Source organism: Mytilus galloprovincialis, chromosome 7, assembly GCF_965363235.1.
Source record: "Mytilus galloprovincialis chromosome 7, xbMytGall1.hap1.1, whole genome shotgun sequence".
NCBI lineage: Eukaryota > Metazoa > Mollusca > Bivalvia > Mytilida > Mytilidae > Mytilus > Mytilus galloprovincialis.
This window is the reverse complement of record NC_134844.1, coordinates 65,188,396-65,260,484: the sequence shown is the minus strand read 5'-3', so window position 1 is coordinate 65,260,484 and position 72,089 is coordinate 65,188,396. Positions and strand designations below refer to the sequence as shown.

Genomic DNA, 72,089 nt, shown 5'->3' with positions numbered 1-72,089 from the left:
TTCTTTCTATGAAACTACTGAGACACATTTAACCATACTTGACCATAATAATTAATATGTTTTTTCTTTAAAAAATGTATCAGATGACCCCACCTTCCAACCCTCATGGCCCACATGGATAAAAATGGAACATAGGGGTAAAATGCAGATTTTTGTATATATCTCTGAAACTAAACCATTTGGAGCAAATCAGACAGGGGGCAGTTGATGGTTTTCTCAGAGCATGGGTCCTGTGTAATTTCGAGGAGAAGATTTTTTAAAAGTTAACGGACATTTAATATGGACGACAGACAACAAGTGCTGCCCATTGGACCAAGATCGTTTTTAACCCTTAAAGTACACCACTTACCATTTTGTGTACAACATCCCAGGAAATTAATAATGTTTTCATGGCATCCTATTAATTTCATCACTTCCATTTCTTGCATTAAATCTGTCAATTCTCTATCGGTTGCATCCTCTAAAATATTTAAATAATATTGACAATTATTAATGGATAAAACCATTGGTCACATTCAAAGAATACTGTGGATTCATTCATTTTCATGGATTGCTTAAAACTTGCATAATCGTGGATATTTGATATTGTAATTTTTCCAATCTCTGTATTCAAAGCCTATTCAAAATATGTTATTCAATGAACATTTGAATTCAATGTTCACCTGTACCCACGAAAATTGGTATCAAACTAATGTTAATGAATCAAAAGTAATTTGTCCCAACCCAGGACTATATGTCCCCATTCAAAAACATTGATCAGGAACCCTCCCCTTGCAGTGGCATAGCTTGCATGTATGCTCAGATGCTCAAGCATCCACATCATTTTGACAAAACAAAAATAAAAAAAACAGCAGTTTAACTCGGAAGTATCAAAATGTAACAAGGCTGAGGATATGAGGATAACATCCAGTCATTTTCGAAGCAGTATGCCTGGTCTTTCATTTAGGATAATTTAGTTTGATACATGAATCGCAGAATAGTGTTTCAAGTTAACTTTTCTTCGTATAAATAGTCTATGTCATCAGCTAAGGCAAGCGGAGAGGACTGATACGCAGACCCGTGGACATGTTTCATCTGAAATTGAACCTAGTGGAGGGATGGCTTCTCATTTGACTATAGTAACTAACAACTAAAACACCATATCCTGATATCGTTTCTTGCGACATTGTAAACGACGTGATAAAACAAATCAATTTGTAATAGATCGTGATAAGTCCTAGGCTTATGAATTCCCGTTTCTATTTAGGTTCAAATACTAATTTTATTTTTATTCAGTAAAGAACAAAGATCCAATATTCCCCGCCATGCACATTACATGTCATATTTTATCTATCAAAGGCCAAGGAACAAGGGAATAACTAAAAAAAACTTTTATTTCTTTTTCTTTTTTATTTTTAATATCTAAAAAGAAATAAAAGCTTCACAGCAAATGAAATGGGATTTCCATTACAATTTATATTTCAAAGGGACATTACTAGTTAAAAATATTTGATTACGAATTATTTTCAAAATTGTCAAAGACATTGCTTATGATATGAGTTTCACTTAATCTGACATGAATTGTACACATGAGAGTGCTAACAATACCGGACGATCGGACGCCAGGTATTTTTATGTCTCCTGCATGCGTTTAGCTCAGTAATCAAAAATCCAAGGTTGTAGACTCAAATTCCTGGAAAGAGCAGGGCTTTCCATTGAAGCCGGTAGCCGGCGGAAATCAGCCGTTTGCGGTGGCTTCAAGTGCCGGCTACTTCACTGACAAAAATATAAATTCAAAAAGAAAATAATAAAGAAAATGCAGTCGAGAGACATATTTTCGCAAAGTCGCGGTCACGATAAACAAGGATGAAAAGTCAGTATTTACCTTGGGCTAAATATAGTTCACATGAATTCAGGTCACTGATTGGTTGTCTATTTAAAGTCAGAATGCATCGTTTCTTTTCAAAGATAACAAGAGAGACGTTCCGGTGGTCATTGAATGATAACAATAGAGACGTTCCGAGGGTCATTAACTCGTTGGCTTTTTTTTTACTTTTAAAACGTGAAGACAATCAGATAGGATGACAATCTTATGTTATGGAATAATATCAGTCAAATTAAAGAAAGTGTTGTAGATCATATTGTTCAGAATCTGGAAAAACAGTATCTTTTGAAGTTCATTTTTCAAAGCCAACGTGGTGTTCAGAGAATCAAGGTCAAAAACGAAAGTAGAATATAATTGTCGACTCGACCTCAAATAAATAACATTTCCAAATGATTTATGTATCCGACTTATTGAACAGTTTACAAAAAAAGAGAAAATCAGAGGATATATCAATTTTCTGTCAATGCTTGAAAAATAATTGTATAATTTTAGTTACGCGTACCAGTCTTTAGAGAGAAAAGGGGGGTCATTTGTTTACAAATGCACGTAGTTCTGCAAAATAAATCGATCAAATTTTTAACAAACCGGATTATTATATAAATAAATCTCTTTTAAAAGTAAATGAATTTTAAGCATAAATAAATGAAAATAAAAAACTATAACATAAAAAAAAAAAAAAAATTCTTTGAGATTTTTTCTTTTTCTTTAATTTCATACATAAAAAATGGTCATTTGAAAGATGAAATTAGGTGCCAGGAGATTGCGAGAAAGCAGGATTTTGCTCTATTTATGGCAGAGCTTCTGGGGGCCTTGAGCGGCCCCCTGACCCCCTGCCGTAAGGCACCAAGCTTACAGCTTGGTGGACGTCCGGCTTCGCCGAACGCATGTTACAGCCGCCTATAATTTTAATTCAGCCTTCTACTTCAATTTCAATGGAAAGCCCTGGAAAGAGAAGTCACTTCAGTTCCTATACTCAGAAGTTCCTAAATTATACAGAAGTGCCGCTGTAATGGAGTCCGTTTAAACGGTTTTTGATATGTCAAATAGAAGATTGGGGGGGAAACTTTACATCAAATATTTATGAATTGAATGATGGTAGTTTCAAGAAAACAATAAAATTTGGTTAAAAATATAAATATATGAATTGGTGGGTATTTTGAATTTAAACAAAAATCTAACTAGTGTTGGATTCTGGGGGAGTACATGTGCTTAAATAAAAAATATTTTCTGCACAAAAAGGTCCAAAACATTTTTCGGCTCGCTCGACTCGGCAAAACATCCACATCATTTCAACCCTGGCTACGCCACTGCCTTGGATCCCCAATAGAACAAGCAGAGCTTGAATTGCTCACAAGTTTGTTTTTTTGCTTAAATCTTTCATCAATGACTGTTTTTGCTTTTCAATTTATATTTAATAATAAGAGGCTTACAAATGCCAATACAATGTTCATTGTATCTGTCATATTTTCATTAAAAGCAAATAAATGCATTTTACCCATTTGTTCCATTTTAACCATAGTGTCTTTGTTTCTTGAAGTACAAGGAAATAAAATACAAATTTATACTAAATTCATTTGCGAAGATTTATAAAGTTAAAAAAAAAATAAAACAACTTGTGTAATTTTCCTTAAAGGTCAATAACTCCGTAACGGGTCAATTGACAATTTTTGTCATAAAAAACATTTTTGAACATGTTACTTTGCTGAACATTTTTTGCTGTTTACAGTTTATCTTTATCTTTAATTAATTTCATACAAAAACTAAAAAAAATCCTTAAGATAACCAATTTAGTGGCAGGAACCCAACAATGGCAGCCATGTTTGTCGATGGATCAAAACTTCGGATACAATTTATAAGCAAGATACCAGATAATTAAGGAAATTTTTTTTTGTTAAAGTTTGAAATCTTTGGCCCAGTAGCTTCAGAGAAGGTTTTTTGAAATAGTTAACAACAGATGATGATGGACGCCAAGTCATTAGTTATAACATAAGCTCAAATGGTTATAGCTAACAAGAATGTGTCCCCAGTACATGAATAGCCCATCCACACTATCATTTTCTATGTTCAGTGGACCTTGAAAATGGGGGAAAATTTCTAGTTTGGCATAAAAATTACAAAGATTATAAAATAGAAAACATGAGCCCTAAGTTTCAAGTTGATTGGACTTCAACTTCATCAAAAACTACCTCTACCAAAAACTTTAACCAATCCTTTAACCTGAAGCGGGACAGACAGACGGAAGGACAAACGGACAGAAGAACGAACCAATGGATGGACAGATGAACAAATAGACAGACAAAAGAACGAATGAATGGACGCACAGAACAGAAAACATAATGCACCAAAATGGGGCATAATAAATGGGACATTAAAATGGGTTTTAATCGATCCTACAAACTATCCATGTTTATGTAATAAGGAGTACTGTCTTTTGGTATGTATAACGAACACATTTACATTTATACCCTGTGTGTTATACATGACTACAAATATTTTCTTAGTTTTTTTTCAGGTCCAAAATTGGATCAAAAAATTTCCAATTGAAGTGAAAAGTAAGGATTTTTTTTGCTCAAACCTTGATTGTTTTTTATGTGTTATAATATTAATATTCTTGATTTGTCATGTTTTATTCAAATAAAATACATTTTATATCTTTATTGTTACGTTTTTCGTGTAAATTTGTCAATATGTTTTGCAATCCGGAAATTTGCCAATTGTCTTAATATTGAAGACACAATAAAGCTTTTGTTATTGGTTAAATCAGCCTAGAGTTGTGTTCCTTGTTGTCATAACTTATTGTTTTGTATGTGTTCATCATAAAGAGTTGAAGAAAAGTGTATGAAAATTGAATAAACAACACTCATTTTGAAAAGATAAACCATATAATATATCAGGTGATCACAAGTCATGTTGGTCAGTCATGTGACATAATATTGTAAAGTGATGATTTATTCTATGAGAAGTTTATTTTTATAAATACGTTTTTACTTTGTAACTTTTCAACTTTTAAACAACTGTTTAAAACCTTTCAAGAAATTATGATTGAAAACATGATTATCACATAATTGTAACCTGAACAAATTTAATTAGGAACAAGGTCAACCTGTCACTGATTTGTTTTGACATTCATTAGACCTGGGGTTGAAGTCATAAAACTTTGCTCAGTGCTCGGAGCACAAAAATCTTGCTCAAAACATAAAATCCAGCATTTTGATTGGTTTTTATTTGTTTAAGTACAAAAAACTGACTCAAATATTTATTACTTCAAGGCCTGTTGATTGAGGTGGGATAATCCAGATTAACAGCTAGAATCATCAAACAAAAAATAAAAGTATTGAGATTTTAACAATTCATTACAGCACTAATGACATTAATTGATTTGTAATTATTTTATTGTTTGAATCAGAACATTAATTGGATATTTATAATCTTGTCCTTTATACTCAAACAATTCATCCTTTTAACTGTGATTTTCAAAAAATTATCAAAGTTCAAAGCCCATAATTATAGCAAAAATGAGCCAAGCGGAACAAAACTGAAACTTAACAATTCCTAGTTGTGGAATTAGGGAATGACAGAATGATGGAATGACGGAATGACAGAATTACGGAATGACCGAATTACTGACATGGGTAAAACTATATGGCACCGACATCTTTGTTGCGGGCCATATTCGTTGCAGGGCCATAACAATGCAAATTTTTCAATAAAGATAAAAAAGATGGAAAAAATTCAATTCTTATTTCCCAAAATTTTATGCTTGTCTAATAAAAAAAGAAAACCTAAGCATAAATCCAGTTTTCATTAATACTATTTGATTTTTGATCTAAAATATATAAGTAAATTTTACCCTTCAACATCTTGACTGCTATGGCAGTTGTTGGAGCTTTATTTAAACCAACAGTTTCTGCTTTAAAAACTTTACCAAATGCTCCTTCCCCAAGAGGTTCACCAAGTGATAACCTATAACAATAAATAAATTATTTCATCTCATATTCATTTAGATATTGAGATACTGATTGATGTAACCATATATATATATAACTAAATAAAATTCTAATAGTTGTACACATTTTCTTAGATATAAGAAGATATGGTATGAGTGCCAATGAGACAACTCTCCATCCAAATGACAATTTATAAAAGTAAACCATTATATGTCAATGTACGGCCTTAACACAGAGCCTTGGCTCACACTGAACAACAAGCTATAAAGGGCCCCAAAATTACTAGAGTAAAACCATTCAAACGGGAAAACCAACGTTCTAATCTATATAAAACCAGAGGCTCTAAAGAGCCTGTGTCGCTCACTTTTGTCTATGTGAATATTCAAGGACATGACAAAATTGTGTTTTGGTGATAACTAAGATTTATGAAAAATGGTTAAATATTGACTATAAAGGGCAATAACTCCTAAAGGGGTCAACTGACCATTTCGGTTATGTTGACTTATTTGTAAAACTTACTTTGCTGAACATTATTGCTGTTTAGTTTATCTCTATCTATTATAATCATGATAATATTCAAGATAATAACCAAAAACAGCAAAATTCAGGGGTAGCAACCCAACAAAAGGTTGTCCGATTCATCTAAAATTTTTAGGGCAGATAGATCTTGACCTGATAAACAATTTCACTCTATGTCAGATTTGTTCTAAATGCTTTGGTTTTTGAGTTATAAGCCAAAAGCTGCATTTTACCCCTATGTTCTATATTTAGCCCTGGCGGCCATCTTGGTTGGTTGGCCGGGTCACTGGACACAATTTTTAAACTAGATACCCTAATAATGTTTTGGCCATATTTGGTTAAATTTGGCCCAGTAGTTTCAGAGGAGAAGATTTTTATAAAAGTTAACGACGATGGTTGACGGACGCCAAGTGATGAGAAAAGCTCACTTGGACCTTCGGGCCAGGTGAGCTAAAAACAAGAAACGAGAAACACATATAAATTATATAAACAAACTACAACTACTGTACATCAGATTCCTGACTTAGGACAGGTGCAAACATTTGCAGTGATGGATTAAATGTTTTAATGGGTTAAACCATTTATTACTAATGATTTACAATTTTCAGTGTTTTTGAACAATTTTGTACCGAGACACATGTTTTTTTTTTATCTAGGTAATGTGAGAATGTTATATTTGCTCTTTTAAAAAATTACCAGAAAATCAAGTTTCTCACATTGTATTGCATGATCAGGCCTCTACAATAACATTTTTTTCAACTTGTCCAGGAGGACTTTGCATTATAAGTTGATTCAAGGAACAAAAGAAATTTAAAACAATAGAACAGAAGTTAGTTTTATATCTTTTGAAATATTTTTCAAAAATTATGAGTCAAGAAAAACTGAAACTAGTCATGTCACAGAACTTAGGATCTACTTTTTAACAATGCCAAGTCAAATCAGACTTGCATATGAGGCACCGTCTGATAGGCATGTCAATGTAAATTCATTGGATTTGTATCTTGTTTTTTTTTTAAAGTCGAATTTTTTGTCAGCTTTTTCCAGTTTTATCCATTTCATACAGTAAGTACAGAGTGAGTCATGGATGATATTACGACACTCATTCCAATTTATAATTGACTGGGGAAGATAATTAGGTCCTTTACTGAGGAATGATTTTAACTCTCCGTCTTGAAATATGTTAAGATCTCCTGTTATAACATGGGAAATTGGTCCATAAATGTATTTGGAATTACTGCAATTACATGAAGTAGGTGTATTTTCACTGATATTAAAATCTTTACACAATTGGCTATAATTTAACACAAATTTCCAGGTAGATTTCTTGTAAATATAACAAATAAGAGGGAGCTCAGTATTATCAAAATATCCAGGAATTTGTTCTTTAACAGAATGGTTGTTAAAAATACCAGCAATATTTACAAAATCAAAACCTTTATTGACATACTTTATTTTAATAAAATGTTTTTTATGATCTTCAGGACGATCAATTTTAGGAAACAGTTTAGAATAACAATATGCCATTATAATTTGAACAATTTCGTACTTAGGACTGCTATATGAAATTGTGTTGCAATCCTCTAAAATTTTATTTAACTTATTAATCGGTAATGAACAGAGCTTTGTTAACAGATAATGTCTGCCGTTGTTTTTTTAAATAGAAATTAGGTCCGAAATATTGGTGTGATTGGTCCGAAATTTTCTTTGATTGTGATTTTTTCTACGACCATGAGAATGTTTTTTTTCGAACAGTTTTAGAAACAATATCCAAAATGTTAACAGTATCGGTTCTTGATATTTTTTAATCTAATTTAATTCAATTATTTTCCGTGATTGTACAAACTTTGAATGAGATTCACCAGGCTGCTTATTTACTTCTTCCAAAGGTTGAACTGCTAAATATTTGATAGGATGACTGTGCTTCTTAAGGTGTTGATAAATGATACTTTTGAATTTATTGGGTTATTTTCTTGAGTGCGTTTAGATAAATATCGACCAGTTTAACCTACGTACTGAATACCGCATCCTGGTTTGTTTCATGTGAGTAAATAAATAAGACTGTTTGTTTTTCAAGTTATATCAGTTTCAAATTTTAAAGAAAATGAGCGACCATTAAGTGTGGACCTTACCGTATTGTTGGTGGAAAGACAGGGACATGTTACTCATTTTTTGGCATGACACTTATCGATAGAAGGGTAACCACGATTTTTATTTTTAAAAATGTTAGCGATGGTAGTACTTTTAGATAGGCGATTTTGAAGATTGAGACGTGTAATTACCCTTTGAACGAGTTAAGTATTTAATATTTTTCCATTTCTAAGCTTCCTATTTGTTTTTTGTTTGTGAATTATATTAGAAAGGAGCAAAGACTGGTGTCCAGAATATGAACCAGCATACAATGAATTAAGTTATGAAAAAATGATAAATCTGTTCAGCTAAAGATGTCAAACGCTATCTGTATTAATTACCCAAAAAAGATAGGGTATATCAGGGTAGCGACTGACGTCTGACTAAATATTCTCGCTCGGACACACACTCCATAATCTAGTATATTATAAGAGCATATAAACCTGTTAAATTAAATTAATATTGATATAGCTTTTACTTGTCTGACCTTTTTATCCTCTAGTACAAGACAATCAGACAAGTGTTATTGTTGAGCCCTAATGATTCCAGTATATATATGAGAAAATGTTAAACCTTGGAAAAAAAGAGTTTTTGGAAAAACTTCTTGTTATATTTCATACTACAGTGGTTACAATATCTATTGAATTCATCTGAAAATTGATACAACCAATCAAATATCAGGTCATTATACAGCTTTTAACCAAAGAAACAATCTGGATGTCAGAAACAGTGAGCAATGCTATTTGTGGGTCGACAGATATAAGTTTAAATGTTGTCATGAGTCAATATATATGTCTTTACAGTATAATAACTTTCATGGAATGGTCAATGTTATGCTTTAACTTACTGTTCCCGTCTAAATTCCCAGTGTTTGTCCAGAGGGAGATCATACTCTGACATCATGGTCAAATCAGATGACAAGCGTCTTCTTGGACCAGGTTCAATTCTGATTGTGGGTAAAACAAATGGTTGTGTACCATCATAAGATTTGTATGGATGGTAATTCTCATTCTGGAATTGATGCAAAACATTCTGATATGAAATTAAAATGTATACCTGTTTCAAATTTGTGTGCAGATCCATGTCATTTTTTTAATTATCATGATTTTGTAATAGAAATAAACATCATAAAAGTTTGAAGAGCACACAGACTATCGCTAATAATAAATGAAGCAAGTCCATATGCAAAGCTGTTATAAATATTCAAATCTAAAATTGACAAAAACTTCCTTAAAACTAAATTAGATTCTGTCTAGATTGAATATCTCTATTTTCATAATCTAAACATTACTGATGAACATTTAATGAATCTCAATTATCTTCCTTTCTTAAGACTTACTTTGTAACTTTTACACCATATAAAGACAACTTCCTCATAAAACTTCATTTCCTAATTATAACCGAATAAGTCAAACATATTCTTTTTTGTGCACTTGTATTTGAACTTATCAGTAATAAAATATGTTTGAATATTGAAACTAGCCTGTGTCATGACAATTACTCTCTTGACATTTCTATATTTGCTGGACTGAACCCTCTTGTAACGTCTATAACATATAAATATCAGGAGTAACAGGAAGAGAACAACTACTGATGCGACACCACCGATAATGTAGATTACTATTTGCTCTTTATCGTTTGTTCCTCCTGACCTAATGTCTACTGCTTCTGCTTGTTCATCTGCAATTAAAGTATTTGTAATTAAAAAGTTTTCAAAAGATGAAATAATATGTTTGAAAGGAAATGGTAAATATGTGCCAGCTCAATAGCTGGCTTATCTACAATATTTATAACCAATTCAATCCTTTTTTCCTCCTCATCAAACTTTTAATTGTTAAAAGTCTTTATTTTAGGAATGATTGTAATATTTTTTTCTGTCTATGAAGGAATAATATCATTAAAAAAAATGTGGTGCACACTGAATAACCCACTACATAAGTTACTCTAAAGTGTGTATCAAATTCAACATTTTTAACGATGAACGCCATGATTATTTTTGGTGTTAAAACTGCTTATTCTCCTTTTTTGTAAGTGTTCTATACTTTAAGCACCTGCATAGCCATTTTTACTTGATAGAAATATAAGATAAGGGGGTTTCAAATATTTATTTATTACATATATAAAGTTAAGATAAAGTGATCAGCCATCATATATAGTTGGTAAAAAGTATCTCTGCTTAAGCTACATAATGTCAACTTTGGTAACACTATTGAGCAGTGGCTTTCTGGTAGGTAGCTGTCTCAATATGTTTAATAAAGTCATTAGGGTCACCATAGTCAGCTTGGCAAGAAGTGTAGTAAGCATGATCTTGACCCAATGGCACTGGACTTGTACAATTTAAAATCAGATCTCCAGGCAGAGAAAATATGGCTAGATAATTGGTTGTTTTTAATTTGCTGCTAGGGTATTTGGTAATAACAGAGACATACATGTATAATACATTATATGTCTATGGGATAACATAGTTTGCATTTCATCAAATTATAAAAATTTAGAATTTTCAAAGACAAACATACTTATACTTAGGTATTCCATTGGTTTAGATAGAAAACAAGCCATAAATATCGTATTTGATTTCATTAAGACATTTGTCTTTGAGGCTCAGTACTATAACTGTTCAATGTTTTCAACAGCATCAAATTAAAGTCTTTTTTTTTACATCTTAATCCATTGTCAGTATTTCACTTTTAATCATCCAGACGTGTGTCTTAAACTAGCTAGTTGATGACCAGGTAATTGCCAATAATTTGTTATTGCTGTATATATAGTCTAATAATAAACACCTTCATTGATTACTCGAAGCTATTTACCTTACGACACAAAAACAAGAAAAAGAAATGGTGACCTTCTGTTTTTACAGACTTTTCCGATATCAATTTCGAGTTTCTCAAGAGTTTTACCCTGTCAGTTTTAATTCTATAAACAAAAATGTTTACTGAAACTTTTTCGATGTTGACATTTTCAAAAGTTGTAGATTTCAAATTTTAATGGGAGGGATGGAAGAGGGTCTGAAAAACAAGAGATTTCGACTCCCATCGGAAGAATCACATGTATGACATACAAAATTTAATTATTACACAATACAAACTAGACTAAGTGAAATCCCTGGCCACACTTCACTCTGAAACTGTTTTATAGCAAAGTCAATGTTGGATTTCTTTGACAGACACAAATGATACCCCTGCAGATGCAAAGTCTTATTTAAAAATAACTGTCTAACACTTTACTTTAAATATGACAAAGGTAAATTATATTATCACCCAAAAGAGCAAATATAAATAAGAATCAAAATCCTGACCCCATGCACAAAAAATGGAAAAACCACCAACTAAGTGAACACTTCCTAGCATAAAACTGTAGGACAATTATCTGTATGCGAGCTCCCCTTATGCAAGTAACTACTACAAAAAATGATTAAGAGCAAATATTAAACAAAATCAAAACCCTGACCACATGCACACCTTCAATACATGTACAAAGACTACAAACAGACATCAGAGTGAAAACTTCCTAGAATTCAAACTGTAGGAGGAGTTAAGTGGAATAACTGTACACCCATAATGGGAAGGACATACAGAGAGACACTGACAGGGGTAAAATAATATGACGTTCAGTTGTGGCGGCATTAAAAGAATTATTTTTTTTAGAAAAAACTGTACATTTCCAATTTTCATGATGCCAAACCTTCTATTTTTATGACAGTCTATAAAAAATTTATTGATAATGATGTAATCGAAAATTGATTATTAAATTCTCCAAACGATTAAATCATTTTTATGTGAATATTTTGCTCTAAGACGTATTATTTCTTGGTGAAAAACAAACATTTCTCATTCTTATCTAAGCCTTTACCTAAAACTGTTAGCCAGGCAGTCTGGTAATATCTACCAAGTGGATTAGAAATCAAGCAACCATACCATCCAGCATTATCTTTTGTTACATTCTTTATTGTCAGTATTTCTGGGTGACTTAAATTCACCATGGATTGCTAAAAAATCAAATAAAACAGCATTAGAGGATGAGTATATAAAACATTGAAAAGCAAAATTTTCAAAAAAGTGAACTAAGACAATAAATTATAAAAAAAGTGAAAAAAGAAGAAAATATTTCAATAAACTAGACAATTAGAATCACATTATTTTCTTAAGTCACTTGAGATTTGTCATGCAGTCAGTTTTTTAAATATACACATGTATATATACTATTGTATAACACTTTTTAACAGCAAGATAAACTTATCAACATACAATAAGAAATTAAATTTAAAGAAACATTCACATCAAGATCATTCAGACACACCATATCTGTAAACATTTCATGACTCAGTGAGACATTTTTCAAGCGACATACATTTTGGTGTGAAAATCCCAATGCAACCTTCTACTTGAGGTATTAATAAGTTGAAGTTATGAAATAACTGTTTCACAAATGATATCGGATATGTTCCTTATGTTGTTACTACAATCCCCTTCCCTTTCATGAATGTGACCTACCAAATTAGACTATTTACCGGACTTGTTATTACATAAGCAACATGACGGGTGCCACATGTGGAGCAGAATCTGCTTACCATTCCGGAGCACCTGAGATGACCCCCAATTTTTGATGGGATTCGTGTTGCTTATTCTTCATTTTCCTATGTTGTGTCTGTCATGTGTTCTATTGTTTGTCTTTTTTATTTTTAGCCAGGTGCATGTTGTCAATTTATTTTAGTTGATTTATAAGTTTGACTGTTCCTCTGGTATCTTTCGTCACTCTTTTTTTGAAGTCTAGATTGACTATATAGATATAGATAGAAAAATACTGGTCTTGGCCCGTAATTCCTAAACAGTTTGGACCATCACCACCAAAAAAAAATCTGAATCTTCCTTTTGTGGTTTTAATATAACCAAAAAGTGTGTGAAGATTTATGGAATAATCATAAATAGTTTCTGAGATACGGCACAACATGTATTTTTAATAAACATGATCACTCTAAAATAAGATAAAGAATCATCACAATAAAGTAAACAGATCTTCAGATTAATATAACTTACCACTGAACCATGAAAATGAGGTCAAGTTCAGATGACACCTGCCAGTTGGACATGTACACCTTACAGTCCTTCCATACACCGAATATACTAGCCATATTGCTTGTAGTATCTGAGATATGGACTTGACCACCAAAACTTAACCTTGTTCACTGATCCATGAAATGAGGTCGAGGTCAAGTGAAAACTGTCTGACAGACATGAGGACCTTTCAAGGTACGTACATATCAAATATAGTTATCCTATTACTTATAATAAGAGAGAATTCAACATTACAAAAAATCTGAACTTTTTTTTCAAGTGGTCACTGAACCATGAAAATGAGGTCAAGGACATTGGACATGTGACTGACAGAAACTTCGTAACATGAGGCATCTATATACAAAGTATGAAGCATCCAGGTCTTCCACCTTCTAAAATATAAAGCTTTTAAGAAGTTAGCTAACACCGCTGCCGCCGGATCACTATCCCTATGTCGAGCTTTCTGCAACAAAAGTTGCAGGCTCGACAATTAGCATCCACAGATTTTATCAAAACATTATATGATTAGGCGTTGTTAATTAAAGTCTATTTTTGCTAATGAGAGTAATATTAACATGTGGGGATAAATTGAGTTATTTTGTGTTTTAGTATAAATATCGTTGCAAAATTTTGGAAGAGCAGTCACCCTTCGGAAACCCAAACTTGCACTGCTAAAGTCTATTATACTGGACCTGTAGGACTGACGATCAGTCTTCCAGTTGACTTTGTAGTGTTTGGACAAAAATGTATTTTTTGACTCCCCTTTTATTTTTGAGAATATTTTAAGATAGCAGTCAGTGTTCTGGAAGCGTAACCTCACACTACTCGTCATGCTCATGTCATTATACTAGACCTAAAAGATTGTTTTACCAGTCTACTAGTTGACTGTGCAGTGTTGAGACAAAATTTATCTCTGAATCATAATTTAATTTTAGAAAATACTTTTAAGACTTTTATATTTTGATTTTGAGATTAAGTTCATTTTATGATTTAGTAAATTTGGCATTTATTTTATATTTTACATTGTAAGGAGAAAATAGTTTTACTTTGGATTTTTTATTTTGAATTGATACTATGTACTTTAATTGGATTATTATTATTATTTGGAATAATCAATTGTTTAATAATTGATTTATTATCATCATACGTCTAAATTATTATAGTAACTAGATATCATTGAGATGGGAGCCATCTCTGTGGGCCCCGCTGTGAATAATGTGCATTAAAAAATTGTATCTTTACCATAGGACATGGGTTTGTCAACTGAAATCAAAGTTTTTGACCTTGACCTTTGACCTATGAAGTTGTAAATAAATTATGACACACCCTTTGGTGTTGGTTTATAAACATGTCAAGTATAAACTTTGAAATGATAAAGGTTCTCAAGATATAGAGCGGACACGATCTTTACCATAGGACATGGGGTTGTCAACTGAAACCAAAGTTTTTGACCTTGAACTATGCCCTAGGCAGTCGTTCATAAATTATGACACGCCCTCTGGTGTTGGTTCATATACATGTCAAGTATAAACTTTGAAATCATAACGGTTCTCAAGATATAGAGTGGACACGATCTTCACCACAGGACACAGGGTTGTCAACTGAAACCTTAATGGTTCTCTAGATATGGAGCAGACACAAAGTGTTACGGACGGACGGACGGACGGACAGACGGACGGACTGACGGACAGACTGATCACTATAGGGGACCGCCTTTGGCGGGACCCTAATTAAAGTATGAAAACCTAGTGATTTTTAGCCTTATGTTACAGTTCTATGTAATATAGGCATTTTCTAGTAATATTACTGTTTTATGTAATATGGAGACTATATTACACATTTCAGTAATATAACAATATTACAGGTTTTAGTAATATAAGAATTATATTACTATTTTTTGTAATATTACTTTTACTTGTAATATTATATAAAAAAGTAATATTACAGTTTTCAGTAATTGCCTGGACTGTGATAACAGCAAAATAAAATTTCATGTAGACAAGAAAAGATACCAAAGAAGACATCATAAGTCTTAGCTTGTGTCTCATTCCCTTTGATGATTACAAATAAAATATGTTTATATTAAGGGGGCTCTCCAGTATAAATCTTTTTTTTCTTTCTAATATATGATTTCTTTATATTTTTCTATAAACATGATAAATGAACTTTATCATATACTTAATAGAACAAGAGGCTCTCAAGAGCCTGAATCGCTCACCTGGTAAACAATGCCTTATTGAACATATTGAACCATGCCAGGCAAACATGTACAGCTAACAATTCTTCAATATTAGAAATACAAGTTCTACCATGTTTACACGTTTCCTTCTAATATAATATGCATACAAGAAGAGCGGCAGGACGTTATTTTTATTACATTATAGTTACAATAAAAGAATTTTAACAATAAAATTGTTATTGTTACATTATTAAATTGTTATTCTTTCGAATTTCTTCATTCATGATTTGGATTTATTCCACTGCTGAGAAGGGGCAAGGGGCTCCAATAACAGCAAAACAGTTAAATGATTTCATTAATAACAGTTAGGCATGGACCATTTAACTTGTAGGGGGACATGGTTTTTTTTCTGGTCAGAATATTTTCTATTTTTTGGAAGCAGCACAACAAATTATTTTTTTTGCAAATTGCAAATTGAAAATTTCAGGACAGGTAGACCTTGACCTAATAAATATTTTAACTTCTAGTCTTATTTGCTCTAAATGCTGGAGTTTTTTAGATATAAGCCAAAAACTGCATTTTACCCTGTGTTCTATTTTTAGCCATGACGGCCATGTTTTTAGACAAAATAGAAAATAAAACACAAACTTTATTTTATACACCCTACTGATCATTCAGTTGAAGTTTGGTTGAATTTGGTTGAGTAGTTTTAGAGGAGAAGATTTTTTAAAGTTAGCAAATATGATGAACAAATTGTGAAAAAATTGTCATTAAAGGACAATAACCCCTTAAGGGGTCAATTGACAATTTTGGTCATATTTAACTTATTTGTAGATCTTACTTTGCTTATCATTTTTGCTGTTTACAGTTTATCTTTATCTATAATGATATTTAAGATAATGACCAAAAACTGCAAAATTTCCTTAAAATTACCAATTAAGTGGCAGCAACCCAACAATGGTTTGATTGATTCGTCTGAAAATTTCAGGGCTGATAGATCTTGACCTAATGAACATTTTTACCCCACGTCAGATTTGCTCTAAATGCTTTCGTTTTTGAGATATAAGCCAAAAACTGCATTTGACCCCTATGTTCTATTTAAAGTAAGGGCGGCCATGTTTTTTGACGGATCAAAAATCGAAGCACACACTTTGTGCAGGATAATCTAAGGAACTATCATGCTAAGTTTCATCCAAATCCATTCAGTAGTTTCAGAGGAGAAGATGTTTGAAAAATTGTTAACGACGACAGACGACGACGGACGCCAAGTGATGAGAAAAGCTCACATGGCCTTTTAGGCCAGGTGAGCTAAAAATGAAATAAAAAAATTGGGTCACCGTTCATTTACGCTAACAATCTGCCTCTGAAAGAAGCATAATTTTTTGTTAATGTCCTTATTTACTGTTGAACTAATAGGAGAAAAAGAGGTAATATCGAAATAAAAAAAGAACTAAATTACAGAAATTGCTTAAATTTTACAAGTATTTAGTTTATGTACAGCTTTTTGAAAAGAATAATAAAAAATATAGGTCATCGATGATTTAAAAAAGATATTTCAACTTTAATGCCAAAAAAATGTATTTTTGCATCAAAGGGAGATAATTTGGAGCTTTTTCAATGCTATAAACATATTAAAAGTCACCTGGGGGCAAACAAAATTGATTTTTTTAGTTGATTTTTGTACCATATCATAAAGCAATAACTAATAGTGTGATGAATAAAATTTGTAATGAAAAAATTCGTAAGGGTTCCGCGGAACCCAGTGTCTCACCTACTTTTGCTGTAAATCGCAGGCTGAACAAAAAAAAGGAAAACAAGAGGCTGTCACAACGACAGCAAACCGGATTTATTAACATTTATTTGTGTCTTAGCAATATCACAAGAACCATTACTGATGAATGGTGAAAGGGAAAATCGTCAATATCAAATTTGACCTCCATTTTGTCATCAGTATCAACATATTAAAATTAGAAAAGTTTAGATTGAATGGTTCATGAGTAAATGCAATAAAGTGAATGGAAACGCCATTTTACGATCTTTCAAGAACCATAACTCCTGAACGGTAAAAGTCAAAATCGTCATTATTGAACATGTTGAACTTGACCTCTATTTTGTCATCAGTAACAACATATAAAAATTTCAAAAGCTTTGGTTGAATGGTTCATGAGAAAATGCACGGACATGACTGGAAACACCATTTTTCAATCTTTCAAGAACCATAACTCCTGAACGGTAAAAGTCAAAATCGTCATTTTGAACTTGACCTCCATTTTGTCATCAGTAACAACATATTAAAATTTGGGAAGCTTTGGTAGAACAGTTCATGTGTAAATACACGGACACGACTGGAAACTCCATTTTTCAGTCTTTCAAGAACCATAACTCCTGAACGGTAAAAGTCAAAATCGTCATTATTGAACTTGACCTCTATTTTGTCATCAGTAACAACATATTAAAATCTGGGAAGCTTTGGTAGAACAGTTCATGTGTAAATGCACAGACACGACTGGAAAAACCATTTTTCAATCTTTCAAGAACCATAACTCCTGAACGGTAAAAGTCAAAATCGCCATTATTAAACTTGACCTCCATTTAGTTGTCAGTAACAACATATTAAAATTAGAAAAGCTTAGATTGAATGGTTCATGAGTAAATGCAATAAAGTGAATGGAAACGCCATTTTACGATCTTTCAAGAACCATAACTCCTGAACGGTAAAAGTCAAAATCGTCATTATTGAACATGTTGAACTTGATCTCTATTTTGTCATCAGTAACAACATATAAAAATTTCAAAAGCTTTGGTTGAATGGTTCATGAGAAAATGCACAGACATGACTGGAAACACCATTTTTCAATCTTTCAAGAACCATAACTCCTGAACGGTAAAAGTCAAAATCGTCATTTTGAACTTGACCTCCATTTTGTCATCAGTAACAACATATTAAAATTTGGGAAGCTTTGGTAGAACAGTTCACGTGTAAATACACGGACACCACTGGAAACTGCATTTTTCAGTCTTTCAAGAACCATAACTCCTGAACGGTAAAAGTCAAAATCGTCATTATTGAACTTGACCTCCATTTTGTCATCAGTAACAACATATTAAAATTTGGGAAGCTTTGGTAGAACAGTTCATGCGTAAATGCACGGACACGACTGGAAAAACCATTTTTCAATCTTTCAAGAACCATAACTCCTGAACGGTAAAAGTCAAAATCGCCATTATTGAACTTGACCTTCATTTAGTTGTCAGTAACAACATATTAAAATTTTAAAAGCTTTGGTTGAACGGTTCATGAGTTAATGCACGGACAACATTTGATTGACGCCCGAAAAATACCGAAAAAATGAATTTAATTTTTTACAAAATTAAGTTCTGGATACTATCTTATGATCATAAACAAGCTTCTGTCCAAGTTTGGTACAAACCCAGGATAGTTTAAGAAAGTTAAAGTTAAAAAACTACCTTGATCAAAAACTTTAACCTGAACTTTGCTCTATCATTTTCTATGTTCAGTGGACCATGAAACTTGGGTCAAAACTATAATTTGGCATTAAAATTAGAAAGATCATATCATGGGGAACATGTGTACTAAGCTGAATGGACTTCAAATTCTTCAAAAACTACCTTAACCAAAAACTTAAACCTGAAGCGAACGGACACACAGATGGACGAACTAACGAACGAACGAACGGAGGCACAGACCAGAAAACATAATGCCTCTCTACTATCGTAGGTGGGGCAATCGTAGGTGGGGCATAAAAATGAAATCACATTTAAACTTTTTTTTTACACCAGAAATCAGGGACGTTCTCTGAAAGCAGGAAATATATTTCCTGACTTGTGCTCAACCTGTTCAGACGTCTCAGACTATTTTTACTTAAAAGATTTTATCCTTTAAACAGGAACAGAGGTTAAAGACAAATCCAATCAAGGTGCACTCAGTGGGTTGAAAGATGCTTCAGATTTAAGATTACCCTTGCACACAACACAAATCATGTGGCAAGGCATTATGTTTGTTTTCCTTGATTCCAAATCATATAGAAGCTTCAAAGCAAAAAAGCTTTGATTTAAAACGTTTGATGACTGCAGCATCAGAAAGGTATAAAAAAAAAACCAACGCATCGGAAAGATATCACTAAAAACCAACATAGAAAAAAAAAATTTGGACAAGAATGGCCAATAAAAATTTTCGTGTTGCAGTGATTTTACAGGGTTAGTCGTGGAAAGGGAAACAAACAATAATTAATTTTTGGCCTACATAGCTAGTTGACACGCAATGAATGTTGTGTTAGAACTTAAAAAAATTAAATTGGACATTTACCTGCTATGGTCCAATATACAAAATCTAAATACATGATTTGATTCAGCATATTTTAAAAAGAACCCCAACAATTCAATTTTTGATGAAATCAAAGAAAGTTCAATTTTGGAACCTCTAGAACTCAATGTGGACCAATTTGATAAAGGGGCCCAGGCATCACAAATCTAAATAAACGATTAGAATCGGCATATCAAAGAACCCCAATAATTCAATTTTTGATGAAATCAAACAAAGTTTAATTTTGGACCCTTTTGGCCCCTCATTCCTAAACTGTTGGAACCAAAACTCTAAAAATCAATCCCAATCTTCCTTTTGTGGTCATAGATTTCTATTTACTTATACATACTAAAGTTATTATCCCGAAATCATTGGTCTTGAATGACGCTCAACAAGGCAGATGACAACAACGTATAACAAATATCAACTAAATTTTTTTTAATTATTTTTGCGGTTGTATCAAACGGACATATAAACCCATAACGTTAAAAGTGAATGTACCCAAATTCATGCTTCATTAAAAATTTGTGTGAATAAGCATTGTGTATACATTTTTTATATTATTTGGTTGATGCAAACTTCAGTTAGAGAATGGAAACAGAAAATTCAGCATTGTTTCCATAATTGTAAAGAAATATTTAACTTAAATGGAAATTAAGACCTCATTTAGCACAAAATTAAAAATAAAAGGTTGAAAAATAAAAGGCAAAGCTACAATATTTACAAACCTTTCGGCTCACTAATGCCATGAATTGATAGCCATACCACAGTGGTAACATCCTGTGTTATCTGATCTAGAAAAGAAAAAAAATACAAAAATAAATATGTAGTAAATATATATACTGTCTTAAGTGTTGAGGTACAATATCCAATAAAGAAAAATAAATTTAACATTAAGCATGTTAAGACGAAGTTGCAAGTGTTGAATTAATATTTCTGAATGCAGTTGTTTGCCAGCCCAGAATTGCATCAATTGAGGGCAGTATGTTTATTATACTAAGTGCTTGCAGAAATTAATCCTAACTACATAAGCCAAGGTTGTTTATAATTATTTGGATTTTAAATAGCATGAAACATAACCAGTGCTTAACAATTGTAAAGTATTGTGTAACTTATATTCAGAACTGTTAACGTTGGATTATGTTGCTTGATGAATTTGGTGATTAGATTTTGTCAGTTGTCATGGTTGTTGTAGGATTTTTCTTGGATTTCAGTATTTCTGTTATTCTACTTTTTTTGTTATGTATAACAGCACTTACAAACAGATTTTAATCATTTTAATTAGCCAAACATCATGTAGTCGCCAGAAATATGGTCATTGTATCGAAGCACATGTGAATGGTTCCAGTATGAAAAGAAGATAATTACACTTTTGCGAGATATGAACAAAGAAATGTTTAGCAACATTTTGAAAGCATATATTTCATGCTATTTTCATTGCATGAAGTTTTAGAAGAACAATAATGTATACAAAATCATACATGTACATGTATTATTGGGGAAAAAAATTAAAAGCAAAGGAAGGGTGCTTTGGCTGTTGTCTTTCATCCTAAGGTCATGGTCAAATGGTGAGTACCCTGATTTAACATAAGTGAATTTCTTTGTTAGTGTGAGTAACCCTGCAAAGACGCCATTGGCATTGCAACAATTAATAAAAGTATATTTCAGGTGTAAGTAGGATGACAAAAGTATCTCTTATATTTGGAACTTGTAGCTTAACAGTGGAAAAGGTGTTTTCTAGAATTGATGCCACAGTAAACCAATCTTATTTCTCGGATTTAAACAAATGAGTAAAGGTTCTGTGCTACAAGAAAAAAAAGTATCATAAGTATAATGTGTACATACATTTTGAAGTTATTTTGCATTTTTAACAAAAAATATTTACATGGTAATAATGAGAAGTTCTGTTAATATTCACATGCAAATTTCAAAAACGCACACATGACATAGAGGGAATAAAAAGCCATATCTAGTTGTTACAATGGTCAACAAATATGGTCATAATTTAACTTAGGACTCAATAAAAACCAACGCATCCCAGCTGGAGAAAACTCTGCAAATTTTGTTTGTTTTTGGATTTGCAAATTTTAAATTCTTCTTCTTGTCTTTATCATGTTTATGTGTTTACAGATTTTTTTACATCATTTATTAATCTCCCACATTCATGACATTTGAATCAAATGATTGATGATTTGAAACAATCACATGGTCACAGTGTGCCCACATATAACGCATCCAAAGACGATTGTGTAAGATTTATTTTAATTCATTCAGAAGTTATATTATAACTTGCTTATTTATAAAAATCTGACATTTTTTTTTTTAATATTGCAATGTATTGTAATGAAAGAAAAAACAGTGTATCGTAATTTTCTGTCGATAAACACATCTACATATTTTGTTCTTGTTATCTACAGAGTTTTATAAAATTCTGTTGAGTGGTTTCAGAGGAGTTGGGATGACTAGAACAGGACTGATGGACAAAGTCAAAAACATTATACCCTACAGAACTTTGATCCATGGGTTATAATTAATGTACATGAAATAAAAATCTCAGACATAAGAGATTTTATTTTACTTACACACAATTTTCCATTAGGATCCCCCATGATGCAAACTGTCACATGTCAGTTCTTACCATGCTGACCAAACCAATCACTCTGTTTTTCTCGATACTGTAACAAAAAAGAAAGATACATGTATAACAAAGGTATATGTTCCATACTCCAAGGTATATCTAAAAGTAAATGTCCATAAAAACTGTCAATACAAAATCCCACTATCATATCACTATTAGGTAAAAATACCATTTTTTTTTTAATCATTGTTAATGTTCCATTTTCTGTTCATCGTTCCAGAGTTTTATTTTTTTTACACTATCTACATGTATAGTATATAAATACAAATGGTGTTGTGATGTAAACAAATGACACCATAATGACATTTATGTGGTGAAAACAGATACTTTTGCAGTATCAGTAGGACAACCGGAAGCGCCTGAGTAAGGATTTCGGCGCTCAGTGATACGGTTCACTAGACGACGTTGTCAACACGTAATGGCGGCCATTATTTGACGTCGGATTTTGCATTCCTCGTTGAAAGTTGCATTTATGACATTCTTGGATGCTTTAAATGTGTGCCACACAACATAAAAGATAAAGCTTTATTCCAGATATTGCAGGTAATTATTTTCAAAGAAGTCGTATCCCAAGAAATGATTTAAACGGCAAAAATAAAGTGTAAAATAATATGAAACATGAATATTGAAATCCAAGTTTTCATCATTTCCTTTTCATGTAATGAATGATGAATTTACTATTTATCACTTTTACTATTTTATTACATTCAGATTTCGGTCTGGGGTATCCGCACTTGTCTCCGGAAATATTATACCCACTGTCAACATCCGTTTCAAACTGGACAGACAAAATTAAAAAAGTGTTCTTCACGATCTCCCTCGAAATAATTTACGCTATCACTTTGTGAACAATGTAAACATGAAACTGCAAATACGGACCAAAACGAATCAAATTTGAAAGCGTGGATGATCATGTTTCATGCCGACTGTAAGTTCTCTAAAAAAAGGGGGTGGGGTGGGTGGGTACTCCATGAATTTTGCTGCACGTCAAAGACGTCCATGTACTTAATCATTAGAATGTAAGACATATTCACTTTAACTGTTGGCTACTTTACATCTGGTCTTATATAAATAAATTCCCATTTTATCTGGGAACAATTAATTTTATCTTCATTATAAACTAACTATCTAACTAATTTTATTCAGGATAAAATCCAGTACAAAACAGCAAAAGGATCATCGCTGAAACACATGAACACATATAAAAACATATATACAAAACAAAACAACAATAAAACATAACAGCCAACACTTTTGACACTTATAACAACATGAACAAGCAAGAGACAAAACTCATTCAGTGGCAGATCCAGAAATTTTCATAAGTGGGGGCCCACTGACTGACCTAAGAAGGGGCCCACTCCAGTCACACTTCAATGATTCCCTATATAAGCAACCAAATTTTTTCCCAAAAAGGGGGGGCCCGGGCCCCCTGGGCCCCCCTCTAAATCCGCCTCTGTCATTATATGTTTATGTGTTAAGAATCAGAATGTATTGTGTATTGTTGTCATTATTGCCCGTCAGGGGCCCTTAAATGGAAAATAAAGAACTTTGAACTTTTATATGTCCCTGATTTCATTTATATTTGTTATATGATACATGTACACTCAAGTTTAATATTTTATCTATAAAAATTAAATCTTTTATGAACACAAATTGATACAATACAAAGGGAAAGGGATTAAAGACACTTGTTTCTGACAATGGGTGTTCACTATCCATACTCTTCTTTCCCATATATAAAAAAATAAACCAGATACATGATGTATCCCCATTGTAATTAACCAATCACCCGTCACCCATTTGAAAGCTTACACAGTGACATACAATTTACATGTCAGACCAGAAACTAACAAATTTCAGTGGCAAAACCAGAACTTTTCATAAAAGGGGGAGTGGGGGGGGGGCTCCAGTCATGCTTCAGTCCCTATATAATCAACGAAATTTTTTCAAACAAGGTCTCAATAGTCATGACAGTGGTGGTTCCAGGATTTAAATTGAGAAAAACTGGGTTGTGAGTGCCCCCAAAATGTATATAATTTTAGCTTGTATTGTACATGTTATGATATTTATGTACACTATAATATAATTGAATATAAAAATGTTAACCAAAGGATTGTTAACACATAAATCTACTCCATGTTATGATATTAAACATTGTTATCTATTAACATGTTTAACACCGCCACATTATTTATGTATATGCCTGTCCCAAGTCAGGAGCCTGTAATTCAGTGGTTGTCGTTTGTTTATGTGTTACATATTTGTTCTTCTTTCATTTTTTTACATAAATAAGGCCGTTAGTTTTCTCGTCATTTTGGTCTTTTGTGGATAGTTGTCTCATTGGCAATCATACCACATCTTCTTTTTTATATTATACATAAACAATAATTTTTCAAGACTTGGAAATATTTTCTTTGCCCATTAATATTATTGCCTTTAACTTTTATGTATTGAGCAAAATGCTTGAGGCATAATTATTTATAATACTTAGTAAAAACATGTTTTTTCTTGGTAATTCATATGGCAAATTTGTATTAATGTGTTGATAATAACAATGCAAAGTTTAATTTTGCTTTGAATAATTTAGTATATAATTTATTTAGTAATTGTATGTACATTTGCTTTATTATATTATATTTACAGGAAGGAGAAAGATGTTCACTTTGAATCAAAAATTCAATACATAGGACTTTTATATATCAACATAAAACACTTGTACATACAACAAGAAAACAGTTATCAAATGGAATGTCAACCACCAGTGTCCAGTAATGTTGAAAGCAAAATGATTTTGATAGAAAACAATAGGACTAGAATATATTAAGGGTACGTACATTTGTAATCCAAAAGTGTCTGTTTAGGGTAAAAACAGTCAGTTATTTACAGTGTGCTATGATTTCAATCCCACAAATATGAAACAAAAACATAATATACATGGTATGCAGACTGTTTTCATAAGGGAATAAACTGAAAATATCTACATTTAACAGTCAGACATAATTATATACTAAATTATTCTTTTTTATATATAAAAGTTGCCAATGGAATAAATTGAGGATGGAAATTATGATTAATGAGATATAATAGGTAAAAGAATCATACACAGACTTTAAGGCCGAATGGTATTCTTTTAATAGTTTAAAGATTTTATTCTGTTATCTATGCTGTATAAATGTCAAGATAGTTACATTTGGATTTAAAACCTAATTTCAAGAATGAAGGGTACCATAATTTAAATTTAATTTATGATGAAAAAAACAATATAAGGGAATTAACTCTTACATGATGTGCATCATATCCATGCAAATGAAGCGTTTTAATAAACCTGACCATTTTTATACGACCGGTCGTATATATTGGTATCACGTTGGCATTGTCGTCGTCCGAAATACTTTTAGTTTCGCACTTTAACTTTAGTAAAGTGAATAGAAATCTATGAAATTTTAACACAAGGTTTATGACCACAAAAGGAAGGTTGGGATTGATTTTGGAAGTTTTGGTCCCAACATTTTAGGAATTAGGAACCAAAAAGGGCCAAAATAGCATTTTCTTGGTTTTCGCACTATAACTTTAGTTTAAGTAAATATAAATCTATGAAATTTTGACACAAGGTTTATGACCACAAAAGAAAGGTTGGGATTGATTTCGACAGTTTTGGTTTCAACAGTTTAGGAATTAGGGGCCAAAAAAGGGCCCAAATAAGCATTATTCTTGGTTTTCGCAAAATAACTTTAGTATAAGTCAATAGAAATCTATGAAATTTTAACACAAGGTTTATGACCATAAAAGGAAGGTTAGGATTGATTTTGGAAGTTGAGGTCCGAACAGTTTAGGAATTAGGGGTCAAAAAGGGGCCCAAGTAAGCATTTTTCTAGGTTTTCGCACCATCACTTTAGTATAAGTCAATAGAAAATAGAAATCTATGAAATTTAAACACAAGGTTTTTGACCATAAAAGGAAGGTTGGGATTGATTTTGGGAGTTGAGGTCCGAACAGTTTAGGAATTAGGGGCCAAAAAGGGGCCCAAATAAGCGTTTTTCTTGGTTTTTGCACAATAACTTAATTTAGTATAAGTAAATAGAAATCAATGAAATTTAAACACAAGGTTTATGACCACAAAAGGAAGGTTAAGATTGATTACGAAAGTTTTTGTCCAAACAGTTTAGGAATAAGGGGCCCAAAGGGTCCAAAATTAAACTTTGTTCGATTTGAACAAAAATTGAATCCTTGGCCAAGTTGGGGTTCTCTGATATGCTGAATCTAAAAAAATACTTAGATTTTTGATTATGGGCCCAGTTTTCAAGTTGGTCCAAATCGGGGTCCAAAATTAAACTTTGTTTGATTTCATCAAAAATTGAATAATTGGGGTTCTTCGATATTGTAATGCCGACATTCCCCCCTTTTTATAGTAAACCTATGTCTGTATAGTTTCTCGAAATTATTGAGGATAAACGATAGATGTTAGTGAGATGTCTAATGTTACAAGTAGTGCAAGACTTGTCATTTGTTATTTTGGCTGTTGTTTTCATGATACGACATATTTGTGTATGTTAGTTTGTAAATAAGTTTTAGTTTACGTACTGATTCCGTATTTTCGCGGTAGTTACCTTATTATACTATAAACTCAAATAAAACTGTTCTAATGATCTACTTATAAATTTAAAGTCGAAACCCATCTTTATTGATGAAGATCAATCATTGTTTACAAACAGTATCAACATTACGGGAGTTTCCCTAATATGATCCATGGTTGCCGATTGGTAAACAATATGTAACAAGCTCTGTCATTGGTCCGTCGAAAGTATAAATACCAAAACAACAACAGAAACGACGGAGTGGTTGGTTGACAAGAATGGGTAGTGACAAACTTTAATAAATGCTGGAATATGTAGCTAATTGATCGTTACCTTTGTTTTAATTTAAGGTTGTCGGTGCTGGTGCAAACTTTAGGTGCCAAATCGGGAGCAAATCCTTGGTGCAAATATTTATTGGTGCAAACTTTAGGTGCCAAATGGGAGCAAATCCTTGGTGCAAATATTTATTGGTGCAATTGATGGTTTAGGTGTAATTCCTGGGTGTAAATATATTGCTTGGAGCAAATAATGTTTTAGGTGAAAATCCTTGGTGTAAATATTGCTTGGTGCAAATAAATATATAGTTTTGTGCAACTTGTTTTGTTAGGTGAAATTCCTAGGTGACAAACTTTAAGAAAGTCAAGTATTTAATATTTATTACGGAAGCTTTATGGTAGGAACGATTTTGGTGATTACCTATAAAGAATTGTTGATTGTTGATTGTATTTATTATGTCTTAAGGAATTGAGACTTATTATAAACTGTGGGTTAGTGAATCTGGTTGATTTACTTTAATGTGATCGAGTTTAGCGCTACACATTGGTAGTTTAATAATATTTAGATAGTGACAGAGTAAAGTCTCTGTTTAGGTTAGTTATAGATAAGACCAACCATACTAGGAACCGGACTAGGCCAGGAACAGAGCTGTACCACTACCAGTCCAGCATTTTTATAAATAATAATAAAGCATCTAAACTGTTCTATTTCATGTATTTTATTTCACGAATATTTAGTAAATATACAGTAATAACAAAACAAATATAAAATCAATATCGGTAGAGTGTTTTGGTCGACGGTAAACCAACTAGACGTCGACCCTAATATTTTATCCTAATATACATACACACAATAAAAAGATCCCTTTACTTTATGTTCATTGTGTTCTCTGGTGTCCGACTCTAGCACCCGAGAGGCAGTGTAACAATTGGTGGCAGCGGTGGGATAAATTTATAGAGTCAGATTAAGTTGAATATATAAGATCATAGATAGAAAATAATGGACGATTCAAACGTAGTTACGTTTGGCCCACACTTGAATGAGACACATGGTGATGCTGAAGCAACTATTCATGAAAATGAAATAGACGCTCAAGGTACTGAAATTTTTAGAAGGACAGAGAGAATGATGGCCGAAGCTAGGGCAGAAATTAGGCTTCGGATGGACAGATGTTTTTCCGACTTTTCAAGTGATATGAGTAAGATGTTTGAAAAGTTTGAAAAGCACACTGTTGACACTAGGTCTACCCCAATTTTAGGACGGGGCAATGAAAGTTCCATAAATAATAATATGGGACCCGATGTTAGACATGATAAGGATGATCAGAATAATAGTCATTTTTCTGAGGTCCGACGGTCAAAATCTGAAATTTCTTGTAAGATTAAGCCACAAATCTATGACGGCTCTGATGATTTGGAAGAGTATTTGACTCAATTTGATTTGTTGGCCGAACTTAATGTTTGGGACTCAAAAACAAAAGCACTGCTTTTGGCAAGCAGTTTATCAGGGAACGCCAGGGCAATACTTAATGAAATTACAAATGGGGAAAGACATGATTTTGACAGTTTGGTCACCTCTCTTAAGAATAGGTTTGGTTCAGTCAATAGAGCTGAAGTGTTCAGAGCAGAGTTGCAAACACGAGTACGATTTAAAAATGAAAGTCTGCCTGAATTAGCTCAGTCTATTAAGAAACTGACACGTAGAGCTTATCCTGGTACCTCTCCACTGGTTAGGGACACATTAGCTTTAGATTCTTTTATTGATGCAATACCTGAGACAGAAGTACGTCTCAGATTAAGGGAGGTTGGACCCAAATCAATAAATGAGGCAGAACATATTGCTGTCAGACTCGAAGCATTACGAGTTGCTGATATACGGAAAGGCCGAAATGTTCGCATTGTCGATATTGAAACGGTTCAAGAGCCTGATCTGAAACGGGAAATAAATGAAATCAAACAAAGTATTGAATCTTTGACGAATGAAGTACTTATTATCAAAAATCAAAATGATCAGCAATTCCGAGGAGATAATAATTATAGAGGAAATAAAAATAATTTCAATAGAAATTTTAACAATAGAGGAGCATTTCGTCGTTAGGAAAACGGACAAATGTCCAGTCAGGAGCGAGAATGATTTCTCGACACTGTGAATACTATTATTTTAATATTGTGTTGTGCCATCAAAACAGTTGTTTTGTTTTGGCTACTATATAGATGTACATGTATATATGCATTAAAAGTTCGCACGCTCGTTCTAGTTGGAGCTAGTTTATTTAAATTTTTATTGTGAAGACCGATTTGTTTTGGACAATTATTATACCGAAACAGATGTTTTATGTATAGATGTGATGTTGATTTCCTTTCACTAAGGATTGTTTAATAATTAAAGATGATGTTGTTCTTTGTCTCAAAATCAAAGGTAATGCCTCTTGCTGTAGAATCTCCGTAGCAGAGATTGTAGAAGTTCCGCTCTATAGATATATAAATGATTAATAAAAGCAAAAACTGCAGTTGCGCTAAACACTCTATTTTTATAATTTGTTTAGAACTAATGAACACGTTAAGTGAATATACTGATCTGTACTGGTCATTTCTGATGCAGAAATTAAAAACAAAATAGAAGGTCAACTGATAATTTGGTTAGAAACTCTGGTTGTAAGTAATGCTTTATACAATTGTTGAGCACACTAGCGGCATGATGCAAATATATTATTACGATCTTAGTCGGTAGCCCTATCAAGAGAATGTTCTCAAAACTAGTATTATGAGTAAAATGTAAAAAAAATAAATAATAGAAGAGTATGTAGAGTTGAGCTAGATGATAAAAGCTCAATACATGACAAGAATGTCTCAGTTAAATACTGATATGTAGATATTTTGGCTTGGCCAGTCAAATGTATACTTTGAAGGTATGATTCTTGAGAATTGATCAATAAGAATGTAGTAGACATTTGATCTGAAAATAACGAGAGGTACACAACGAGGCACCTTCCGAAAGAAAGGCTGCGTGTACATGTCATATTTTCCAGATCAGATAGTAAAGTTGTAATTGATTGCTCAATAGAGATAGACACAGGTTTGACCTAATTTATGGTCAGTGTCTATGGAGCAAAGCTTAGTAAAAGTGGGTTTGCTTAAATATCTTTACAATGTTTGCAAGCCCGAATATAAGTACATGTATAAAAGAGAGAAATAGTCTAGGCAATGTCAAATAATGTTGTCAAAAACTGGAAAAATAAATAGTAAAGAATAATAAATTGATAGAAAGAGAAATTTGCTCAATAGAGATAAACACCAGTGACCAGATTATTGGTCGATGTTTATGGAGTAAAGCTTAGTAAAAGCGGGTTTGCTTAAATATCTTTACAATATTTGCAAGCCAGAATGTATAATTTAAAGTGAAATAGGTATATGTAATACAAAATAGGGCGGTATAGGAAACTAAGAGAAAAAGAAAGTAATAATTATTTAGGGATAGATAGAAACGACAGATTTGTTCAATAGAGATAGACACATGAGTGACCTAACTTCTGGTCAGTGTTTATGGAGCAATGAATGATCAAATGGTTTTGCTGGTTAAACATTTTACAATGTTTGCAAGCCTAAGTATCAGAAGTAAAGGAAAAACCTGAAACCAGAGTGGACAAAAATCAAAGTACAAAAGTTCTTTAAGTGTAGGTTGTTGACATGAATGAGTTTATTCGTGTAATTCTTTTTGTATGTTCGTCATCTTAAGAATAATAATTTAATGAATTGGTTCTACTTTAATAAAACCTTACAAACGACTGTATTTGGGGACCAAATCCTTAAAGGTGGGGGCAATGTAATGCCGACATTCCCCCCTTTTTATAGTAAACCTATGTCTGTATAGTTTCTCGAAATTATTGAGGATAAACGATAGATGTTAGTGAGATGTCTAATGTTACAAGTAGTGCAAGACTTGTCATTTGTTATTTTGGCTGTTGTTTTCATGATACGACATATTTGTGTATGTTAGTTTGTAAATAAGTTTTAGTTTACGTACTGATTCCGTATTTTCGCGGTAGTTACCTTATTATACTATAAACTCAAATAAAACTGTTCTAATGATCTACTTATAAATTTAAAGTCGAAACCCATCTTTATTGATGAAGATCAATCATTGTTTACAAACAGTATCAACATTACGGGAGTTTCCCTAATATGATCCATGGTTGCCGATTGGTAAACAATATGTAACAAGCTCTGTCATTGGTCCGTCGAAAGTATAAATACCAAAACAACAACAGAAACGACGGAGTGGTTGGTTGACAAGAATGGGTAGTGACAAACTTTAATAAATGCTGGAATATGTAGCTAATTGATCGTTACCTTTGTTTTAATTTAAGGTTGTCGGTGCTGGTGCAAACTTTAGGTGCCAAATCGGGAGCAAATCCTTGGTGCAAATATTTATTGGTGCAAATATTTATTGGTGCAATTGATGGTTTAGGTGTAATTCCTGGGTGTAAATATATTGCTTGGAGCAAATAATGTTTTAGGTGAAAATCCTTGGTGTAAATATTGCTTGGTGCAAATAAATATATAGTTTTGTGCAACTTGTTTTGTTAGGTGAAATTCCTAGGTGACAAACTTTAAGAAAGTCAAGTATTTAATATTTATTACGGAAGCTTTATGGTAGGAACGATTTTGGTGATTACCTATAAAGAATTGTTGATTGTTGATTGTATTTATTATGTCTTAAGGAATTGAGACTTATTATAAACTGTGGGTTAGTGAATCTGGTTGATTTAATTTAATGTGATCGAGTTTAGCGCTACACATTGGTAGTTTAATAATATTTAGATAGTGACAGAGTAAAGTCTCTGTTTAGGTTAGTTATAGATAAGACCAACCATACTAGGAACCGGACTAGGCCAGGAACAGAGCTGTACCACTACCAGTCCAGCATTTTTATAAATAATAATAAAGCATCTAAACTGTTCTATTTCGTGTATTTTATTTCACGAATATTTAGTAAATATACAGTAATAACAAAACAAATATAAAATCAATATCGGTAGAGTGTTTTGGTCGACGGTAAACCAACTAGACGTCGACCCTAATATTTTATCCTAATATACATACACACAATAAAAAGATCCCTTTACTTTATGTTCATTGTGTTCTCTGGTGTCCGACTCTAGCACCCGAGAGGCAGTGTTACAATATGCCAAATCTAACTGTGCATGTAGATTCTTAATTTTTGGTCCCGTTTTCAAATTGGTCTACATTAAAGTCCAAAGGGTCCAAAATTAAACTAAGTTTGATTTTAACAAAAATTGAATTCTTGGGCTTCTTTGATATGCTGAATCTAGACATGTACTTAGTTTTTTGAGTATTGGTCAAGTTGGTCCAAATCAGGATCCAAAATTATTATATTCAGTATTGTGCAATAGCAAGAAATTTTCAATTGCACAGTATTGCGCAATAGCAAGAAATACATGTATCTAATTGCACAATATTGTGCAATAGCAAGAAATTTTCAATTGGAGTTATCTTTCTTTGTCCAGAATAATAGTTGAATCAACATAAATCATTGTTTTATACAATATACAATGTATATTCACTTTTACTACCAACTGAAAAATTAAAACAATCTTTACCATTTAGTGATTACAAGCACTTTCTTTACGTTTTAATATTTTATGATGTATTTAAATAACTACATTTAGTTATTGTTGCAAACTCCATTAGAAATTTGAATTGAGATCAGTTTTGGAAAAAGGGAAAGGGGGATGTGAAAAACAAATGGGGGGGGGGGGGAGGGGGGTCAATTTTTTTCATTTAAGATTTCATAAATAAAAAGAAAATTTCTTCAAACATTTTTTTGAGAGGATTAATATTCAACAGCATAGTGAATTGTTCAAAGGCAAAAAAAAAATTTTAAGTTCATTAGACCACATTCATGCTGTGTCAATTATTTAATCACAATCCAAATTTAGAGCTGAATGCAGTTGAATATTGTGTCAATACTTGCCCCAACCGTTCAGGGTTCAACCTCTGCAGTGGTATAAAGCTGCGCCCTGCGGAGCATCTGTTTTTTTTTTTAGATAAGAGAATGAGCAGACTGTATTGAGGTCATAGTTGACAATAACAATGAAATACAATATATTATAATTATCATTCTTCATTACTTTTTGATTGAATTAATAAACTTAATTTAATAACAAAATATTTCATTTTCAGTAGACAACACATCCTGTCAGAGGAATAATTTTACTGGAGGATAAAAATTTTGATACCTGGAATCAGCAATTTATATGAAATTTGTTATGAGAGATATATTCATGTACAGAATGGTATCCGAGGTGGTTCAAGTGATTATAAGCAGACATTTTTGTTGAACTAATGCAGGATTTAATAAATAAAAGTTTAACAGACTATGGGCTCCAAAGTTTAGTAACAAGAGGATTTTTTAAATATGTGAGACTCAACAACATTAAAAAGCGCAGAAGTGAAATGTCACCATATTTATTAATAAAAATCAGATTATTGACTCAGTTGTTTTCATGAATATTTTGTTTTTAGCAATTTCACTGTTAAATAATTAATAAGATTCCATGTTTATTTTATACTTCTGACAACCGAATATTATATCTTCCCTCTGGCCTCAAGTGTTTCCCTTTTATTGAGTAAAGAATTTTTGTTTTGTTTATTCCTATCAATTAGGGGGTGGAGACCAGTATTCAACACTGCATAACTAAATGTATATCCCATCACCAGATATGAAGCAGCCAATCATACAAAATAGGCCCCCCGTCACTAAAAGGAGAAAAGAGATGCACAACATACAAAATATTCCATAAGGCTAGCTACATTGTATCATTTGAAATTATATTTCATTTAATTTTTTTACATGTGGAATTGTTTTTGTAAGTATTTATTTATTCAATTCAAGGTAATAAATACATGCAGTTACCTTTCAGTAATATGAAAATAAGAAAGTTGGGGTCTGATCAATGCCAATAAGACAACTCTCCACCAGATATCAAATGTCTAAAAAGATTAACTTGAACAAAAAGCAGTTAGGCAGCAACCATTTGATTTTCTGGGGGGGGGGGGGGGCTATGGTTTTTTTTTCTGGACAAATTTTTTTTTTCGCCTGCGACGAAAAACAATCAAGTCGAAAACAATTTTTTTTCTTTCAATTTTAGCATTACATATAGTGGCAGCTGAGGGTGAAACAAACAATTTTTTTTTCTCAGAAACAAAAACAAATTATTTTTTTCTCTAAAAACTGGAAACAAACTTTTTTTCCAAAAAAAACCATAGCCCCCCCCCCCCCCCCCCCCCCCGAAAATCAAATTGTTGCTGCCTTAGTGAACCACATGTATAAAATACCCTGCTACATGACACAAGACAGGCTGAAAAGGAATATTCTGCATTTGTATGCAAAAGTGAACATATGTTTTAAAAGAAATAAATGCATGTGTAGCAATGGATGCAAATGAATAGTCAATCCCGACAAAATCTCCAACGTTTTGGCGTATGTGGTTTATGCCCAAAATTGTCGACCAAATTTTACATACCTCATTCAAATAATTTACATTAAAATAAAGAGGACAACAAAATAAAAAAAAAAAAATAGGGCAAATGGGTATAAGGGCAAAGCACCCAGGGCGAACAAGTACATAGGCGGATCACGGTGGAGGCCCCCCTTTCGTGGGAAAAATGTGGTTGATTATATAGGGAATCATTGAAGCATGACTGGAGCGTGCCCCCCTAACACTCTAGGGTACCAAGTATGGTATAACGTTGGTATGGATTCAACATATTGTATGCCTTTCTTGGCATTAAGATTAACAAAATTGCTACAAAGAAGAAAAGAATCCAACTTTTAATGACATTTTACGTTGGCATTTTCGGCGCCGGAAATTGACAACGTTTATCTATATACTGACACAACTTCGGTTGAGGTCGATTCCGGCAATTCTGCTTAAAAAATCACACCCAGTAAAATTTATTGATGCCTTAACACATATTTGATATGTTTCAACTATTTTTAGTGGATAATTTGTTCGAAAGATGAATAACTATCGTGTACTTCAGAAACAAGGTAAAGGGAGGAACAGGGCCCCCATAGTGGGGACATACAAAGTAAAGATGACCATTCTCCATTTCTACTCGATAGAAGTGCCTAATTTTTTCAAAACACATACATTTTGTACCAAAGATTAGCATATGAAAGTTTTAAAAAAATTGAGTCGGAGAATTTTTAGAAACACCTCATAATTTTACCATATCAATAGACGTAATGGAAAAATGGCCAAAAATGGCGCCTTCTTCAATTTCGAAAAAAATCTATAAGTTTACAATTCAGTGACACAAACTGCTATATTTAAAGTGGTTTTATACCTAATGATTCACCTTTTCATGATATTTGAATAAATATTTTCTTTAAAAACAGAAACTCTTCCAATTTTCAAATCTACCGACCATGCAAGGAAAAACCGATAAAAGATTGAGACCCCTACTTTAAAATGGGAACAAATTTTTGCCCTGGCTTGGACACCTCTGTTCTTTACGAATTTCGATGCCAAAAACTCGCGAGAATAGGTTGTAAAATTTTTTAGCAAATCGAAGGATAGGTATTTTTTTGTTCCCATTTTTGATATAGCCATTTAATCCTATAGTGCAGAAAATCAAAATCCGAAATTCTATGTTCAGATGTAAAAAAATAAGATTTCCTTATGTTTCAATGATCAAAAATGAAAATAATATGTAAACTCATATATTTTTCTCATGTAGATATGCTTAAAATCGACAGTATTTATCGTCCGCACTTTGCCACAAACGAATTAAAAAAAAATACAAAAGCGCGCCATTTTTCAGTTGACGTCGGCCGACGCAAAATAGTCCAATTTTCGGCGTAGGACTACTGAGCGCCGCCGAATCACATTTTGGCCGAAAAGGCACATCCGGTTGTCCTACTGTATAAGCTATTTATTTGTCTAGCAAATATGAATAATTGCATACAATTCACATTTTGTATCATAATCCTTCATGCTTAACAAATAAATTATATACATGTACGTAATCTGGCATATTTGACTGTAAACACTGAATTTGACTGAGAATGTGTATGTATGCATTGAAAGAAGTGAGCTCCTTCTTCATGTGTTCATCAGAAAAACCAGATGCTCCGCAGGGCGTAGCTTTATACGACCGCATAGGTTGAACCCTGAACGGTTGGGGCAAGTATGGACACAACATTCAAGCTGGATTCAGCTCTAAATTTGGATTGTGATTAAATAGTTGACACATCATAGGTTTCTGACACAGAATGAATGTGTTCTAATGAACTTAAAATTTTTGTTTTCTCTTAGAGCAATTCACTATGCTGTTGAGTATTAAACCTCTCAAAAAAATGTTTGAAGAAATTTTCTTTTTTATTTATGAAATTTCAAATGAGAAAAATTGAACCCAATTTTTTTAATCACATCCCCCTTTCCCTTATTCCAAAACTAATCTCAATTAAAATTTCTAATGGAGTTTGCAACAATAACTACTCATTTAAATACATCATAAAATATTAAGATGTAAAAAAACTGCTTGTTATCACTGAATGTTAAAGATTATTTTAATTTATCAGTTGGTAGTAAAAAGTGAATATACATTGTATATTGTATATAACAAAGATTTAAGTTGATTCTTGACTAAGAAAGATAACTCCAATTAAAAAAAAATCTTGCTATTGCACAATATTTTGCAATTAGATATTTCTTGCTTACTATTCTGGACAAAGAAAGATAACTCTAATTAAAAAAAAATTTGCTATTTCACAATATTGTGCAATTAGATATTTCTTGCCATTGCCCAATACTGTGCAATTGAAAAGACTTGCTATTGCACAATACTTAATATAATAATTTTAGATCCTGATTTGGACCAACTTGAAAACTGGGCCCATAATAAAAAATCTAAGTACATTTTTGGATTCAGCATATCAAAGAACCCCAAGATTTCAATTTTTGTTAAAATCAGACTAAGTTTAATTTTGGACCCTTTGGACTTTAGTGTAGACCAATTTGAAAACAGGACCAAAAATGAAGAATCTACATACACAGTTAGATTTGGTATATCAAAGAACCCCATTTATTCAATTTTTGATGAAATCAAACAAAGTTTAATTTTGGACCCCGATTTGGACCAACTTGAAAACTGGGCCAATAATCAAGAATCTAAGTACATTTTTAGATTCAGCATATCAAAGAACCTAACTGATTCATTTTTTGTCAAAATCAAACTAAGTTTAATTTTGGACCCTTTGGACCTTAATGTAGACCAATTTGAAAACGGGACCAAAAGTTAAGAATCTACATACACAGTCATGACAGTTAGATTCGGCATATCAAAGAACCCCAATTATTCAATTTGGATGAAATCAAACAAAGTTTAATTTTGGACCCTTTGGGCCCCTTATTCTGTTGGGACCAAAACTCCCAAAATCAATACCAACCTTCCTTTTATGGTCATAAACCTTGTGTTTAAATTTCATAGATTTCTATTTACTTATACTAACGTTATGGTGCGAAAACCAAGAAAAATGCTTATTTGGGTCCCTTTTTGGCCCCTAATTCCTAAACTGTTGGGACCTAAACTCCCAAAATCAATACCAACCTACCTTTTGTAGTCATTAACATTGTGTTTAAATTTCATTGATTTCTATTTACTTAAACTAAAGTTATTGTGTGAAAACCAAGAATAATGCTTATTTGGGCCCTTTTTTGGCCCCTAATTCCTAAACTGTTGAAACCAAAACTCCCAAAATCAATCCCAACCGTTTTTTTGTGGTCATAAACCTTGTGTCAAAATTTCATAGATTTCTATTAACTTAAACTAAAGTTATAGTGCGAAAACCAAGAAAATGCTTATTTGGGCCCTTTTTGGCCCCTAATTCCTAAAATGTTGGGACCAAAACTCCCAAAATCAATACCAACCTTCCTTTTGTGGTCATAAACCTTGTGTTAAAATTTCATAGATTTCCATTCACTTTTACTAAAGTTAGAGTGAGAAAACTAAAAGTATTCGGACGACGACGACGATCCCCTAAGGAGTTATTGCCCTTCATAGTCAATTTTTAACAATTTTCTTAAAATTTGAAGATTTTCAATAACATTTTCCACAGAAAGTACTGTTATAGATAGAGATAATTGTAAGCAGCAAGAATGTTTAGTAAAGTAAGATCTACAAACACATCACCATCACCAAAACACAATTTTGTCATGAATCCATCTGTGTCCATTGTTTAATATTCACATAGACCAAGGTGAGCGACACAGGCTCTTTAGAGCCTCTAGTTCTATAGTACACTGCAAATGTGTATGAATTACAATAAATGAGTATTCATTATGATATAGCTACCCAACAACATAACATAGAACTTACCTGTATATGCATTTTAATAACAGCTTTTCCTATTAATGTTGCACCAAAAAATGTCCAAAATGGAATGAGAAAATGACCACATGTTATTCCTGCCAAATCAAACAGAGGGTTTGGTATCTGTAAAAAAAAGTAAAATTTATAATCAAAACAATCAAAATTGAATTTATACAAATTCAGAGGCAATCCAGTTTCACAATGAAGTAAGCTTAAATAAAATCTATGCTTTTTCAATGTTTAAAAGATTACAATACCAATTTCTAAAATTAGCCTATATTTAATATTTTATCAATAGATATGAACCAACATCTGAGCATCTGCAACTCATATATTTAACTGACAGACTTCTTATACAGATTTAAAAATAGAATTAAAGAACAAAGAGGCACAGATTAAAATAAAGCATGTTTTTTTGTCTGATAATGGACAAATTGACCATGTTTATAGAAAAAATGTTTTGTCGTTTGGAAAAGTTTTTCCAGAAGTGATGTTTTTAAGATTAATACCTGCATACTGTAAACCAACTTATTTTCGCGGATACTTTATTTCGCGTTTATCTCCAGCTAGTCTACTTCACGGCGATTTAATTTCGCGATTTTTTAGTTAACTTGATATAGTTTAATAAGGAAAGATCCAAGTTATACATATTCGCGACGATTTAATTTCGCGTTATTTTTCTTCCCCCAAGAGTCGCGAAAATTAATCGGTCGCGAAATTAAGTTGGTTTACAGTATTCAGAATTTCAGACACAAATTAAAAGTACCATTTATTAAGATTAAACCTTACATAGAAACCCCAGTAATGTTTATCTAGCTTAGTACTTACCGATTGATTGATTGATTGTTGGTTGCTTAACGTCCAGTGGCAAATATTTCATGCATATTCAGGACGAGAACAAGTTCACAATAAATACAATAGGTAGGTCTTGTCACAATAGAGGCCATCTGGGATGATGGTCGGGGAAATTTGGACTGCCACTGGAAAATGAGGGTTTATTGGATAGGGAAAGAAATTTTGCCTTGCAACAGGCCACCTACGGACCCCTCAAAGAGTTGTTGCAAGGGTTCTTTACGTGCAAAGAGCGTGGCACTCTCTCTACACGAGACATCGGATTTAACGTCCCCATTCTGACCGGACGTGACTGCGAACTTGATACATCCCGCACAGCCAAACGGACACCCCACTTCAGCAAGCCTTTTACTGCCAGTTGAGAGAAGACCAAGTGACCATATTTCTATTCCCCAGTCACCCTTGGGGGTCAGTACTTACCGATGCACAGGCTAAGATACCAAAGAATCCAACTTTCTGTACAAGGTTATGTACAGCTAATTTAGATTTTTCCATAAATCCCTGAAAATAAAAAATAAAACAATAGACAAGAATATATTAAAAATTCTTTTCCAATTATCATGCTTGAGATAACAGAAATTTCAAATCCTTCTTGTTTGTTTACTATTTAAATGCATTTGGACACATTTAATTCTACTTTTTAACCATTGTTAACTCTAGATCTACTTGAAATATGAACTGATTTAAAATAATGGATAAATTTTTTGTTGCTAATTTGCTTCTAGCTATATTTTCCTCGTTTTAGGTCATATGCTCTTATTTTTTTTTTATAAGTTTTGGATTTTCAAATATTTCCACCTAAAGCATTGCTGAAGAGTCATTTCTTGTCAAAATGCACATCTGGTGCAGAAAAATTGGTACCTTTAATGTTATTAATTACAGTAATAACTAACAAACACAGTGAACAAAGCTAACAAAGTCATACCCTCTAAGCACTGTAAAAAGTGTGACAAATCAAGCCAACATAACAAAGAAGCAAAGTCGTGAGTTTTGTTAAGACGTAGCATATGGTTATTTATGTGCTCAATATCATTATGCAAGAAAAATTCTTTAATTTTTTTAAATAAAATCCATTTCAATGCTGGTTCAGAAACAAGATGCCTAAAAACTTCTGAAGATGTAGTAGTCCAAATATGAGACATGAGAATGAACAGACAAACAGACCAACAAGTTAAACATACAATTACTATATACAGCTCCCTTAAAAAGGGAGGTATAATACCTACACTGTTAGTGAATTTTAAAATGGATATCCCCAAAACCATAAATAATATTATCTTCACTTGGACAGTAAGAACAAGATAACGTTTCTTTGTTTACACCGTCAAGTAGTGTTCAACAACTGTATCTATATAGATTCCTACACTGCATCAAGTGTATTACGATATTTCTCCACTCGAGACAGTTAAATTTTATTATTTAAAGCACGAGACAAGACCTACCTATTGTATTTATTGTGAACTTGTTCTCGTCCTGAATATGCATGAAATATTTGCCACTGGACGTTAAGCAACCAACAATCAATCAATCAATCGGTAAGTACTAAGCTAGATAAACATTACTGGGGTTTCTATGTAAGGTTTAATCTTAATAAATGGTACTTTTAATTTGTGTCTGAAATTCTGAATACTGTAAACCAACTTAATTTCGCGACAGATTAATTTTCACGACTCTTGGGGGAAGAAAAATAGTGTATTACGATATTTCTCCACTCGAGACAGTTAAATTTTATTATTTAAAGCACGAGGCTTAAAATTTAACTGTCTCAAGTGGAGAAATATCGTAATACACGAGTTATAGTGTCGGAATCTGTTTCTCTAATGATTTTTATCCTTCTTTTTCAAAGATTTTCAGAAACTTGTGTTCTTTATATGCGACGTCATCAGGCATTGCCGCCTTTTTTCATGGCGTCACAATAGGACAAATCAGAAGAAAAAAAAACATTTAGATGTCATAATCAAATTTCGACTAATCATTTGCCGAGAACAGATTTTTCACTAGTGAGGAGAAATATTTTTCTCACACCGGTCAGGAAATGTGAAAATAGCACAAAAATTAGAGAAAGTATCATCAATGTCTGTGCATAGATGTTAAAGAGGAGTTACACTTACAAGAGACAATTACCATAAAAAGCTCAGTATGATAAGTCCCCATTCCCTTTTTGCAACAGGAATTCAGAAAAACCTTTTTGTCACTCAGTGAAATTCTTCAACTTTCAAGATCATGGTCGTTTAAAATGTTTATAGTTCAAAATGTTGAAAAGGATTCTAGAACACTGTTATGACTGTACAGATGCTAAATAAACACAAAATAAAAAAATAAAAAATATTGGAAAGTTTTTGTGTAAATTGTAAACAATTTCATTGTAAGTATGTAAAACATGTAGAAATCCGATCCATAATAAATATTGGGGAAAAAATACAACTTGATATTAGGTGTTAGCCTTTAGTAAATTACTGTTAAATTTATTCATGGCTTGAACGTGTGATGACCGTAGCCAAATTATCCGCCAGCAGCTGTCTGAAACACCAAATCCAATAAATAACTTCTTACGTAAAAATGTAGTTTATACATCATTATGCAATGCTATGAATAGAAATAAGAAATGTCTAATGAATTATATTACATTTTGATATTTATTAGTAAATATTTTTAATTGAATATTAGTATGGAACAGATAATCATTAAAGAATTTGAAAAGAAATAAAGGTGCCCTCTACTCTTTCAGAACATTTCGCAAAGTAAGCAAACATCACAAAATTCTTGCCTTAAGTACTTCAAAATTTGCACTGCTGCCCAGCAATTTGAGATTTGCAGTAAGACTATTGATTTTGCAAGCCCGAGTACGGTGCCACATATTGTAATATTGAAGTAGGTTCAATTATCTCCCCTATCATAATACGACCAAGATTATATTCCTTCATGTACATTGTCAGGTAGAGTTCTACAACTGTGTAAAGTGACCAACAGACAGATAGGTAGTCTGATTCCTAGATTTAAACCTCAAAAGCTTAGGTTGTTGGAAGGGGAGTTTAAAAAAGATAGAATGCCACTTACATTTTAAATCGTGTCAATGGTTTCACAAAAGTTGACACAAAATGCACAAAGGACAAAAGTAAAAATTATAAAATAGACAGAACAAGAATGTGTCCAAAGTACACAGATGCCCCACTCGCACTATCCTTTTCCATGTTCGATGGACTGTGAAATTGGGTAATAATCTAATTTGGCATTAAAATTAGAAAGATTATATCATAAGCAACAAGTGTACTAAGTTTCAAGTTGATTGGACTTCAGCTTCATCAAAAACTACCTTGACCAAAAACTTTAACCTGAATGGATGCACAGACGAACGGACAGACGAACGGAGCCACAGACCAGAAAACATAATGCCCCTCTACTATCGTAGGTGGGGCATAAAACAGAGTGATTACTAGAAGGCACCCACAAAAACATGAAAGGCCAAAAATAACAGTACACACTCTCACTCGGACCATAACCTGTGAGACTTACTAATTCTTCAGGATGCTCTTTTTTCTCATGAATGAGTTCTTCTATTTCTTCAAACTCATCGTCATCAAGATCTGCCCCTGACAGCCTGGCTGCCCTTGCCATAAAATAGGGCGGCAATTCTCCAAGTGCTGTCCCAGCACCCTGAAACATAAAGATATATTTTTTTAATCTCTCACTCTATAATATAAATTATCCAATAATTAGTACTTCTTGTATGGTGTGGTATAAAAAATATTCTTGCATTTTTGTGCCTGTCCCAAGTCAGGAGCCTCTGGCCTGTGTTAGTCTTGTATGATTTTTAATTTTAGTTCATTTATATATTTCGGGTTTAACATCCATTATCACTGAGCTAGTACACATTTTTGTTTAGAGGCCAGCTAAAGCATGCCATGGGTGCAGGATTTTTCTCTTTGTGTTGATGACCCATTGGTGGTCTTTGGTGAATATTGCTCTCAGGTTGGGTTGTTGTCTCTTTAACACATTCCCTATATCCATTCTCAATTTTATCTAAATATATATGATGAGTTTATTTATTTGCTATGATAGTTTAGGAGACAATATCATTTCCATAAAGGTTGAATATATGACATACCCACATAATAGCTTCAAGTCTGACTTTATTCATTATAGTCCATAATGATACTGTGCTGCCATCTGTAACACCTTCCGGACAAACAATTCTAAAAATACAAGATTACTTAAATTTAATCTAGTGTATGAAATAAGGGATCTATATACATTTATTCATATATGACATTATTTGTTAACACAGTTTAAAAATTAAATCTGTTCATCAATATATTTTATAAATTACATAAAATAGGCCGTTAGTTTTCCTCGTTTGAATTGTTTTACATTGTCATTTCGGGCCTTTGCGGTATGGGCTTAGCTCATTGTTGAAGGCTGTACGGTGACCTATAGTTGTTAATTTCTGTATCATTTTGGTTTCTTGAGGAGAGTAGTCTTATTGTCAATCATACCACATCTTCTTTTTTATAATAAATATTTAAGAAACTATATGTCATACAACTAATAGGGAAAGAAACACAAGCAAATTAAAGAAAAATGCTATTTCAACATAAGAAATTTATTAAAAAAAAATCCAGAAAATTATAAAATTCAGAATTGATTCCTATCATTCACAAAATAAAACAATTCAAACAGGAAAATTAATCTTCAAAATATTACTGAACACAAAACTTTGTTTTTGATGAAGTAGAAAAGTATCAAATGAAAAATAACTTTCCAACTACTTAAAGATACTGTTTATATTGGAAGGTTAAAAATTTAGGAAGATTAACACAATCATACTATTCCGTGAAATTTAAGAGTAAGCAAGTCTTTCAGAAACTTTAAATCAAAATTTTATAAAGCATTCACTGAATCCATTGATACATGTATCTTACTAAATTAAGAAATATGGGAAGTATTAGCAAACAAGAATGTGTCAATAGTACACGGATACCCTATTAACACTATCATTTTCTATGTTCAGTGGACTGTGAAATTGGGGACAGAACTCTAATTTGGCATTAACATAAAAAAAGATCATATCATAGGGAACATGCTATAAGTTTCAAGTTGATTGGACTTCAACTTCATCAAAAACTACCTTGACCATAAACTTTAACCTGAAGCAGGATAGACAGACAAATAAACGACGCACAGACCTAAAAAGGTACTGCCCCTAGGTGGGGTATAAAAATTTTAAACACAACATTTTTAAATTAAAGAACCTTAGTGAGCGCGCTCACATACCCCACGTCCCCACATTGTCATTGGAGAAATAAAATAAGTATGAGAAAAAAAATTGTATAAAAAAAAAAAATTGAATCATAATTTCCTGTCGATATACACATCTACATAGTATGTCCTTATTATCTGAAAAGGTTTCATGAAATTCTGTTGTGTGGTTTGAGAGGAGTTGCGATGACAAAAGGTTGCAGTAGTATATTGGGCAAATAAGTTCAAAGGGGCATAACTCCTGGGAAAAAAATTGAATCGTAATTTCCTGTTGATATGCACATCTAAGTAGTATGTCCTTATTATCTGAAAAGGTTTCATGAAATTCTGTTGTGCGGTTTCAGAGGAGTTGAGATGACAAACTGTTGCAGTAGTACATTAAAGTAAATAAGTTCAAAGGGGCGTAACTCCTGGGAAAAAAAATGAATCGTAATTTCCTGCCGATATGCACATCTACGTAGTATGTCCTTATTATCTGAAAAGGTTTCATGAAATTCTGTTGTGTGGTTTGAGAGGAGTTGCGATGACAAAAGCTTGCAGTAGTATATTGATCAAATAATTTCAAAGGGGTGTAACTCCTGGAAAAAAAATTGAATCGTAATTTCCTGTCGATATGCACATCTACGTAGTATGTCCTTATTATCTACAAAGTTTCATGAAATTTTGTTGTGTGGTTTCAGAGGAGTTGAGATGACAAACTGTTGCAGTAGTACATTAAAGTAAATAAGTTCAAAGGGGCGTAACTCCTGGAAAAAAAAATCGTAATTTCCTGTCGATATGCACAACTACATAGTATGTCCTTATTATCTAAAAAGGTTTCGTGAAATTCTGTTGTGTGGTTTGAGAGGAGTTGCGATGACAAACTGTTGCAGTGGTACATTAAAGTAAATAAGTTCAAAGGGGCATAACTCCTAGAAAAAAAATTGAATCGCAATTTCCCGTCGATATGCACAACTAAATAGTATGTCCTTATTATCTGAAAAGGTTTCATGAAATTCTGTTGTGTGGTTTGAGAGGAGTTGCGATGACAAAAGCTTGCAGTAGTATATTGATCAAATAATTTCAAAGGGGCGTAACTCCTAGAAAAAAAATTGAATCGTAATTTACTGTCGATATGCACATCTACGTAGTATGTCCTTATTATCTACAAAGTTTCATGAAATTTTGTTGTGCGGTTTCAGAGGAGTTGAGATGACAAACTGTTGCAGTAGTACATTAAAGTAAATAAGTTCAAAGGGGCGTAACTCCTGGGAAAAAAAAATGAATCGTAATTTCCTGTCGATATGCACAACTACATAGTATGTCCTTATTATCTAAAAAGGTTTCGTGAAATTCTGTTGTGTGGTTTGAGAGGAGTTGGGATGACAAACTGTTGCAGTAGTACATTAAAGTAAATAAGTTCAAAGGGGCGTAACTCCTAGAAAAAAATTGAATCGCAATTTCCCGTCGATATGCACAACTACATAGTATGTCCTTATTATCTGAAAAGGTTTCGTGAAATTCTGTTGTGTGGTTTCAGAGGAGTTGAGATGACAAACTGTTGCAGTAGTACATTAAAGTAAATAAGTTCAAAGGGGCGTAACTCCTGGAAAAAAAAATCGTAATTTCCTGTCGATATGCACAACTACATAGTATGTCCTTATTATCTAAAAAGGTTTCGTGAAATTCTGTTGTGTGGTTTGAGAGGAGTTGCGATGACAAACTGTTGCAGTGGTACATTAAAGTAAATAAGTTCAAAGGGGCATAACTCCTAGAAAAAAAATTGAATCGCAATTTCCCGTCGATATGCACAACTAAATAGTATGTCCTTATTATCTGAAAAGGTTTCATGAAATTCTGTTGTGTGGTTTGAGAGGAGTTGCGATGACAAAAGCTTGCAGTAGTATATTGATCAAATAATTTCAAAGGGGCGTAACTCCTAGAAAAAAAATTGAATCGTAATTTACTGTCGATATGCACATCTACGTAGTATGTCCTTATTATCTACAAAGTTTCATGAAATTTTGTTGTGCGGTTTCAGAGGAGTTGAGATGACAAACTGTTGCAGTAGTACATTAAAGTAAATAAGTTCAAAGGGGCGTAACTCCTGGGAAAAAAAAATGAATCGTAATTTCCTGTCGATATGCACAACTACATAGTATGTCCTTATTATCTAAAAAGGTTTCGTGAAATTCTGTTGTGTGGTTTGAGAGGAGTTGGGATGACAAACTGTTGCAGTAGTACATTAAAGTAAATAAGTTCAAAGGGGCGTAACTCCTAGAAAAAAATTGAATCGCAATTTCCCGTCGATATGCACAACTACATAGTATGTCCTTATTATCTGAAAAGGTTTCGTGAAATTCTGTTGTGTGGTTTGAGAGGAGTTGCGATGACAAACTGTTGTAGTAGTACATTAAAGTAAATAAGTTCAAAGGGGCGTAATTCCTAGAAAAAAAATTAAATCGCAATTTCCCGTCGATATGCACAACTACATAGTATGTCCTTATTATCTGAAAAGGTTTCGTGAAATTCTGTTGTGTGGTTTGAGAGGAGTTGCGATGACAAGAAACAGGACTGACGGACGGACTGACGGGTCAAAAACATTATACCCTCCGCAACTTCGTTGCGTGGGGTATAATAACATTTAACATGGGATATTGTGTATATGGAGTTGTAGAGGATGGCATCTAAATTCCTGTAAAAATAAACTCTGAATCTAGAATTTCTGAAAAACACAAAGTAATCTTTTTAACAGACTTATAGATAAGACAAAATATACAAGTTTACAAAACACAACAGAACTGCATGTAATCCTGGTCAATCACAAGATACTCAAAAAATGTTTGTAATCATGTGTTTCATGACAGACTAATGTTAATACACCTAGATAAAGTGCTCACCAGATATAATAGAAATGTATGTAATCCTGTCCCCAGACCTACAGATGATAGTACACCAAGATATACTCACCAGATATAATAGAAATGTATGTAATCCTGTCCCCAGACCTACAGATGATAATACACCAAGATATACTCACCAGATATAATAGAAATGTATGTAATCCTGTCCCCAGACCTACAGATGATAGTACACCAAGATATACTCACCAGATATAATAGAAATGTATGTAATCCTGTCCCCAGACCTACAGATGATAGTACACCAAGACCTAACCAATATGCACACCATAATACATATTTCTCTATTTTTGCAACATACTGAAAAATGAGGACATAATATCATGGGTTATAAATTCTTATTGATTTCTTCTTAATAAATCTAATATTTCTTTTAACCCTTTCACCGATTGCTGCCCAGACAGAAGCTACTCTGAGACGATGGCTTCCCTGGCTACTATTGCTCAAGTGGGAGATCTTCATAATAAATGTCAATAAAAACTTGTTTGTAGTTATTTGTGTATTTATTTCATTCACTAACACCATGTTCACAGTTTTATTCATGTTTTGATCATTTTTTCCTCATAAAATATTCAAATTTTCAAATTTTCGGCATTATATCTAGGTGAAATTCTCAAAATTCTGCTATTTGACCCCAAATCGTAATTTTTTAACCCAAAACGGCAAACTTTAGAAAAATTTTATGAGGCTGTACAAATTCCTCACACTGAACGATGTCCATCCCAAGTGTTTTGTACATAAAACGACATTTTATGTCAAACCAGGTGCTCCGCAGGGCGCAGCTTTATACGACCGCAGAGGTCGAACCCTGAACAGTTGGGGCAAGTATGGACAAAACATTCAAGCGTGATACAGCTCTGAATTTGGATTGTGATCAAATTTTTGACATTATATGTTTTTTTTTTACACTAAACAAATGTCAAGATTTTACAAATCAATTAAAGATTTCTTCAAACTTTTTAAATCTAAAATTAAATAGTTGACACAGCATAGGTTTCTGACACAGAATGAATGTGGTCTAATGAACTTAAAAGGTTTTTTTTGGCCTTGGAGCAATTCACTATGCTGTTGAATATTAATCCTCTCAAAAAAATGTTTGAAGAAATTTTCTTTTTATTTATGAAATCTGAAATGAGAAAAATTTAAACCCCTCCCCCTTTTTTTCACATCCCCGTTTCCCTTTTTCCAAAACTGATATCAATTCAAATTTCTAATGGAGTTTGCAACAATAACTACTCTTTTAAATACATCATAAGATATTAAAATGTAAAATAAAGTGCTTGTTATCACTGAATGGTAAAGATTGGTTGGTAGTAAAAGTGAATATACATTGTTTATTGTATAAAACAATAAAAAAAACTTCATCAGCAACATTTTATATTGGCAAATTTCCAATGAAGTTATTTACATAAAGTTATTGGTAAATAAAAATAGAAAATGACATCATAGTCATGTCTGGCAAATGTCCAACATACATTATCTAAAAACATTTTAGATAAGATAAGGAAAAAAAGCTTCATCAGCAACATTTTATATTGGCAAATTTCCAATGAAGTTATTTACATAAAGTTATTGGCAAATAAAAATAGAAAATGACATCATAGTCAAGTCTGGTAAATTTCCAACATATATTATCAACTACTATTCTATACAAAGAAAGATAACTCCAATTGAAAATTAATTGCTATTGCACAATATTGTGCAATTAGATATTTCTTGCTATTGTGCAATACTGTGCAATTGAAAATTTCTTGCTATTGCACAATACTTGATATGGAATCCTGATTTAGACCAACTTGAAAACTGGGCCCATAATCAAAAATCAAAGTACATATTTAGATAAAGCATATCAAATAAGCCCAAGAATTTAATTTTTGTTAAAATCAAACTTAGTTTAATTTTGGACCCTTTGGACGTTAATGTAAACCAATTTGAAAACGGACCAAAAATTAAGAATCTACATACACAGTTAGATTTGGCATATCAAAGAACCCCAATTATTCAATTTTTGATGAAATCAAACAAAGTTTAATTTTGGACCCCGATTTGGACCAACTTGAAAACTGGGCCAATAATAAAAAATCTAAGTACATTTTTAGATTCAGCATATCAAAGAACCCCAAGGATTCAATTTTTGTTAAAATCAAACTAAGTTTAATTTTGGACCCTTTGGACCTTAATGTAGACCAATTTGAAAACGGGACCAAAAATTAAGAATCTACATACACAGTTAGATTCGGCATATCAAAGAGCCCCAATTTATTCAATTTTTGATAAAATCAAACAAAGTTTAAATCTGGACCCTTTGGGCCCTTTATTTCTAAACTGTTGGGACCAAAACTCCCAAAATCAATACCAACCTTCCTTTTACGGTCATAAACCTTGTGTTTAAATTTCATAGATTTCTATTTACTTATACTAAAGTTACAATGTATGGTGCGAAAACCAAAAAAAATGCTTATTTGGGTCCCTTTTTGGCCCCTAATTCCTAAACTGTTGGGACCTAAACTCCCAAAATCAATACCAACCTTCCTTTTGTGGTCATAAACATTGTGTTTAAATTTCATTGATTTCTATTTACTTAAACTAAAGTTATTGTGCGAAAACCAAGAATAATGCTTATTTGGGCCCTTTTTTGGCCCCTAATTCCTAAACTGTTGGAACCAATACTCCCAAAATCAATCCCAACCTTTCTTTTGTGGTCATAAACCTTATGTCAAAATTTCATAGATTTCTATTTACTTAAACTAAAGTTATAGTGCGAAAACCAAGAAAATGCTTATTTGGGCCCTTTTTGGCCCCTAGTTCCTAAAATGTTGGACTAAAACTCCCAAAATCAATCCCAACCTTCCTTTTGTGGTCATAAACCTTGTGTAAAAATTTCATAGATTTCTATTCACTTTTACTAAAGTTAGAGTGCGAAAACTAAAAGTATTCGGACGACGACGACGACGACGCCAACGTGATAGCAATATACGACGAAAAATTTTTCAAATTTTGCGGTCGTATAAAAATGTAATATTTAAAAACTAAATAAAAAAAATTGTATAAATTAAAAACAAAGAAAAATTGTAAAAATTGAAAATATGAAAATATATGACCAAAAACAACTTTGAATAAGAAATATTTTGTTAATTTATATTTTGACAAAAATTATCAACATAAATTTATTAAAAAACATTTACCAGGCATGAGCCGGAAAGTAAACATCAGTAGGTTACAATGTACCAAATAAAATTACATGGGCGCAGCCATTTTATGAAGGGAACATGACATAGAGATAAAAATAGATGGCTCTCTGTGATTGGTTGTTATATCTTTTATATATTTTTCTTCTGGAAAGCATTATGAATGAAGTTTCATGCAAGCACAAATTTGTCCTTAAATGTATAGTATGAAGGGCCGGAAATATTTTTTTTATGTTGCTCAAAATTAGGGAAATTTTTCTGCGAAATCGTCAGGTATCGTGAAAAACCCCAAAATTCACCAAGAAAAGCCATGGGACCATATATATTTGAGTGCGGTAAAATCGCAAATAGATATCGAGCTTCAATTAGACAACAGCAGTTTTTCCATAATTAGTTTATTAAAAGCGCCTTTTAAGGAGATAATTGCTAAAAATAGCATTGCCGGCAATGGGGCCACCATTTAGTACTTTATATCCAGTACGTTGATGGTTTTCTGTAACAAAAGAAGAGAAGAAGAAATCCAACCCCCATAATAGATCATGAATTTATACATTTTTAGAATTATTTATATTTATTTTATCAAATATTATAGGATGCCGAATTGACTTTAAATAGGTGCTGATTTGACTAGTTCCGATTTAACAAGGTGCCGATTTGAACAGGTGCCGATTTGACTTGAAGTTGTACCCATTATAAATTGCCTTCCGACAGAATTTCGGCTGTAAAATCTCGTCTCTGTCCACATTTCAGTCCTAACCTTTTGAAATGTGATGTAACATCCCCCTGGCAATCAAATAACTCTACTAAATGTGTGCCATGAAGATGTAAACATAAAAAATTGATAATGTTACAGACAGCATCCATGTTGTATACAGCGCCATCTATAAATAGTTCTAAAGGGAGATAAGGTAAACTTCTTCTTCTTTTTCCAAATTTTCACATCCTTTGTAGGACAACCACACCGTTACGGCGTGTAGAACAAAACCCACCACCATGAATGTAGGAATATAATATGTACACTATATATTGAATAATGATATCCTCCACTAATATATACAGGATCACTTCATGTTGCACAGAACGGGCAGATTTAATACTGCTGTTCCTCAATCCCAATCTTAACCAGCGCATACCAAATTTAAAGCACAGAGAACTTGAGAAAATACGTCGAGGAAAACGCACCAGAGAGGAAAACTGCACATTGGGACAATTCGTGCCAACAGGCCATAAGATTGAGGATTGAGGACGTATAGAAAAGGGACGAAAGATACCAAAGGGACAGTCTAACTCATAAATCTAAAACAAACTGACAACGCCATGGCTAAAAATGAAAAATACTAACAGACAAACAAAAGTATACATGACACAACATAGAAAACTAAAGAAAAAACAACACGAACCCCACCAAAAACTAGGGGTGATCTCAGGTGCTCCGGAAGGGTAAGCAGATCCTGCTCCACATTTGGCACCCGTCGTGTTGCGTATGAGATAACAAATCCAGTAAATAGTCTAATTCGGTAGGTCACATAGCTTGTAGTATGCATTCTTAGTTGCGTTAAAAATTGTTAGGCTAGTTACCGGACATATATACAGGGGGGATTACAGTGGCGGATCCAGAACTTTTCATAAGGGGGCCCGTTGACTGACCTAAGGGGGGCTCCAGTCATGCGTCAGTGATTCCTTATATAAGCAACCAATTTTTCCCACACAAAAGGCGGGCGGGCCCCCAGGCCCCCCTGGATCCGCCTATGGGTTATATATGTTTACGTAGTAAAATAGTAAAAGATAAATGTTGTAAAATAAATTACTTCACTCACATTCACACGGGTAAAAAGAATAACAAGCTTGCAGCATTTAAATCTAAAAATAGTTCGCTTTTCACAATATAGACTAAGGATCTAAAAGCTAAAACACTTTAACTTCTTTTCATCAGAGACTCTGTTTTCATTAACTAAAATCGAGTAAAACGTTCATAGTGTCTACATACTTAATCCACGCATAGAATTTGTCGTTTTACATCATAACATCTAATAAAAAGGTTTTTAAGATTTCATCGTATCTATATATTAGCACTTTGTGTGACGTTTACGATCTAGGCACGCACTGTATATGTAAAACCAATTGTCATGTTTTTATTTACTTAGATCTAAAACTTAGTCAATAATATAATAATGTTCCATTTACAAATATTGTTGCTTTTTAAAAGAAATTGGAATTTATTATAAAATATAAAAATGTTATTATATTTAAATCGATTTTAATTTTTATCACGTTATTTTACTGTTGATTTTTATTTGTATATAATCAATTTGCTTTAGTCAAGAATTTTAGTGTATTGAAGGACTTTTTGTCTTATTTTAAAAATATGCTTTAAATTGTAAAAATATTCGAATTAGCTCTCGCCGCGATATAGCCTTTTTGTGCTAATGCGGCGTAAAGCAACCAACAATCAATCAATCAATAAAAACTTGTCTTCGTCTCAACTCGGCCGATTCCGTACCCTCATCTAGGAAGGAGCTAGAGTATCGGATTCTACCGAGGATTGTCGAATGCAAACCACCCTTCAGCTAATCAGAAAATGTTTCACGACTATTTTTCTGACTTACAGTGTTTTTTTTTTTTGGTTTTTTTTATAACCTTCTTCAGTTCAAATAATGATAACCTAGAATTTATTGTCGTTCTTTGCAAATCAAAGAACTGTGTTTTGTTTTTTTTACAATTTTGGTATGGATACATACAGGATCATAAAGGAGGGGGAATAGGACCTTTATCGGGACTCCGGGATCGGGTGTTTTTAAACTCGGGATTTCGGGATTGACCCTTTCGGGATCCGGGAATCCTTTTTTTCGGATTTCGGGATGTCGGGATTTGCTTTATTTAAATTCGGGACCTCGGGATTTTTTTCAAGTCCGGGATTTCGGGATCAAGACCCCTCCTATCCCCCCTCATAAAGGGAAACTGATAATTTTTTGTATGATATGTGCTCATGTTTTTCAGCGATGATCCTTTTGTGCTGGGTTTTATACTGAATAAAATTAGTTAGTTAGTTTCTATACTTTTTTTTATTAAATGGCTATCCGCAATATGTTTAATAAGATCATTTAGTCTGAGTTGTTTGATTGAGTATCGAGAAAGAAAAAAAAATCTGATGTATGCAGCATAAACACGAAAATTTTGATAACTACATGGCAGAGGGAGGGGCAGGACTTTTTCGGGACGTCGGGATCGGGTGTTTTTAAGCTCGGGCCTGATTTCGGGATTGACCCTTTCGGGATCCAAGATTTATTTTTTCTAATTTCGGGATGTCGGGAATTAAATTTCTTTAAATTCGGGACCTCGATTATTTAGATATAGAGTTTTTTTTTTTTTTTTTTTTTTTTTTTTTTTTTTTTTTATTATTAAAGACAGTTTTTGTACTAGTGTAAATTGATATCATTTACCTGAATGGTCTCAAATATTAGATAGTATCAGATAGTAGAGAAACAACAGTCATATCACATCCCATATATATGATAATAAGAGATGTTTCTGGAATTACGTATATCAAAATATTTAAGTTTAGTGCTTTTCGGTAAAATCCTATTTATTTTATTACAGAAATGCAATCTAAAACAAAAACCAAAGGCATCTTTTTAAATAACAAGATACCCAAGTCGGAAGAATTAATATTTTAATTAATGATTAAAAAAAGGAAGCTGAAAGTATCTATTTAAGGTCTTTCATAACAGCGGTATTTGTTAAAGGGACTGAAACGATTAGACGCGTGCTCAAAATCAGCATGCATGATGAGTTGGTTACCGTTATGTGGTTAAAAGCTTGATAAGTGAAATGACAACTTTATTGCACCTACGCCTACGCAGGTCAATTCAGTTCAATGATGCACCGTCTAATAGTTCTCGCACTTATATCATTAGCAACGCCAAAGTAAATACATCAATTGAGTGAAACATTTATATGCAACAGTTTTATCAAACGGTGCGAAAAGATGCAATTTAGTATTATGATTTGTATTTTTATATGTTGAATTTATATGTAGTAGTTTTAGACAAAACCGATTAATAATCTGATTGAAAAAAATACCATTTACCTGAATGGTCTCAAATATTAGATAGTATCAGATAGTAGAGAAACAACAGTCATATCACATCCCATATATATGATAATAAGAGATGTTTCTGGAATTACGTATATCAAAATATTTAAGTTTTGTGCTTTTCGGTAAAATCCTATTTATTACAGAAATGCAATCTAAAACAAAGACCAAAGGCATCTTTTTAAATAACAAGATACCCAAGTCGGAAGAATTAATATTTTAATTAATGATTAAAAAAAGGAAGCTGAAAGTATCTATTAAAGGTCTTTCATAACAGCGGTATTTGTTAAAGGGACTGAAACGATTAGACGCGTGCTCAAAATCAGCATGCATGATGAGTTGGTTACCGTTATGTGGTTAAAAGCTTGATAAGTGAAATGACAACTTTATTGCACCTACGCCTACGCAGGTCAATTCAGTTCAATGATGCACCGTCTAATAGTTCTCGCACTTATATCATTAGCAACGCCAAAGTAAATACATCAATTGAGTGAAACATTTATATGCAACAGTTTTATCAAAAGGCGCGAAAAGATGTAATTTAGTATTATGATTTGTATTTTTTTTAAACTTTACATCAGTAGGATACAGTCCTGCATGATCTAAGCCGTGGAGATTTTTTTCTCAGTTATAAAAAGGCAAAATAAAGCTATTAATCTGTTATGGCATGCAGATAATAACATGCTAAAACAACAAGTTCTAAGGTTTTGGGATTTTCTAATAACCACTCAAAGATAGAAAAATATAGTACATGTTCTAGAAATGGGACAACTTTGACAGATTATCTATACACATACATTTAATGCATTAAAAAGAATGAAGGAAATTGAAAAGAAACTTCAGTTTTACATATAATATTAGGTTTACATGCATTTAATAATCTAACCATACTCATTTTTTTCTAATAACCTATAATGAGACTTAATTAATTAATTAACTTAATTAATTTTTGTTGTTTTGTTTTTTTCAATGTAATAATGTCACAAGAATGACGTTAAGATTTATACCGAAAACATGAATTTGGATGGTTTCGTTTTCCTGCGTTATGATATAATAGACCAAACATCAAAAACAATGTATGGATATAAGTTGTTTGCTTCACGTCCAATGGACAATATTTCATGATATTCAGGACGATACTAATAAACAAAAACACTCAGTTGTATTAGCATTAGCAAAACTCATATCCGTGATTCAAGATTCAAGATTCAAAGTTTTATTTAGAGTCGATATTCAATAAACTACATAACACAAGCTCTAGACTTAATAACAAAATACAATACACACATACACAATACAATACACACATACAAAAGTCATGAAAAACAACACAATTTTAAACATATAATTCATAGTAAGATACCATAAATGACATATATAAGTTAAAAGCATATAGTACACTTAAAACATAGCACAAGTTAATAATAAGATTGCACAAATCATATAGTCACACAAAAAATAAAAGCAAAATAAAACAGGCATAAACACTATATGCATGCACTCCACTGGCATGAGCTATATTATGAATATTATATGAATGCATGGTCGACTTTGAAACTTTTGCTTATATATTATATATACTTTCTATGTTGAAGTTTGTGATGGAATGTCTGTCAATCAAAGATGGACCCATATAAAGCTGCTCAGTCTTAATATTTGGTATGCAGGTGTAATAATATTAGGACATCTCATTTCTTTGCCGCATAGTACATGGCCCAGCAGGGGCGGATCCAACCATTTTAAAAAGGGGGGGTTCCTAACCCAGGACAAAGGGGGGGGGGGTCCTAACCCAGGACAAAAGGGGGGGTTCCAATTACATGTCCCCATTCAAATGCATTGATCGTCCAAAAAAAGGGGGGTTCCAACCCCCGGAAACCCCCTCTGGATCCGCGCCTGCCCAGTCGCCACAGTCCGCATAATGGACTGTTCACCGACTGGAACTTTTCTTCTATGGTACTGGCACGATTTAATTTATGATTATCATGATTATAGGTCCCTTATATTAATGATATATGGTAAGCAATTGGATTAACATCGACATATCTCAATTCACTGAGATAATTTTACTCTACAATCAATGAAGTTTTTCACCAGTTATTTAATCGTGTAATCTTTCGGGGTTTCCCTTACAAAAAATGCTTAACTAGTATATTATATATATAAATATAGGAAGATTTGGTATGATTGCCAATGAGACAAATCTCCACATGGTCAGAGAACAAATGCACAAGAATTATACAACTATTAGTTAACGTACGGTCTTCAAAAATGAGCAAACCCCAAACCACATATAGCAAGCTATAAAAGGCCACAAATGACAAATATAAAACAACTAACGGCCTGACTTATGTACAACAACAGCGGAAAAATATTATGATATATAGCAATAAATGCAAGCATACAGATTTATACAGGCTACTAACTTGCTACATGCACAGTTAGAATGACGCGGATTTAAACTAGTTTGCGGCCTCAAGAACTCCCTGATAACCTGGGACAGTGCATGGTGAACAAGTACATAGAACATAAGAACAAACTATAAAAAAAATCATTGAAAAGGGCTTAACTCATCAGATTGATCGAAAGCACAAAACAACTAACAGAACACATCCTGGACGTGCCAGGGATTTATTCAACCCCACAACAACAACAGACACATAACGTTACTCGCAGTTACTAACAGTTAGTTCAAAGTCAATAACAAATAATTAAAAAAATATCTAATACAGATCTTATCAAAACGGGAAGCTCCCTTTCTGAATTGTATTGAAAATAGGTTAAAGGTTCCCCATATTAAGTTTTTTCTGGTGCAATTGAATACCTATAAACTGGTATCAATATAAAAATGAATACATGGTATGATTGCCAATGAGACAACTCTCTACAAGAGACCAAATGACACAGAAATTTACAGATATACATTAGGTCGCCACGTGCGCACGGGCTTCAAGAATGAGTAAAACCCATACCGTATAGTCAACCACAAAAGGCTTCAAAATGACAAATGAAAAAAATGAAATATGTACTAAAACAATGAACGGAAAACAAATATGATATACAGCAACAAATGACAACCTCTGGTTTACAGGCTCCTAAGTAGGAACAGGCATAAATATTTATATATATATATACATAATGTGACAGGGTTAAATCATGTTAAAGGCGCCAAGCATTCATGACCTTGGAAAATGGTGTAACGATTGGAATATTCGATTAAAAAAAATAAAATAATTGAAAATGAGCTTTCCAAAATTTTCTGTACTTGTAAAACGAAGATGTGGTACGATTACCGATGAGACAACTCTCCACAAGAGACAAAATGACACAGAAATTAACAGAACAGTATAATCAATGATCGAGATCTTCATTTGTACTTGTGAGAGAACGAAACGGATGCAATCAACTGAAAACCAAGATATCTTATCCTAATCAATTAATAAATCAATATGTCTACGACATCTTTAGAATTTCACTCATTTCAAGTGTTTATTTCATCGCATGTTATTTAAAGCAAATGTCTAAACTTCTTGAGATAGCGGATAACTGCAAGCTATTTTCTTCTAACTAGAGTATTAATATAGAAAAACATGTATGAGAAATCTGACAAGGACAGAACAGCCCATCTCCGAACCGTAACCACCAACAGAAGTTTCATCTTTAAAGACATTTATGAAGCAACATAATAATGAGAAAATGTAGTAAAATTGCCAATGAAACAATTAGTACAGACGAGAGTCAGATTTTGAACTTTTGTTTAATTTTGTAGACTGGGTATCTCAAATCTTTTTATCTAAAAAAAAAACGAAATGCCTTTAGTGGGAACTCTCGAGCTGAAACCTACACTATTCAGGCTAGCTGGGACAATATACTTTGTTATTTAGTTTTGTCATTTTTGTGCATGGGATCGTTAAAGAGACTGTCAGTGGTTTAAAGCATTGCTTGTCAAAGACATAAAATTGAGAATGGAAATGGAGAATGTGTCAAAGCGACAACAACCCGACCATAGAGCGGACAACAGTCGAAGGCCACCAATGGGTCTTCAATGTAGCGAGAAACTTCCACACACGGAGGTGTCATTTAGCCGGTCCCTTAACAAGATGTATACTAGTTCAGTGATAATGGACGTCATACTAAAATCCGAATTATACACAAGAAACTAATACTAAAAATCATAAAAGACTAACAGAGGCCAGAGGTCCCTGACTTGGGACAGGGGCAAATTGCGGCGGGGTTAAACATGTTTTTAGAGATCTCAACCCTCCAAACATGCTCCTTTTGAATAGCGACTGCTCTCTTTATTCTCAGAATTACTCTTTTCTATTGGAAATAGATATTCTACATTATTAGGTGTCGACTTTAAGTAAGGAATGTAACCTTATCCTTGGAAATGTTATATATCTTCTCATTACTTATTGTTTTCCCTTAAGGTAGCTTACACAATATTAAGATAGTTTTGCTTTAAAATTATCTATTCCACTAGTTGTTCAAAATTATTAGAGTTTGAGCTTTTTCATATCCAGCGGCACATATTACAGTGTAATCCGGATTCACTATTAAACGATTCGGGGAAATTTCTATTGTCAAATTCAATTTCAAATAATAATATTTATGTTTAACAAAACTATGATCTGTTTGTGAAACGTGAAGGATATATAATGATTGGTGTGTTCATTGTTGGTCTTTAACGCCACTTTTATCATTATTCGCTATTTCATGGCATGTAGAGAAAAACTGGGAAGCCTGGAGAGAGACACTGACCTTCGACATGGAATCTGTCCATCCTTGTCAACTACGAATGAAGTGAAACTAAGCACCAAGTGTTCAAACTCTGAAATAAGTAATGAAGCAGTATTTTTCGAATTCACTAATGAAAGAAAATTCAGTTTTCGTTTTATTTGAATTTTTCAAATTGGAGAAACAAAGAGGTTTTAAAAACGAACTGAAGAATAAAAAGGTAGCAAAATGCTAAGTTCTTTCAAAAATATTCTTTTATCGCTAAGAGGCTGGCTTGTCATGCCAAGATATTGCCTCCGTTGAAATTTCAAACATCCAATAGAGCAAATTACATCGATGATTAATATTGACCTTATGGTATGGGCACGGGACGTTTGCGTTTTTTTACCTGTAAAACGATAGGACATTTGCGCTTCAAATACTATGAACATTTGCGCTTTATGTTTTGATTCACCTGTATTAAATTAATTGGACATTTGCGCTTTTTACCTTTGTATAAGTGAACTTGGATGTTCCAAATTTGCAGACTATCTGCAAAAATTATGTGACAATTGAATCACGATTTACTTGACTCATCCTGCTATGTTTATCTTGTTGAAGAGTATCATTGAACAACACTCAGTGAATTACATTTAGATTCATTATATTGATGATCAGGCATTCCAGTCAAGAACTGAGAAAGAAAAACTTGATTTTTGTATTTGAAATGTGGACAAAATACCAGTCAGAATAGATAACAAGAGCTACTTATTTTGACTCTTTAGGCTTCAGATATTAAGCGAAACATGAACTGTGATGACTGTTCGTGTTTTATGTGTTTTACATGTTAACTTTTAGCTGTATATAAACTTTTAAACATTTAAAAAAATATGACTTGTCGGTCCCAAGCCAGTATAAAAGAGGAAGGAAGTCATAAAAACAAATATTGCAAAAGCGCAAATGTCCTATGTAAAAAGCACAAATGTACATTTTTAAAAAGCGCAAATGTCCTATGATTTGAAGCGCAAGTGTCCAAAATTAAAAGCGCAAATGTCCTATGAAAAAGCGCAAACGTCCCGCGCCGTATGGTATATGGCCGTTTTCTAAGCGATACGTACATGCAGGTCATACATTGAATTAATTTGTTTAGTAAAAACAAATCTTTAACTACTAATAGGTGCCGTAGGAGGTCCACAGAATTTTTAGCAAGGATTTCTTGGCTAGATCAGACAATTTAAGAACAGAAAGCATTGCACTGATGTATGTCCATTATTAATTTTTCAGTAGTCAAAATTCAATGTTAAGTGATGTATATTGAATAATGATATATAGTTTGTATTTCTGTTTTCAAGATAAAAAGTGAAGGTTCAATGTATGGACAACCTGAAAACCAAGACATATATATGATTTGGCGCGGGACGTTTGCGCATTTTCATAGGACATTTGCGCTTATTTTTTTGGACACTTGCGCTTCAAATCATAGGACATTTGCGCTTTTTAAAAAAGGACATTTGCGCTGTTAACATAGGACATTTGCCCTTTTGCAATATTTGATTTTTATGACTATCATATCTTCCTCTTTAATACTGGCAGAATAATATTTTTTCTTTATGGTTAAAGGTTTAAAAAAATCATTTAATAGCACATTTCATAGCACATTCATTTCATAGCACATTGATATGTGTTTAAAAGTCTATATACACTGAGCTAAAGGTAAACATTCTAAAGACCTAAAAACACGTACAGTCATCACAGGTCAGTTTTCGCTTGATATATGAAGACCAAGGATTGGACAAATTTAGCTCTGTTTATCTGTCCAGACTGGCATTTCGCACACATTTCAAATATATATTCAATATTCTCTTTCCCAATTCTTGACAGGGGTGCCTGTTCATCAATATAACGAATCTAATGTGATTCACATACTGTTGTTCAATGATGCTCTTTAAAAGGATAAAAATATCAGGATGAGTCGAGTAGAACTGTTCATTATAATGTACAGGGAATTATTCTGGACCATTTGTCGTACTAATGCCAAATATAAGTTAGATTTATTTACGCAATAATTACTTCTCTTTAAAATTACAGATAGACGACAATAGGTGCAAAAGCGCAAATGTCCGGTCAATTTAATACTGGTGAATCAAAATTTAAAGCGCAAATGTCCATAGTATGTCGTATCGTTTTACAGGTGAAAAAGCGCAAACGTCCTGTGCCCATATGATTAAGGTTATTTTTATTTATGTATTTGCTGTTATTTATCCCCTGATTATAAAACATGTCGATTGAGCCACAATGATTACTACATTGGTTACGGAGGACCTAAATACCAAAAACACGCAAGACAAGGAAGAAATTCTCAATTTTGATTATAATGGAATGGATATTTTAAGTAATGGAATGGATATTTCAAGTAATGGAATGGATATTTTAAGTAATGGAATGGACTACAACGACCCTTCAGTCACTAATTACAGATATACTTTATACCTTATTCGAAAGTTTATTTATTGAGGAACAAAAGGTACATAGTTAATGTGTTCCACAACGCATATTAGAGGAGTAACAATACCTACATATCGAAATACGCGTGAACATTAAGAAATAGCTTATTTTAAATGATGAAATGAACTGCTGCGACATTTCATCCCTTAATTCAGGAAAACTTTATGTACCATTTGAGAGTTCATTGCTGTCGCAATGACCATTAGAAGGATTACGGAGGATCTAAATGACAAAAATACGCGTGAAAAGAAAGAATTTTGAATGATAGCATGGATATTTTGAATAATGACATGATCTGTTGTGACCCTTCATCCCCTAATTTCAGAAATACCTTTAACCTCATTCGAAAGCTTATTTATAGAGGAACTAAAAGTATATAGCTAAAATGTAATGCGGGGAGTAACGAAAGACAAAAAATCGAAATACATGTGAGCATTAAGAAATACAATTGTAGCTTATTTTAAATAATGAAATGGATGAATGCGCCCCATCAGCCCATAATTAAGGAAAACGTTGTAACCATTTGAAAGTTCATTGATAGAGAAACAAAAATGGTTTAGATTATAAATAATATGTGCAGCAACGACAATTAAAGAGGTTGAGGACATAAATGCCAAGATAACAGTGAAGATTTAAAAATAGCCAATTTTGAATGATGGAATGGATTGCTGTGACCCTTCAACCCCTAATTACAGATATACATAATACCTCATTAGAAAGCCTATTAATAGCAGAACAAAATGTATGTAGTTAATATGTTCCGCAACGCATATTATAGGAGTAACGAAGGATCTTAATGTCGAAATATGCATAAACATTATGAAATATAGCTTTTTTAATAATATAATGGACTGCTGCGACTCGTCAGTAACAATATCGTTATTTAGAGGCAGTAACTCAGGCCCTAATTAGCGAAAACTTTATAGACAAAGTGAAAGCTTATTGATAGAGAAACCACAATGACGTTTAATAGGGTTACAGGGGACCAAAATGCCAAAATACGCGTGAAAATAAAATAAAAATAGCCAATTTTAGATAATGGAATTGATTGCTTCGATAATTCAGATCCTAATTACAAATAAACAAATTACCTCATTCGAAAGCCTATTAAAAGAGGAACAAAAGGTATATAGTTAATATGTTCCACAACGCATATTGGAGGAGAAATGAAGTACCAAAAAATCGAAATACGGGTGAACATTATAAAATAGCTTATTTTGAATCATGAAATGAACTTCTGCAACCCATAAGCCCTATAATTAAGGAAAACTTTATACACCATTTGCAAGGTTATGAATAGAGGAACAAATTTTTTATTGATAATATGTGCCCCAATGACAATTAGAAGGGTTACGGAGGACCTAAATACCAAAATACGCGTGAAAATTAAGAAATAGACAATTTTGAAAATTGGAATGGATATTTTGAATAATGCAATGGCCTGCTGTGAACCTTCAGCCCCTAATTACATATGAACCTTATATCTCATTCGAAAGCCTATTAATAGAGAAACAAAAGATATATAGTCAATATGTTCTGCAATGCAAATCTGAGGAGTAACGAAGGACTTAAAAATCGAAATGGGGGTGGACATTATGGAAAAGCTTACTTTGAATAATGGAATGGACTGATGCGACCTGTCAGCCCCTTATGAAGGACAACTTTATACACCACGTGAAAGCTCATTGATAGAGAAACAAAATTTATCAATAATACGTCCCTCAATGACCATAAAAGAGGTAACGGAGGACTTAAATGCGTGAAAAGAAAGAAATTGCCAATTTTGAATAATTGAATGAATATTTTGAAATAATGACATGAACTACTGTGACCCTTCAGCCCTATAATTACAGAAATAACTTCAAGCTCATTCGAAAGCTTAATCATAGAGGAACAAAAGGTATATAATATATATATTGCTAATATGTTCCGCAACGCGGATGAGTAACGAAGTACCTAAAAATCGAAATACATGTGAACATTAATGGTTTACTTTTTAAATTGTTATTTGTATGGAGAGTTGTCTCATTGGCACTCACACCACATCTTCCTATATCTATTAAGAAGTACAAATGTAGCTTTTTTTAAATAATGAAATGGACTGCTGAGACTGTCGGCCCCTAATTAAGGAAAACGTTATAACCATTTGAAAGTTCATTGATCGAGAAACAAAATGGTTTAGGTTATAAATAATATGTGCCGCAATGACCATTAGAGAGCTCGAGATTACGGAGGACATAAATGCCAAAATAACCGTGAAGATTAAGAAATAGCCAATTTTGAATGATGCAAGGGATTACTGCGACCCTTCAACCCATACTTACATATTTACATGATACCTCATTCGAAAGCCTACCAATAGAAGAACAAAATATATGTAGTTAGTATGTTCCACAACGCATATTAGAGGAGAAACGGAGGATCTAACATGTCGAAAAATACATAATGCATATTATGTGTCATTTAAAACTCTTATGGACCGTTGTCTCATTAGAAATCATACCACATCTTCTTTTTTATATAAAAATTAAGACATAGTTCTTTTTAAGAAAAGAATGAATTGCTGTGACTCGTCAGTAATAAAACTTTATTTAGAGGCAGTAACTCAGTCCCTAAATAAGAAAAACTTTAAATACACCATGCGAAAGCTATTGATAGAAAACCCACAATTACGTTCAAGACGGTTACATAGGACCAAAATACGCGTAAAAATTAAGAAATAGCCAATTTTGAACAATGGAATGGATATTTTGAATAATGGATTAGATTGCTGCAACACTTCAGCCCCCAAATACAAATATACCTTTTACCTCATTCGAAAGCCTATTAAAAGAGGATCAATAAATATGTTCCGCAACGCATATTAGAGGAGTAATGAAGTACCTAAAAATCGAAATACGGGTAAAAATTATAAAATAGCTTATTTTGAATCATGAAATGAACTTCATAATTATTTTTTTTTCTAAATGAAAACCAAATATTTGTTTAGCCCCAACATTCATTTTTTCAAGGGGGTATAGTTATATTTGCTCGGAACAAACATTTGTTTTCCAAATCGAAGGATAAAACGCCCTGGAACAAACTAACATATTCCCTTTTTTCAATATACATGGTTCCTTTTATAAATGAAAAGATGGTCGATGTTTAAAAATAGTTAAAAAAAGACTGTTGCAATTTAAAGTATCATATTAATAATTTTTTGATTCTTTTTTATATCTAATCCTTTATCGGTGAAGCAAAATACTTTAGAATGATGTCGAGCACTGTCAGATTAATTATAAATTGCAGCGGAAACTAGAGGATGGAATGTGTACTTGAAACAACGACCTTCCCTGTATCAAATATCCGTGAGAAATGCGTAATCAGCATGTTATGTATAATAGCTTACAGTTATATTTCCCGCTTCATTCGCCCTATCATCATTTAACAATTTTGGACACTATCTAAATAAACATGTTAGTTGGGTTAACACATGCTGATTTATAATGTATAGCTTACAGTTACATTTCCCGCTCCTTCTTAGTCTCAAAACAAACCAAAGTGTTTGTACATGTATCTGAGTATTAATTTGGAGAACAATTTCGTTTTGGTGTTAAATATATGGTTTTAATAAAAGACTTTGAACTGGGAAATATCATTATATAGAAAGATCTTCTGATCTGCACAATTATAATATAATTAAAACAAATAGATGCATGCATTTCTTATTTCTTTTAATATTTAGACATTTGTTTTAGGGTGACTTCTAACACACATGACCTTTTAGCATATTTATATCTCTTAGAGATCTGAATAATAGGTGGTGTGAGTATACATCGACGAGACAGCAATCTAACAACACAAAACTTTTGGGTTTTAACTATTTGTTTATTAACAAATGGTGTGATGAGTGAAAATGGTTTAAACTTGGACTATGGATTTTATATAACTACTTACTGTAGATTCAGAAATCATTGCGTGCATTTATTATTGCGATTTTGTCATTTTAGACTTAAATGCGATTTTTAACTTTTACGAATCTTATTATTGCGTTTACAACTCTGTCGCAATTTTCGCAATAATTAAAAACCTCGCAATAATTTAAGAATTTACAGTAATATACCTGGCAGTCTTTAAAGAAATAAAGTAAAATACCACATATATAAGATCTTTAAACTTCATTATTTGCATTTGAAAAACTCAACTCTGTGTGTGTTTACGGCGCTTCACTATATATATATATATCTCGATAAGAGTGGGGGCCCGGGCCTGAAAAACCCTTCAAATCCGTGAAAATTAAGAAATAGCCAATTTTGAATAATGAAATAGATATTTTGAATAATAAAATGGACTGCTGTGACCCTTTAGTCTCTAATTATTAATATACCTTATACCTCATTCGAAAGCTTATTAAGAGAGGAACTAAAGTCATCAAGTCAATTTGATCCGCAACGCATATTAAGGGATGACATAGGAACTAAACATCGAAATACGCTTGAACATTAAGAAATAGTTATTTTGAATAAAGGAATGGACTGCTGCAAGCCTTTAGTTCCTAATCAAGGCAAAATTAATACACGACGTTAAAGCTTATTGATAGAGGAATAAATTCATAAAATTTAGAAAGGAAATGGGGAATGTGTCAAAGCGACAACAACCCGACCATAGAGCAGACAACAGCCGAAGTCCACCAATGAATCTTCAATGTAGCGAGAAACTCCCGTACCCGTAGGCGTCCTTCAGCTGGCCCCTTAAAAATATGTATACTAGTACAGTGATAATGGACGTCAAACTAAACTCCGAATTATACACAAGAAACTAAAATTAAAAAGCATATACAAGACTAATAAAGGCCAGATACTCCTGACTTGAGACAGGCGCAAAATTGATGCGGGATTAAACATGTTTGTGAGATCTCAACCCTCCCCCTATACCTCTAGCCAATGTAAAAAAGTTAACGCATAACAATACGCACATTAAAATTCAGTTCAAGAGAAGTCCGAGTCCAATGTCAGAACATGAAACAAAAGAAAATAGATAAAATGACAATTATGATACATAAATAACAGCAGACTACTAGCAGTTAACTGACATGCCAGCTCCGGACCTCAATCAAACTGATTAAAAGATTATGTTTTCATCATATGAATATCAGGCATTAATGATATGTGCCGTAATGACCATTAGAGGGGTTACAGAGGACCTAATGTCCAAAATACGCGTGAAAATTAAGAAATAGCCAATCTTGAATAATGAAATGGATATTTTGAAAAATGGAATGGACTGGTGCGACCCTTTAATCCCTAATTATAGATATACATTATACTTCATTCAAAAGCTTATGAAGAGATGAACAAAAGGTATATAGTCGATATTTTCATCAACGCATATTAGAGGAGTAACGAAGGGACTAAACATCGGAATACGCTTGAACATTAAGAAATAGCTTATTTTGAATAACGGAATGGACTGATGCAAGCCGTTAGCCCCTTTTCAAGGAAAAATTAATACAACAAATTAAAGCTTATTGATAGAGGAATAAAATGAGTATTAATGATATATGCCGTAATGACCATTAGAGGAGTTACGGAGGACCTAATGTCCAAAATACGCGTGCAAATTAGGAAATAGCCAATCTTGAATTATGAAATGGATATTTTGAATAATGGAATGGACTTTACGAGACTTTATTCCCTAATCATAAATATACATTATACTACATTCGAAAGCTTATTTAGAGATGAACAAAAGGTATCTAGTCGATATGTTCAGCAACGCATATAAGAGGAGTAACGAAGGAATTAAACATAAAAATACGCTTGAACATTAAGAAATAGCTTATTTTGAATAACGGAATGGACTGCTGTAAGCCGTTAGCACCTTATTTTGGCAAAATTAATACACGGAATTGAAGCCTATAGATAGAGGAATAAATTTAGTTTAAACGATATGTGCCGTACTGACCATTAGAGTGGTACGGAGTACCTAAATGCCAAAATACGCGTGAAAATGTAGAAATCGCCAATTTTGAATAATGAAATGGATATTTTGAATAATGGAATGGACTGTTGCGAGACTTTAGCCCCTAATTATAGAAATACCTTCAACCACAATTGAAAGCTTATTAAGAGAAAAACAAAATATATATAGTTGATAAGTTCCGCAACGCATATTAGAAGAGTAACGAAGGACCTAAACATCGAAATACGCTTGAACATAAAAAAATAGTTTATTTTGAATAATGGAAAGGACTGTTGCAAGTCATTAGCCCTTAATCAAGGCAAAATTAATACACGAAATTAAAGCTTATTGATAGAGGAATCAATTGATAAAATTTAGAAGGGAAATGGGAAATGTGTCAAAGCGACAACAACCCGACCATAGAGCAGACAACAGCCGAAATCCACCAATGGGTCTTCATTGGAGCGAGAAACTCCCGTACCCGTAAGCGTCCTTCAGCTGGCCCCTTAAAACATATGTATACTGGTATAGTGATAATGGGCGTCATACTAAACTCCGAATTATACACAAGAAACTAAAATAAAAAATCATACAAGACTAACAAAGGCAAGAGGCTCCTGACTTGAGACAGGCGCAAAATTGCGGCGGGGTTAAACATGTTTATGAGATCTCAACCCTCCCCCTATACCTCTAGCCAATGTAGAAAAGTAAACGCATAAAAATGCGCACATTAAAATTCAGTTCAAGAGAAGTCCGAGTCCGATGTCAGAAGATGAAACAAAAGAAAATAAATAAAATGACAATAATACATAAATAACAGCAGACTACTAGCAGTTAACTGACATGCCAGCTCCGGATCTCAATTAAACTGATAAAAAGATTATGTTTTCATCATATGAATATCAGGCATTAATGATATGTGTCGTAATGACCATTAGAGGGGTTACGGAGGACCTAATGTCCAAAATACGCGTGAAAATTAAGAAATAGCTAATCTTGAATAAGGAAATGGATATTTTGAATAATGGAATGGAATGGTGCGACCGTTTAGTCCCTACTTATAGATATACATTATACTTCATTCGAAAGCTTATTAAGAGATGAACAAAAGGTACATAGTCGATGTTTTCAGCAACGCATATTAGAGGAGTAACGAAGGAACTAAACATCGGAATACGCTTGAACATTAAGAAATAGCTTATTTTGAATAACGGAATGGAATGTTGCAAGCCGTTAGCCCCTTATCATGAAATAATTAATACAACAAATTAAAGCTTATTGATAGAGGAATAAAATGAATATTAATGATATGTGCCGTAATGACCATTAGAGGAGTTACGGAGGACCTAATGTCAAAAATACGCGTGCAAATTAGGAAATTGCCAATCTTGAATTATGAAATGGATTTTTTGAATAATGGAATGGACTTTGCGAGACTTTAGTCCCTAATCATAAATATACATTATAATATATTCGAAAGCTTATTTAGAGCTGAACAAAAGGTATATAGTCGATATGTTCAGCAACGCATATTAGAGGAGTAACGAAGGAATTAAACATCAAAATACGTTTGAACATTAAGAAATAGCTTATTTTGAATAACGGAATGGACTGCTGTAAGCCGTTAGCCCCTTATTTTGGCAAAATTAATACACGGAATTGAAGCCTATTGATAGAGGAATAAATTTAGTTTAAATAATATGTGCCGTACTGACCATTAGAGTGGTTACGGAGTACCTAAATGCCAAAATAGTCGTGAAAATGTAGAAATCGCCAATTTTGAATAATGAAATGGATATTTTGAATAATGGAATGGACTGTTGCGAGACTTTAGCCCCTAATTATAGAAATACCTTCAACCACAATCGAAAGCTTATTAAGAGAGAAACAAAATATATATAGTTGATAAGTTCCGCAACGCATATTAGAAGAGTAACGAAGGACCTAAACATCGAAATACGCTTGAACATAAAAAAATAGTTTATTTTGATATAATGGAAAGGACTGCTGCAAGTCATTAGCCCTTAATCAAGGCAAAATTTATACACCAAATTAAAGCTTATTGGTAGAGGAATAAGCGGAGTATAAACGATATGTGCGACAATGGCCATAAGAAAATCAAGAAATAGCCAATCTTGAATATGAAATGGATATTGATTTATGGGATGGACTGCTGCCACCAATTAGCCTGAAGTATAGATATACCTTATACCTCATTCGAAAGCTTATTAAGAGAGGAAAGAAAGATATATAGTCGATATGTTCTGCAACACATATTAGAGGTGTGACGAAGGATCTCAACATCGAAATACGCTTGAACATTAAGAAATAGATTATTTTGAATAATGAAATGGATTGCTGCAAGCCCTCAGACTGTAATCAATGCAGCAAGTATACACCAAATTAAAGCTTATTGATAAAACAATTAACTGATTATAAACGATATGTTCTGCAACGCATATTAGAGGAGTAACGAAGGAACTAAACATCGGAATACGCTTGAACATGAAGAAATAGCTTATTTTGAATAACGGAATGGACTGCTGCAAGCCGTTAGCCCCTTATCAAGGAAAAATTAATGCAACAAATTAAAGCTTTTTGATAGAGGAATAACATGAGTATCAATGATATGTGCCGTAATGACCATTAGAGGGGTTACGGAGGACCTAATGTCCAAAAATACGCGTGAAAATTAAGAAATAGCCAATCTTGAATTATGAAATGGATATTTTGAATAATGGAATGGACTGTTGCGAGACTTTGGTCCCTAATCCTAGATATACATTATACTCCATTCGAAAACCTATTAAGAGATGAACAAAAGGTATATAATCGATATTTTCAGCAACGCATATTAGAGGAGTAACGAAGGAATTAAACAGCGAAATACGCTTGAACATTAAAAAATAGCTTATTTTGAATAACGGAATGGACTGCTGAAAGCCGTTTGCCCCTAATTTCGGCAAAATTGATACACGGAATTAAAGCTTATTGATAGAGGAATTAATTTAGTTTAAACTGTATGTGCCGTACTGACAATTAGAGTGGTTACGGAGTACCTAAATGACAAAATACGCGTGAAAATGTAGAAATCGCCAATTTGAATAATGAAATGGATATCTTGAATTATGGAATGGACTGTTGCAAGACTTTAAGTCCCTAATTATAGAAATACCTTCAACCACATTCGAAAGCTTATAAAGAGAGAAACAAAATATATACAGTTGATGAGTTCCGCAACGTATATTAGAAGAGTAACGAAGGACCTAAACATCGAAATACGCTTGAACATAAAAAAAAAATAGCTTTTTTTGAATAACGGAATGGACTGTTGCAAGCCGTTAGCCTATAATCAAGGCAAAATAAATACACCAAATTAGAACTTATTGGTAATGGAATAAACTGAGTATAAACTATATGTGCAGCATTGACTATTAAAGGGGTTGTGGGGGACCTAAATGCTAAAATACGCCTGAAAATTAAGACAAATAAGAAATTTTAAATAACAATATGAATGATTGCAATAATGGAACGGACTGGTGCGATCTTTTAGCTCTAATTATAGATATACATTATATCTCATTCGAAAGCGTTTTAGCAGAGGAACAAAAGGTATACAGTCGATATATGCCGTATCGCATATTCGAGGAATAAAGAAGGAACTTTACCTCGAAATACGCTTGAACATTGAGAAATAGCTTATTTAGAATAACGGAATAGATTGCTATAAGCAGTCAG

At 32.8% G+C, this 72,089-nt stretch overlaps 1 protein-coding gene and 1 long non-coding RNA gene across 2 annotated transcripts; one reads left to right on the top strand and one right to left on the bottom strand.

Annotated features, from left to right (window-relative positions):
• Positions 1–12,309: 12,309 nt before the first annotated feature.
• Positions 12,310–43,944, bottom strand: LOC143083486 (vacuole membrane protein 1-like). The gene is made up of 7 exons (XM_076259747.1): positions 43,862–43,944; positions 43,270–43,410; positions 40,177–40,257; positions 38,911–39,027; positions 22,597–22,689; positions 20,743–20,808; positions 12,310–12,445 (listed from the first exon to the last, which is right to left on the bottom strand). Exons 1-5 carry the CDS (start codon positions 43,892–43,894, stop codon positions 22,642–22,644), a joined length of 420 nt encoding a protein of 139 aa, XP_076115862.1. The 5' UTR covers positions 43,895–43,944; the 3' UTR covers positions 12,310–12,445; positions 20,743–20,808; positions 22,597–22,641.
• Positions 23,477–33,963, top strand: LOC143081879 (uncharacterized). The gene is made up of 3 exons (XR_012980133.1): positions 23,477–23,580; positions 25,299–25,481; positions 33,709–33,963. It is a non-coding gene; the product is annotated as an uncharacterized LOC143081879 (long non-coding RNA).
• Positions 43,945–72,089: the final 28,145 nt, after the last annotated feature.

Coding starts and splice junctions, on each gene's coding strand:
- LOC143083486 (XM_076259747.1), bottom strand. CDS start 43,894: ATGAATAAAGTCAGACTTGAAGCTATTATGTGG. Junction 40,258..43,269: donor AAGAGCATCCTGAAGAATTA/GTAAGTCTCACA, acceptor TTTTATTTTCAG/GGATTTATGGAAAAATCTAA. Junction 22,690..38,910: donor TTATTAAAATGCATATACAG/GTAAGTTCTATG, acceptor TTTTTGTTACAG/TATCGAGAAAAACAGAGTGA.